At 32.0% G+C, this 72,089-nt stretch overlaps 4 protein-coding genes and 1 long non-coding RNA gene across 5 annotated transcripts in view; 2 read left to right on the top strand and 3 right to left on the bottom strand.

The window, feature by feature from the left end:
* The window catches only part of LOC130824342 (probable E3 ubiquitin-protein ligase RHY1A), a 4,493-nt gene extending 899 nt beyond the window's left edge, over positions 1-3,594 (bottom strand). The window contains exon 1 of the mRNA XM_057689313.1: positions 2,325-3,594. Within this exon, the coding sequence (XP_057545296.1) occupies positions 2,325-2,609 (285 nt within the window). The 5' untranslated portion in view covers positions 2,610-3,594. The remainder of the gene's footprint in view (positions 1-2,324) is intronic.
* A 12,177-nt stretch (positions 3,595-15,771) lies between these two features.
* LOC130824343 (uncharacterized) lies at positions 15,772-20,327 on the top strand. Its single transcript, XM_057689314.1, has 5 exons — positions 15,772-16,097; positions 17,475-17,633; positions 17,718-17,890; positions 17,989-19,750; positions 19,838-20,327. The coding sequence occupies exons 1-5, from the start codon at positions 15,969-15,971 to the stop codon at positions 19,889-19,891; spliced, it is 2,277 nt and encodes a 758-aa protein (XP_057545297.1). The 5' UTR covers positions 15,772-15,968; the 3' UTR covers positions 19,892-20,327.
* Positions 20,328-20,641: 314 nt separating this feature from the next.
* Positions 20,642-26,223, bottom strand: LOC130824344 (uncharacterized). The gene is made up of 3 exons (XR_009046707.1): positions 25,363-26,223; positions 24,562-24,588; positions 20,642-21,720 (listed from the first exon to the last, which is right to left on the bottom strand). It is a non-coding gene; the product is annotated as an uncharacterized LOC130824344 (long non-coding RNA).
* Positions 26,224-41,817: 15,594 nt separating this feature from the next.
* On the bottom strand, positions 41,818-49,618 carry LOC130824345 (tyrosine--tRNA ligase 1, cytoplasmic-like). Its single transcript, XM_057689315.1, has 10 exons — positions 49,443-49,618; positions 49,218-49,365; positions 46,201-46,490; positions 46,002-46,098; positions 45,169-45,274; positions 44,980-45,062; positions 44,501-44,646; positions 44,314-44,419; positions 43,113-43,172; positions 41,818-42,437 (listed from the first exon to the last, which is right to left on the bottom strand). The coding sequence occupies exons 1-10, from the start codon at positions 49,535-49,537 to the stop codon at positions 42,417-42,419; spliced, it is 1,152 nt and encodes a 383-aa protein (XP_057545298.1). The 5' UTR covers positions 49,538-49,618; the 3' UTR covers positions 41,818-42,416.
* A 6,729-nt stretch (positions 49,619-56,347) lies between these two features.
* On the top strand, positions 56,348-64,844 carry LOC130824346 (QWRF motif-containing protein 2-like). The gene is made up of 6 exons (XM_057689316.1): positions 56,348-58,173; positions 61,854-61,973; positions 62,800-62,916; positions 63,004-63,093; positions 63,763-63,870; positions 64,436-64,844. Exons 1-6 carry the CDS (start codon positions 56,722-56,724, stop codon positions 64,487-64,489), a joined length of 1,941 nt encoding a protein of 646 aa, XP_057545299.1. The 5' UTR covers positions 56,348-56,721; the 3' UTR covers positions 64,490-64,844.
* The last annotated feature ends 7,245 nt before the right edge of the window (positions 64,845-72,089 follow it).

Raw genomic sequence — 72,089 nt, forward strand, 5'->3', positions numbered from 1 at the left:
TGAAAGTAATAACGCCATCTGCCCCATCCTTTATCGTACTTTCAATTTAAACAATCACAAGTGATATTCCGCCTCTATTCTAACATTAATATTTGTCGGTTAGAAAAACACATCCATCATCTGACCATTATTTACATCTCCAAAAGATTATTAATGGGTTTCAAGCAAGCATGAAAACTTTAGAGCAAGACATATTGACTCCATTTGGTTTAAGTAATTAACGGAACACATCTTCTGTCAGAAAAAAACACAAAAAGAGATTAGGTTGCTTTTGATTGGTTAGGAGACTTCCCACGTACCAAAAACCATCTCATGAATTTTCCCGCAATTTTGGGAGGAAGATATTATACATAGGGTTGAAAGTTTCCGTTTGTAGTAGTTGTCCACCCTAAAATTCAATATCAACCAAACAATAAAAAATGGGGTAACAGTTTTCTGGAAAATGTGCTCACAACAAACACTAGTCGAGACCCAGACTTGCCCCCAAAAAATGAGCACCCAATGTTGAAGCAACCCGAATCAAGATGACCCAACTTGAACAGAATAAATTCGAACAAAAAAAGAACTGAGCCATATTATACCTTATAAATTTTTGCAATTATTACATGAAGTTATTAAATTTCAATTTAAAATTTTTTCTATGAATAAAAAACTAATAAACAAGCCTAGATTTGATTAGGCCTGAATTCATAGACCCGAAACTGACCCGAGAACAAAAAATAGTCAAACCAAAGTTAAAAAGAGCCAATAGACCCGATAAAAACCCAACCTACTTAGGTCTAGGAAACAACTTAACAAAGTTTGGTCAAATTTAGCTAAGAAAGCAATAGAGTAAATGTAGAAATAAAACTTGACAATTCTAAAAGCAGAGAAAGGCATTGTTGAAACTATATCTGAACTAAACAAATAAAAATCTTAAACCAGATTTTGAGAAGCATTTATTCAATAACGACTTAAGTTTGCAACAACTCCAACTGATATGCAAATTTTAGACTTAATTTATTTTCCCTCTTATTTTTCTCTTCATTACATTTCCTATACACCCTAATTGTCTAAAAGTGAGATATCACGCTTGGAACTTCCTTTTCAAATAATTATTCTGATAAATAAACAAATTACACGCGAGCAATTAATCTCAGATAAATGATTAATGGTGTCATTTACGCATCCTAATAGTTTGTGTATCCAATCACTAGCTCAATTATGGTCATGTAGTCACGCTTGGTATCCATGGAAGGTTCAAAATGAACTTTGGTCCTGTTGTAATTTAGCATCAAATCATGTAGTCACTTAAACTGCAAACAATTTGAAAACTTTCAGACTTCAACGTTACATGGGCCTTGTAAGAGTAAAGTTGAGTTCATACCACATATATACCATTGATCATCTATACCAACACTATTAAAATAGTATGAATAACGCTCATCCACTTTCTATGTTTATCAGTTTCCCAACAGTAAATGGTGCTTGTAAAATACAAAGGCGCAGAAGATCGACCTTGTAGTGAGTTTAAGGAGTGTGATATAAGGGAACATACATACCAAACATTGGTTAACCATATCAATTCTAAACCTTCTAGGAGTGATAAGGTTCAACGGCAATTAACTTTGTCTAAAGAAATTTCATCCTTTCTAAACACTTTCCAAAAACAAACCAAATTGAAACAGAACTTATAGAAGCAAAAGAAGTGAAAGTGTAAAACTATAACTGCAGTTAGAGTTCTTAAAAATTCCTTTTATGAGAACAAATCTTTCAGTACTGCCAAAAATAAAGCTGAAAAGGTACACTCCCAAGGGCGGAGAGATAAGGATTGCTCGCGAGGCTTCTGGCACCCTGATTCCTATTTTTTTGAAATTCCAAGATAAAATGTATTGAATTTTATAGAAATCAGATGAAACTGGTCCCCCTAATTTTAGCAAAATTTGCTTTGGCGTCATTGAGAAAATATTTCTGGCTCCGCCGTAAGGACTGAGGACCCTCTTTATAAATCACCAGAAATTCCTTGTCTCAGAACAGAGAACCAAATTAATGATTAGAACCCAATTAATTGACTTCCACTTCCAAACCCAAGCCCCTAGGTTATTTATACCAATACACATATGGTCAAGAACACCCAACCAAATTAATTGATTAAGACCCAATTAATTGACTTCCACTTCCAAACCCTTGCCCCTAGGTTACTTATACCAATACGGTAATACACATACGGTCAACAAAGTTTCCTAATCTACAATTACAAGACAATCAAATAACAATTAAAAAATTAATAAGAATCCATGAACAAAAAAATGACCGAAATCATAGAAATCTTAACACAAAATTACCGGCAAAGAAAGGCGAGCAGTCGGATGCAGTGCATTTGATAGATGACGAGAATTGTCAGGATCATCGAAATTGATTTGACGGTGACGACGATGTAGATCTCCTTGGCGACGATTATGATGATGACCGTGACGGTGATTATAGCAGATGTTGGAATCCAACGATGTTGATGATGATGATGATGATGATGTAGAGATAGGAGGAGCAAGAGAGCCAAACCCTAGGTCATCGAAGCTTCTAGAAGTTCGAGACCTTCTACCGTAGAATAATACAGCAGCGCTAGTCATTCACACACAGAAAACAGAAAGCTAGATTCGGGGAGAGAGAGATCACAGCCACAGAGGAGTAAGGGATGAATTGATTAGAAGAATTTCTGAAAGATAAAAAGTAAAAGTTTTGGATTAAAATTTAATATAAAAAATTACCTTCAATAATATAACCTTTTTAATTTTTTTTCCTACAATAATATGAGTTTTCTAACAAGATCCTTTTACCGATAACCTATAAAATAGGTTATTTATAATAAAAAAATAAATAAATAATATTCAAATAAAAAAATCAGCCCTTTTTCGCTCAAACCACTCCACCCCAAGTCCTCTAAATTCACCGTGCACTGCCCCAGCCCGTTTCCCCCATCCCAACCCCACCACACTCACCATACCCATCAATCAGTGAATAAGCAGCAACCACCCCCTCAACTTCCATTCGCGAAACCTCTCCCCATGACCGCCAATAACAAAATCTCCTTCCCTTTGTCAATCGAGGGTGTAGGTAGGGGTGGGTTTTTTGGTGGGGGGGTTTCTGGGTTCGTGGGTTTCTAGGTGGTAGGGGTAGGTTGGTGGTGGGTTAATGGGTTTTTGGGTTTCATGGGTTTGTGGGTGGTAGGGGTTGGTTTTTGGATGGTTAGTTTATGGGTCTGTAGGTGGTAGGGACTTGAGATACTGGGTGGTTTTATGGGTTTTGAGTTTTGGGGGTGGGTAAGGGTGGAGGTGGGGAAAAGGGTGAGGGTGTTTCACTGTGAGAGACATTTGCGTAGTCAGCGTAAGGGGTGGGGGAGGACAGTGGGAGGAGGGTAGGTGGAGGTTGTAGTGGTGGACTTGATGGAGGCTATGGTGGTGGACTTGGTGGAGGGTGGTGAAAGATTATATATATATTTTTTTTTATTTTTGAGAATTAACATACAATTAAGGTCACCAACAAGTGAAATGATGCTAGAGGGAAATATGTCTCTAAGGTTGTATTATTTAATATTAATCAATAGTTTGTATTATTGTAGGGGAATTGTTGAAAGTTTATATTATTTAAGGTAATTTTTTCAATTTAATATATGCTATTCTACATGGTAGCAACGAAATTTTGTGAAAGGCTAGTGGTAGCAAATTAAAAAAAAGTTCTACAGAATAGCATTGTACTTTTAGAATTTAGATTGTCGTAGCATTAATACCCAAAAAACTTTAGATTATACGTTAAGTTGTGAAATTTTAAAAGTACAATGCTACTTTGTAGAATTTTTTAAAAAAACTTGTTACCATTGATCTTTCGCAAAAGTTTGTTGCTACTATGTAGAATATTACTTTAATAAAAGATATAATTTGTCACTCACTTTTTATAATATAAACTTTCAATTTCACTCATCTTTTTAAAGCTATATTTGGAAATGTTAATTTTATTTGAAAAAATATAAAAATTTGACTCAAATTTATAGTTTGATAGAACAAAAAAAAATAATTTTGGATTTGAGTTAAATCTAATATTGTATATGCAATAAAAGTAATTAAGATGAGTATTTGAGAATAATTTACTAAACCTTGTCATTCTCAAATTCTGCAATAATGATTTAATAATTAAACTTTGCAATTTGAAATGAAATATTTGTTCTTATAGTCATTTTAACATTTTAAGTAGTAAGTTAAAGAGTGAATTTAAATCTCAAAAAATGAATGTTAAAGCTTGGAGTAATGTTTAATTCTTAGAATGGACATTTTAAGTCTTATGATATGTGTTTTAAGGCTATGAGTGTGTAGGTAAATTTGTTTATTATGGGTTGGACACTAAATTTGCAAAAAAAGTCTATTATGGACTTACTCCACACTAATATTAGTTTGCACCAATATTTACACTTTCCTCCACTCCACTTTTATATTTGTAAACTTCACCCACTCCACTCCACTCCACTCTTAAAAAATTTTTAAAAATTTTCAAAATTAAAATAAAAAAATTTAAAAATTTTAAAAATTTAAAAATTTAAAAATTTAAAAAATTTAAAAAATTAAAATAAAAAAATTAATATTAATATTAACAGTTTTTTTTTAAAAAATTAAATTATTTTTTTCAATTTTTTTTTTCCAATTACTTTAGAGTATGTAATAAAGAGTTAAGAGAGTGAAGAGAATAGAAATAAGACTGTTAAAACTTAGTCCACGCTATTTTAGTGTGCACCAAGTCCACACAAAAGTTCCTTAGTTTATAGAATCTCATTAGAATATTTGTGAAGAGTTGTATCCTATTAATAGTACACTAGTTGAATATTAATGCCAAAAATGGTATATAAAATTGTCTTATGAATGATATATTATGCAATAATATAGTTATTATGTGATTCATGAGTTATAAATATAAACGTAAATTGATTTAATTTGTAAAATAATACCAATTATACATCATCTAATAATATTATTTTGTAACTCATTGATAGATACGTCTATAGCTTGTCTCATATATATTACAGATTCTTTATTTAAAGTCGTCTCACTGAAAGATGGTATCTAATAAGAGTGATTAATGTTTATAGGGCCTACTCCTTTAAAATATTCACACCCGATTGTAATATACTTCTACTAGTATAAAACCCGTGCAATGCACGGATTTCTTAGTGTAAATATCTAAAAAAGGAAAATTTTCTTAACAACGGCGAAAATATATATTGTCATCTTATCTGTGATGAGATTTCTCGAAATATCCAGGCACAAGAGCAGCTATTGATGCAAATCCAGATTGTCATCTTTTTTGGCTGGAGTAGTTTCCCTCTCAAGATTTTATGAGACTAAGGGTTCAAGTGATACATGAAATACAGTTTGTTCTAACATACGTAATAGACCAGTTCAATATACATCGTGAAAATATTAAATCTAAATTGAGGTGAGAATATAAATATATAGATATCATAGATAGAAATGGTAATGGGACGAGTCTAAAGTGGGTCCAGTCAAATTCGGATTTAGATACATTAATTGTTAATGGATCTAGATTCAGATTTGAACTCTAAAGATCCGCGCATCTTAAACCCAGATTTAGATACTCCGAATTTGATGGGTCCAAGGTTCTTAATAGTTTTAAAAAAGCCTTCTAACTCATCAAATTTATGACTTTGTATTGCAAATCTAAAGGATAGTTGGTACAGAAAAAGACCGAAAGAAAGGCCTCAACAAATCAAATTTCTGATTTTTGCAAAACTAAAAAAAAAAAAAAAAAAATCATATTATAATGGAAATTTGGCCTAAAAACTTTTTAAAAATTCATTTTATTACCAAAACATGCGAATTTTCAATGTACCAGGTTGTCACTAATATGTGATCTTTTGTATTGATTTCAATTTATGTTTCTTTTGTTTTGATTTTTGTGTTTCGGTTCAAATTGATGAACAAGCTGCTGAATCACTTGGTAAGGAGGAGAGAAAACAATCTGATGGTTAGGATGTCATGACCTCACACAATTCCCTTACCTATCTAGCGGGAGTTCATGCATTTGAGCCCTTACCACCAGTGCACAGATGCTGCAGCAATGCAGCAGATTATTGAAAGTGCAATTTTGGTTCCTTGACATGATAGTTTTAGTCTCGAAAAATGTTATATACTCTTATCAGTTATGACATTCTTTTGTTTTACCTCAACTGTTAAATTTGCATGCTTGTATGTTTCCTTGAGCATGGATTTCCACAAGGTTGCATTTTTTCCTTGCATTACTTGAAAGTATAGGCGTATAATCATCTACTGCTTATCAGCCTACTAGATCTCCTTACAAGATCAGTTGGATTTTTCCATCCTTCTGTTCTCCTTTTTTGACCTAAACCACACGTTTCGAGATCATATGAGCACATATTAGGGTTGCAACATTGGATGTGTTAATTTTCATCTGAAATTCACTTTGGAATTTATATGCATTATGAACTTATGCGAGTTTATCTAATTGTCATCCTTCGATTGAACCTTGATGATGTGGTTGCTGAAAAACGAATCAATAAAGGATGAAAGCAAGAAAATTGGGTGAAAAGTCTCCGGTGTGGACTTCTGTGGGGAATCACTGAAATCTGGGGAGTATTTTGAAATTTGGAAGAGCCAAGGCCTATAGAAAGTTTGCCCATATTTCCATCTAAATTTGTTCTTTTATTTGCAAGCATCAGTAATCAAGTATCCATAGCACCGCCAAGAACAAAGCACAACAAAAACCACATAACCCTCAGCAGAGCAACCCAACCATAGCATCGCTAAGAACACCACCCACCCCCACACACCAACCCAGGCAGCAACACTAAAACCAGCAACAAATAGCAGTAGGTAGACTTCAGAAAGCCAGTACAGCAGCTGCAGACAACCATCAAGTATCTGTAGACATCCCCCAGCAAACCTGGACACCAACCCTGCCACCTGTACCAGCAGCAAGATAGCAACCATGAACCAGCGTTAGCACCAACCACAGCCCCACAGATAACGACAACCAAACAGTGGCCATAAAAGGCATTGGTTATGTATGGGCTTAAGACTTTGGCTTTGTTTTGTGGACTGCTGCTGATCATAATCTTTGCTTAGTACAGTTTAACTATATAAGTTATTATCGGTTATGTATATATCAAATCATTTTGAAGATTTTTTCCTCAGTAATCTTTGCTTTTTGTTTGTCAATTCATTCAAGCAAGGGTCTTGGACTTATGTGTTTTTGATTGCCTATGTGATAATTCAGTTACGCTTGAAGAATATGCGAATTTGTGGCATCACACAGTTACACTAGGAGGTGATAAGTCGGAAAATTACTGGCATGCTATTGTTTGGAATTACATTCTCAATTGCTGCCTTCTTATTTATACTATGAGTCCGATTCGATCCTTTAGGAAGTGGGATTAATGTTCCGTAAGCAGTGCTTGAGATAGTCAACTGTTTGGACGCTATCGCATGCCTTTATTAAGTGCTTCCGTACATTCCTGATGCTCCAAAGAAACGGAAAATGTAAGGCCTTAAAATTTAGACATGGGTTACCATATTAGTTGTCATTGTCATCATAAACAGCTTGTTATGAATGGTAGTATACTAATGTGATTATAAATGATAGTATACTAATGTGTGACTTGAGTGCACATTAAAGGGTTGAATTCATGTGTGTGACTCTTGAGTTGTGGAATCCAAAAGGGTGTAATAAGGTGAAGAGTATTCATGGGAATTATTGGTGTTAATGAAGATTAAGGTGAAGAGTCTCATGTGTGTGACTCTTGAGATAATGTCTTTTCAAGTTCTTAGAGTTATTTCATAGTATTCATTACCCTAAATTAACTATGTATTTATGTGAGCCATTCATCTTCAAGTACCTAGCACTATAAATAGGGCTCTCATACCCACACTTCAAGTATGCAAAACACATCAAACACAACCCTTAAGCCAAACACATAGCCTATTGTTGTTATCTCTATCTCAATTGTAATTCTTCATATTGAAGTGTCGTTTGTATTCATTTGATATAATATAAACATAAACTACACACCACGGAGGACGTAGCCATCATTGGGTGAACCTCCTTAAATCTTTGTGTCCTTGTTTATTACTTTGTCAAACTTAATTTTGCTCATTGTTGTTTGTTCTTAACATCGTAAGTATTTGGCGATCGTTTTCACAGCTTAATTGGATTACTTATACATTGGTTAGTATGGTTGTTTAAGAAATATTTTCATGATAATCTACAAACAGATATGGCTCCTCCTAATAGTCGTGTTGTTGACATCCCATTTAGCTTTAAATTCAGGCTGGGCACCTTGAAGTTTTGTTGTGTTTATCTTAAATGAGCTATTGCTTAAATTTTGTTAATTTCTTCTATCTTTTGCTTCCCTAGTAACCAATTTTTATAAATGTCCTTATCTCCTCTCACCTTACATTATTTTCTTCGTAATACTTGGATCATTGATATGGGCTTTTAACTTTTGTAAGTTGCCGTCATGATAGGAGGTGCCCGTATCCGGCTTAATGGGTGGCTGCAGGCTGCAGTTGCTATTAGATCAGCTGTTGGTGCATTACTTGACCCACAAAGAGCTGATCTCATAGCAGCATTGGGAGAGACAACTGGGAAGCTTGCTTTTGAAAGAATTCTTGAAAGAATGAAGAAAAGTCCAGAAGGCAGAGTAAGTCGTAGATTCATTTTATTTAACTTTGAAGTATCTATTCCTCAAGCCTATAGGAACAGACTTACGATTCTCGTAAGCGACTCAATATTTTGGGATTAAGGCTTTTGCATTATTGTATTTATCAAGCCTTTTCTTGTTGTCGTTAAATAGGTGAATTGATTACATGTGCTCTTTCTTTATATGTTGGATTTGAGCTGGATTCAATTTTGATGTCACTAATTAACTTTAACTTGCTTAAATGACGAATTTTCGGACAGCCTTGAAAGCGTCAATGATGCCTTCAAGGGGACTTTGAATTCTTCCCATAACTCTTCTTCAATTGTTGTTTGTAACTCGCACATCACTTGAATCCTGTAAGTGTCCATGATGCTTCCAAATTGATTTTCATTAACATCATTAATCATGCCTTCTTGACCGTCATATGACTCTCTTATGAAGTATGTTAAACATTTAGAGTATATAGACCTAGATTAATATACTACAAACTAAGTATAGTAGTGGGACAAATATACAATATATTACATGTCCAAAATAAGCTTAAAAGGAAAAACGTAAAGTGACAAAACAACAAGAAAAGCCAACTCGACTTTAAGGGGAAAGCCGAGTCAACGGTTGATGAAATTTGTCCCATTCTGAGACAGAAGTTAAAGTCGACTTGGCTTTGGGTCAGCATATAGGAAAGTCGACTCGACTTTGTTTGCTGACAGGAACTTTGCGATTTTGTTAGTTTTTTCTGTTGGTGTTGATTGACTTCAATCATCATCACTAATGATTGAATAACCTACATTTAGAGGTTATTTCTATGATTCAATCCTTTGTTTCATTAGTAAGCTTTGGTGGATCTATCTCTTGTTTCATAAAGAGATTTGGATTGGTAGTTCACTCTATAAATAGAGGAAGTATGCCCAGGGACAACCTATCCCATTTCATATCATTTCTGTTTTCTCTTTTTAAGAATTCTCTCATTCTTGTTCTTCCTTATAAGGTATGGATGATACCTTTGATGACTTTTGAACATGTCTTTTTTTATGAACTTCTTTTCAGATTTTAGGACTTAATTCAACCAGTTCTTATAGAACTTGCTTTTAATAACCACAAGAACTAAATAATGAATCTTCTTTTACAAGCTTTTAAAAGCTTTATGTCCTATAGATAATGTCCATTGATATAATCAATCCCCAAAAAACGCATGCAATAAATGTAAGCAAAAGGATCAAAGCATGATCATTGACATAATTAGGGAATAAGACAACACCAATGAAAAGCACAATCAATACAAACCCAAAAAATCAGTAACACAAGCAAAAAATAGCAAAAAAAACAAAGAAGACATGATTGCCAAAAGTTAACTACTATAACACTATCAACTCAACCAAACGAAACCAATCTTTAAGCCGTTTATTCTATTACTGAAAATTGTTGGCTTTGTAGTAGTGCTTTTTGCATGTAAAGGGATGCTCAATAGTCCCTTCTTATTTTAGTACCACCGTTGGTTATCCAAGCCCACCTATATCCAACATAAACATTTTCCATACGCTTCGCTTTTCAAGAATTTGTAACATGTTTTCATGAAATCCGATAGTGTATCATAAAATAAGCAAAACCAAAAGGATAAATTAAAATAACAAAACTCTCACCCTATCAAATCCTGCCACATAAGAGTGATTTGTTAACCTCACAAATAACCGTTATTTACCAAGACTTTATCCTGTTAATTGGCTATAATTACTTCAATTGAGGTGAGTTATTCTCTAATCGTATCAACATTCAAAAACTAAATTTGAAGTTAATGGCGTCCAGAAAACAAAACACTGAAACTAAAAACAAACAACAAGATTTAAATCAATAGCCAAAAATAGATAAGGGCAAGATTCATACATTAAAGAAGAAGCATCAATTGGGTGAGTATCCCCAATACTCCTTCTCTCATCAACAATCTCAGTAGCTTTTGCACTTTCAGCATTGTACCCCGATGGACGAACAAACATAAAACTACAGCTTGCATTATATCCAAGCTTTTCTTTCTTCTTCTGAGAAACTAGCGACTTTTGGCGAAGAAAATCTTACTCTTATGCATACTGAAAACAACACAAATGAGAAATTGAATCGAAGAAAATATAAAAAAAAAACCCTAAAAATCAAAACCAAATGTAACAAAAGAACAATCAAATCCCTCTTAATTCGTTACAAAAATGACTTTAACAACCCTAAATTTGACCTTAATCTCCGAATTGAAAAGAACCCTAAATCTCTAAATTTGACCTTAATCTCCGAATTGAAAAGAACCCTAAATCTTTGAAGAAGTAGTTTCAACCAACATAAGGAAGCAAGAATAAGTGCAACAGAAAGACCTAATTCGTTACAAAAATGACTTTAAAAACCCTAAATCTGACCTTAAACTCCGAAATGAAAAGAGCCTTAAATCTCTGAAGAAGTAGTTTCAACCAGCATGAGGAAGCAAGAATAAGTGCAACAGAAATAAGACCAACATGAGGAAGCAAGAATCTGCACAATAATCAAAGAAAGGGACTTCACCATAAAAATATATATCAGTGTCCTTTTATTAATTCTCCAAAATTACGAAAAAATAACATAATTCGAATTTAACTCAACAGATACCCCTGCATTGCACATAGAGACTAAAATTTATGAAAACTTGTGCTCAAATTTAATCCATGATTATTTAACACTTGTAAATTCAATTTATGAAGTAAAAGTATCCTTTAAAATATTGGATAAATTAGGTTGTAATTTGAAACTTTAAATAATTAAAAGATAATAAATATTTTGAATGATCTTATTAAGAAATAATTTTTTTTAATATAATAGAATAGTTTTCAAATAATTGGGTATAATGTAAATATTATATCAGAAAATTCAAAACAGCAGCAGATTAGATTAAAAACCTTAAAATAAAAGTGAAGCCTAGAATTGAAAAAACAAAATAATTGGTTCGAAAACCTAAATCTGCTTATGAAATGGAGAAACAATATCGAATTTAACCATTTACAACATTACCTATATCAGAATCAGCACAATATGACCATCAACAGATCAGAAATAACATCACAATCAGCAGAAAATTCAAGACAATAGCAGATTCACCAGGAAAATCAGCACAAAGCAGCAGAAAAATAAAATTGAAGACCAATAATATAATTTCCATTTGAAGTGAGGAATTGAAGATGAACCAATTGAGAGGGAAGCAAGAAGATGGGAAAAAGTAGGGAGAAGAGAGAAGTAAGAAGATGGGAACAAAAGGATTCAAAAGAAGTAAAAAATATATATATAAATAAAAATACCCTCCAAAAGTCAATCAAATTTCAATCAATATCTTAAATTTAGAGCATTATAACTATCTTATCAAAATTAAAAATCATATCTAACCATCAAAACAAAAAAGCTAATCATAAGTTATGCATCACATTGAAATTAGGTAAACACATAACCATGAACGATAATAAAGAACGGACATACATTGTTTCCCAATCAGCAAGAGGTATTCATGGCATTCTTCAATTCTCAAAGAATCTCCAGCCAAACTTCATAAAGCAGAAGATACTACCAATGAAAACGATGCCCACAGCTTGTAATAAACAATATCATCAACCACAAAAAATTCAGAATATGCATCACATCGTTTTGTTTTTTACAAAATTCCAAAGCATTTCATAGAAGAAAGAAGAACCAAACACTAAAATAGATGAGACTAAAACCGCCCATATAAAAACCTTGGGAAAGGGACAAAGCCATTGGAACTAAGGCCCACCTATAATAGGCCTCTAAACAACATATGAGTGAACTATGTTAAAAAATCATTCGCAAACCAAAAAACAAAGACATCCAAAACAAGTCCAACACAAAATAGCCCAAGCAATGTAATTGTCTACGTTTAATCGCATTTCATTTATAACTCTAACTAATTTATTACAAAAATTGCTTCCACCTGCAACAGCCTATGTGTACAATGTTTTTGTTGAATTTAGTTTTGATCCAAAATTAAGTTTAAATTTATGCAGCTAAATTTGTGGGTTCAATCATGAAGGGGTTTGAAAATATTCGTCAACAAGAAGGATTTGTGGAGGAAGCAACATAAGGTGTAAATAGTAGTGAAAAGGAGCATAGAAATGTTGATAATGAAGGTAAAGTTGGCTCAATCGAAAGAGGACTTGTCGTGCAACGCAATTTGTTGGTAGATATACCAGAGAATGGCAAACGAAGCAGTGAAGATGAAATAACGAAAGTGTGCTTGATGGAAGTTGTCAGTTCAGTTAATAAGGTTGGAGATTGGAGATTGATGCAAGAAGAGCTTCTCTTCCTTTGGACAGAAAAAGTACTTGTACTGTGAATGTTGATGCTGAAACATGTGCAATTGAATAATTCGATGTAAACTACAGAAGAAAACATATGTTATGAAGCTCTCTGAAATAGTATGTTTTTGAAAGCAACTTCACTTTGCATTAACTCATTATTAAGAAGGTTTTAGGGATTTGTATGTGTGTGTGTGTATATACATATATATATATATATATATATATATATATATATATATATATATATATATATATATATTAAAATAAGTATTTAAAAAAGAGAATAAATAAGGAAATCCTTAAATAAAGTTGGTAAATAAAGGTAATTAATATTCCCTTACCTATGCCTTGTGGCATAGGTTAGACAAACCGTTATTTTATTTAGTATATTATTAAATATATAAAACTGAGATTTTGTTTAGTGATTTGTTTCATCTAGATAAATATAAATTTTTCTTTAAATGCAATTTCATCTCAACCAATAAATAATTGTTACCCAGTAAATATAAATTTCTCAAATTCAAGATTATTTAGTATATCAATTAGAAAAACAATCTCTGCAAATTTGTCTTAGCCAATAAATAACTGTTACCCAATATATGCAATTTTGCCTTAGTGAATAATTATGAACAAATATAGCAATCATCTATTAAAACTGAAAATTAATTATATTACAAAATTAAAATTTTGTTTAAGATAATCAAAACTTTTTGTGTTTTGAAATGCTAATAATATAGACTTCATGCAAATTATATTGTAATTTATTTTATTTATAATTATTTTGAAGATTCTATGCAACTTATTTTTTAATTTAGTATATTATAAAATAATTTTAGTTAATGCAAGTGTTTATCAATTATCAATCAATTTATGCAAATTTGTCTCATCCAGTAAATATCAATCAACAAAATAACCAAGGCAAATATATTTCAATCAGTAAAAAAGGAAATAGAAATGGCAATCAAATTTCAAAAGAGCAAGTTTTTTTATTGCAAAAATCATAATCAATCATCATTTAATCTGTGTGAAACTATATTAGGCAATAAACTACAAACAATGCAAAATCTCTACTAATATGCATTGAGCCAATAAAAAAATTACACATAATAATATCATGTTAAACTACCATTTATTAATTTACATCAAAATTACATGTTAAACTACCATTTATTAATTTACATCAAATTATTAGTTTCTATGATTGTCTGAGAAAAGATTAATACACACCAGCACCGCTGCACACGATCCGGTCTGGTCTGGTTTGACAGAAAAATCAGACCAGACCAGAAATTTCGGTCTGGAAATTTTTCAGACCAGACCAGACCAGTCAAGAGACCAGACCGAACCAGACCAGACCGTTCTAGAATGGTCTGGTCTGGTCTGGTCTACGGTTTTTTTTTTTTTTTTTTAATTGAGTGAGAATCTAAGATAAGTGATAATCTGTAAACAACATACATCATCAAATCCGAAACATCACAAATTTTCAATAGTTAAGTACTCACGTTGGTAGTAATATACATCTTATAGACACAATTTGATTACAAACTTTTCAATCACTTCACGTCTTCACAGGCATGAACAATTGCAACACACAAAAGCCCAGAAAATACGAACTAATCGTAGGTACAATCCTAAACATTGATCATTCCCTCAGCATCCATTGTTTTGCATATTTTCACAAGCAACCCATCAAGATGAAACCCAGAAGAAATTCAAAACCCATAAGCATAATCAAACATTCAAACTAAACCCTAAAAAGTAAAAACAAATCTATCATCATCTGAAAAATTTAATTTCTATCATTCATAATTCTAACAAAGAATTCCATCAAACAAAAACGAAAATGCACAAATAAACATTATCTAAGTTCGAAAGTATCAAATGAGAGAAAGAAAGTATAATAGAAACAAAATCAATACCAAATTAATTAACCGATTAATTGAAGAAAGCTCGAAGAGTTGAAGCCTCGAAGGAGGCGAGGAATTAGAGAGGAGGCGAGGAAGGAATTAGAGAGGAGGCGAGATGAAACAAAAACCCTAAAAATCAAAAACTGATAAAAAAAACCCTAAAAATCAAAAAAATCAACCAATATACTTACATTACGAGATTCTACACTTGATTCCGTGGTGAATGGTGAGATTGGAGAATGAAGATTGGAGGAGGAGCCTCGAAGAACCACAGAAGCAGAGGCGTCTTTGAATAAGGTCGTTTGTCGATTGGCGTCTGGCGTCTGTCGACTGTCGGTGGGTTGAAGCTTGAAGAGTTGAAGGAAGCGAGGGGAGGCGACTGTCGACTTCAGAGACTCAGGCGAGGCGAGGAAGAGAGAAGAATGGGAGAAGGATGCAGCTTTGCCTTTTCGTTATTTACGGCAGCTCGAGGAAACTGGAGTCTGGAAATAAGGAATAAAGGAATACAGCAGGATAGCACTAAATCTAATCCCTAATATTAGAGTTTATTACGGTTTATTGGTCCGGTTTGGTCTACAAAATTAAAAACCGAGACCGGACCGTAAACCGTTTAAAAAAAAAAAAACCGGACCAGACCATTCAGACCATAGACCAGACCAAATACTTAAATTACGGTTTGGTTTACGGTTTAGACCAAACTGTGTTCAGCCCTCACGTATAATAGAACAAAGGCAATAGTAGTCAACGGACACATTTAAGGAAATCGACCGTTGGCTGGCGTAAAAACCGCCTTCATTTGTAACGGATAGTTTCTCTAAACCACTATTTCCCAGTTTCTCCATTCTCACTGACTTTAAACTCTACAAAAATCAAAAAATCCTTTAACAATTATTAATTTCGATTATTCTCATCATCAATTCAGAAGCGCATCACAATTTTGAAATTTAACATCGACTTTTTTCTCTATTTAATTGTACTGCTATTCCCGAGAGAGAAATCTGAGATAAATAATTCAATCGAAATAAGTTTTTTCTTTTCAATTAAATGGATTTAGGGTGTTTGGATTTGGGATGCATTTCTTTGTCTGATGAAAAGAGATCGGAAATTCCAGTTGCAGAGTCTTCCATTGGTGATTCCAGTAATTCTCTTTCAACCACTACCAAGCCTAGCAAGGTAGATCCATTTACTGTCTTTGAATACGATGATAAATCATGCCAATCCTTTTATGATTGCAATTTGTTGAATTCTTGGCTTTGATTTTGGGGTACATTTAGGAAATAATTGATTGTGGGGGTAAATTCCGAGATTAAGCTTTTAGTTGAGTCCCCAGCATATGTTATATACTCTAACACGCCCCCCTCACACAACAGCCCTTTGGGTTAGAAGTGTAGATGCAACACAACCCCCTTATAGCTGGCACTAAATATTTCACTTTTGGCATTAAATATTTCACTTTTAAATGAGGGGTGGTTGAGATTCGAACCCGTGACCTCTTGTCACATTGGCTCTGATACCATGTCAATTAACCAACTCAACCAAAAACTTAAGCTAATGGTTGAGGCCCCAAGATATGTTATATACTCTAACAGTTGCAATAATCAAATTATGGAGATTTACCCTAGTGGTTTGGATTTCTGAAACAACTGCTAGATTTCATCAAGTTTTGGCGAGCAATTTGGGGTATCTTGCTTGATTTTAGTGAATCATGCTAGTTATGCTTTCACTGTTGATGTACATTTAGGGGTGGTTTTGGAAGGTGCCTGATCATATGAAGCCCCTGAATTAGGCATTGAATAGTTTACATTGTTCACAAATTAGTTTACTACTTGCTAATGCCTGTGAGGCCACGACCTATGTATAGTTATTGTATATTTTTGCACCACGACCTATGTAGAGTTATTGTGTATTTTTTCTCGCGATCTATGTACAATTAAAGGCTATGATTGTTATTAAACAAAGGACTGCGCATAAATAATTATGTGGTACAAATTATAATACTGATCCAATTAACATGAAATTGTTGAGATTAAAGCTTTAGTATTGTTGTTTGTGATATTGGCAATCAACACATGTCTCTTCTATTGTGTGCCTTGATGCCATCCATGGAGTAATGATATTTGTAATTTTTTGCGAGGAAAGCGCACTTCATTGTTATTTGCGAATGGAATTACATCTTTGAACATGTGTTTTTCTTGACGAATTTCGATGATCACATTAGAGGAAGTATCAAGTTGTATTAGAAAGTCATGAAGGCATAAGATATTTGGGGATGGAATTGTATAGCCGTGACCCGTGATTCTACTGGCTTGAGATTAATCTTGTATGGTTAATGTAAACTGTCGTTTAACTGTCGATTTTTCCATGGAAAACCAATCTTAGAAGCCTATGTTTATTGGGGTGAACTAGAGGATCCAAAACATTTGCATTTGATTAGGATGATTAAACTAAATTTAGTTTTCATTTTCACGTAGATCTTAACCGACTCCATGTTGTTAGGATTAAGGTGTCAGCATTGTTGTAATTGTTGATTTTACTCGCTCTATTATGCAGAACAAATTGCCCCGTGATAGCCCTCCCTCCGGTGGAAATGCACTCAATCGAGTCACATCGCAAATTAAAAAGCCATTACATCGTAAAACCTCTCCTCTTAATTGGTTTCCTCGTAAAAAAGTCGACTCATACTTGAAGAGAAAAATTAAAGTACTACAGGTAAATTCATATCTTCAGTTGTTGGCTTCTTTAATGCACCATATGTTTCAACACCGATATTGAAGGATATAGTTTGCATATCAGGAAGCTGGGGGCATGAATAATTCTCTTGACGAGACATTGGGTCACGCTAATCCTCACTATTGTAGAGTAGAACGAGAGAAACGTGCTGCCAGAGAGGCAGCATACAAAGTAATGGAAGCAAGGAAAGCTGCTATGGTTGAAGCATCATGGTGCCGTATACTTCAAGCAGCCCGGTAAGCTTTTTGCTAAATGGAATTCGATTTCTAGATGACATTGCCGAGCATCTCCTTATCCTTTTACCTCCGGCTTGTGTCATATCGCTTTATTTCAGGATCTCTAACAAAGAAGCAGATGCTCAGCTTCTAGAAGCAGAAAAAGAAGTTTCTGAAGCGTTTGAAGCTGCAAAATCTAAAGGAGTAATCATGTATGACACACCCGAAGACTTTGAGATGGAAATATCCTGCACTAGCGTGAAAGGATCTACGACCCACGCAATTAGAGCTTCTTTTGAAACAGCTTTTGAAGTTGATAAACAAGTAGCAGCAGCTGTTAAAGCAGCATTCATCAAACTAGCACATTATGAACCTTTTAATAAGGACGAATTTAAGGACTTGTTGCGGAAAATCAACGAAAATCCTGATTCTTTGGAACTTTCAGAGTCAGATACTGGGTTAAAGTTTGAATCAGGATCCTGTAATGATGGCCCTAATTCGAATCGGAAAAACAGGAAGAAACAAAGTCCTCAGAAATTTAAGGGGACTTTTCTTGTCAATATGATGCTTGAAAGGCTTAAATGCTTGAAAGAACAAGAGTTGGCTTCTCTGGCTACCATTGTTGCAACATGTGGGCTGAATGCTGCCTTGGCTGATAATGAAAATCATAGAATGCACAATAAGTTTCGTGCTTCTTCTGGCATGGACTACACTAATGGATCCGTAAGGAAAGATCGTGTCGGGCCCGACTTACCTAGCTTAGATAAGTTCCTGGTTAAGAAATTGACTAAGCTTGAAAAGGAAGTTCAAGAAGCTAAGAATGCTAGGAAAGCAGAGTCTATAAACTCTCAACTCTTCAAAGGTAGTGACAAAGTCGAAAGTGCACCGGACTTGGGTAGTGTACTCATTAATAAGCATTCATCAAGACTCGAGAAAGAGATCCAAGAAGCAAAGAGAAATCAGCAGTTGGCTGACAATGGTGGTGCTGCAATCGGAAGGACTCTGAAACATGGAAAAAGCCGGTTACCTAAACAAGACGATTTAGAAGTTCCAAGCTTGGACAAAGTTTTGTTGAAGCATGTATCCCGGCTTCAAAAGGAAGTCGAAGAAGCTAAGAATGCTAGGAAAGCAGAATCCGAAAGAGGTGGTGATGGGAAGTCTATAAACTCTAATAACAATGTACCAGACCTTGGAAGTGTACTCATTAAGCATTCATCGAAACTCGAGAAAGAGATCCAAGAATCAAAGAGAAATCAAAATCTGGCTGAAAATGATGGTTCTGAAGCCGGAAGGACCCTGAAGCATGGGAAAAGCCGGCTACTTAAACAAGACGATACAGAAATTCCAAGCTTGGACAAAGTTTTGGTGAAGCACGTATCCCGACTTGAAAAGGAGGTTCAAGAAGCAAAGAATAAGAGAGACAATGAATTCCATATCATTTCGGGAGGTGGGAATTCTTGTATACAGTCGTCCGCTCAGGAGCAATTGCAAAAAGAGAATATCAACATGAACACTAACCCTCTTCAAAGGGAGCAAAAACAAAATGTTGAGAAAGAAAGTTTGGATAGTGTTTTAGTTAAGCATGTGTCGAGATTAGAGAAGGAAAAAATGGCGTTTGTCTCCGAAGAATCTGTTGGTGTAAGGAAAAGGGACATAGTACTACAAACCGACACAAGTTTGGGCGGCTTGGATCAAATTCTTGTCAAACCCAAGTCAAGAGTAGAGAGAGAAAAGACTATTGCATCTGAACAACCTGAAGTAAGGAACACTTATTCCAAGTCTCGGCGTGAAGCAAGGGAGCGAGAGTTGCTAGAAACATGGGGAGGCATGGGCTTAGGCAATTCCATGCGACCTCACGTCTCTAGACTAGAACGAGATAAGGCAAGTGTTGGTTTTTTTAACCTTTTTCATTTCTGCTTCCGTTTATCTGTAATGCTGGTAGTAATCTTATCATTTCGGGTGTTTCAGGCTGCTTGGATCAAAGCTGAAGAAGAGGAAAAACAAGCAGAGCTGCACACTTAGTCGTCATTTGCTGAAAATACAAGTGCAGCCACACTCAGGTTTATACATAATGTTAGCTGCTTTATTTTACTCGCTTTAAAGTTAAATTAAGGGAATGGGCAGATGTTATTGATTGTACATAGGTTAGTGTTGTACTTGACACAACACAGGTACCATTATTTATCAAATGAGCAGCAAATCGAGGAATTCCACATATGTAATCTTACTCTTTCGCTTCAATTAACATTGCTTCTCGAGTGCTAGCTTTTCGCTTTCGTGTTGCAATGATATTTGCTATTGATAAAGAGAAGATCATTAAACATTTTGCATATGAATACATCCTGGGAAAACATTTCTTTTGTACATTTGTTTTGTATTGCACATAGTTGTGAATTTGATGGGTGATTCTGATTCTTGACTACATTAATAAATTACAGCTTAACAACTTTTCCCGCCATTCTCTAGCCAAGGTCTCACTGGCCGAGTTGCCCTTATCTGTAATAGCTTAAATGAACGGGGTACACTGAGTATGTTAATGATGGTTTTTTATAACAATACTCTCCCTTTTAAGAAAACATGACCAATGAATCTCGAAGGAATTCAAAAAAAAGTAGCTACAAAATTGTCCACTTTTATCCATATTGCATATCATCTATTGGTGTGTTTAGAGCATGTTAGATATCCCTAAAGTATTGCGAATACAATGGGACATAATAAGTACTAGCTTAAGGTCTAAGTGCTTAATACACATGAAGGAAGAACGAAATGAAGCAAAAGAGTGCCAAACAAGTTGTGCTTGTTCGATCAACAGAGTGCTTGTTCGAGCACTTTAGTGCTTGCTTGAGCACTATGTTTTTCCAAGAGGCGCAAACATCTACAGATTCTATTTAATGTTGTTGGCATTTGCTTGAACGCTCGTTTGAGCACTATAGATGCTTGTTCGAGCACACACCTATACAGTAAGCATGTGTTCACGTTTTAATGATACTTTCATCAGTTATTAAGACATGAAAGTAAGGTGTTGTTTATGAAAGTACAGAAAGCATAAATCAACTCAATTAATAAGAGATATGTATGATGCTTATTGTTATTTCTTGTTATTTCTCTTTACACATGAATAAAAAATAGGAAAATTTTCAGGAATTCTCAAAGATAGAATGATGTAGAATATCTCTTATTCTCTTCATACAACTTCCAATATACATACCATAGCTTGCGTGTTTTCCATCCCACATAACTGATATATCAATCAATATTAATGAATAAATACAAGGCAACGTAACTTACAATAGCAACTATTAGATTCCACGAACATAAACGACTGTACAGGGTTGCTTAGATGAGCACATATGGTGCTCGAATGAGTAAACGCCAAAAAACTTTCCAGTAGCTTTCTGCCTCTGAAAACACATTGTGCACGAACGAGCAAGAAAGTGCTTGAATAAACCGCAATACTTACTTATCAAAGCACTTTGGACATTAAGTTTTAATACTTATTTTTCCTACTATAAACGTAGTATATGAGAAATGTCCAATAAACACACCAAATCTTTATCATCATTGGGGTTTATTCCAACCTGAGTAGATTGTCACCTCATCATTTCAAATCCCAAAAAATTTCCATCACCACTACCTATAAATACCCACGATTCGACACACCTACAAACCAAATTGTCATTATAATCATGAGTGCTTCTATCATTGGTCTATCTCGTCTTTCTCTAATTGTGATTGTTTCTCTTTTCTTTTATGTCTTCCATAATTCGAACTCTCTGGCTAGACAAGAGTGTCGAAAGGGTCTTCCGAAACATTACCCTTGAACTGGTTTATTCATGTTGCTAGACAAAACACTGCATTTTCCGGATATTACATAGCTTGTTAGACGTAATATTGTGACTTTGCATTGCTAGACAAACATAGCATTTTCCGGACATTGCATAAAGTAATTACTTAGTAGATGTTACTACTTTGATCTATGACTTATTTTCAATACTTTATTTTTGTTGAATTATATTTAACTAGTATATGTTCCGTGCAATGCACGAATATATTAGAGTATTAAGTTATGTAAAAAAATTTATTGAATATAATTGTTTATTTTTCAAAACTAACTATTATATTGATCATAATTATATATTACTAACTAAAACGATCAGAAGTAAAATAATTCTATTTCACTGATTAAAATAATATTTACTAATAAAAAATAATTTTTACTAATGATAATTTTTCTTTCCTAAATGGATCGATTAATCTGAGTATATATTAAATTTAAGGTTTACTAAACATAGGCTAAATGATGGTGCAAACATTATATTAAACTTCCTTCAATGCTATGAATATACGGTATACTCATACTCAAACACTTTATTGATGTCATGCTCAAAATATATACTTTTGTAATTTTCTTTATCATAATTATTATTGTAAATTAATCTAAATATGATTTTAGTTATTATTTTGTAAATATTAAAGTTAGCTGAATAATTAAGTTGACAAATTTTTTGACGTTACATAACTTAAGAGCTTTTAATTATAAGGTTATTTATAGTTAACAACTATTTTATATTCTAATTATTTTTGTATCGTAAATAAGGTACAATTAATAGTTTAGTCATTTAATTTACTAAAATTAAAGTAACCCAAAATATTTTTTTTCTTAAAAAAGTGTATTTAAAAAATTAAAGGTTTTTGAATTGACTTTCTTCTTACTATTGTTATTCATTAAGAAATAAAGTTTAATTAAAACTCAAAGTTTTCATATTTAATTACTTAAAATTTTAAAGGGAAAACATGATGTATAAAAATGACATGTCATATTTTTATTGTTTTAGTAGAATGTATGATTATGTTTTCTACTTTATGTTTGGTTTTCTATACATAAAATATGAATTTTCATTACATGTATATATACTTTGGTAAGCTATATATACTTACATTTGGTAAATATTAACGTGACATTAATAAGAGTTTATTTTAAATATTTGAAAGTAAAACTATGATTGGGAAACTAATTTTACTAAACAAATTTTATTTTGCTTAAATAAAATGCGACATATGTTATGCTTAATTTAGTCATCCCAATGTCAAAGCATGCAGGCATGCTTCTATTCGTCGGTAGATAACGAAAATTTTGGGACACGTGAATTGCGTTGTGGAATATATTTTACTACTAATAAATCGCTAAGACAAGATTCAATTCTCTTAGTTCTTGGAATATTAATATATAACCCCAATGCTTGAATTGAAATCTCACACATTTAATAAATAAGGTCATTGCATGTTTTATAAATATAATTACGTTTCATTTAGTAATTTGTATTAATTAAATGGGGGAATATTAATGAAAAGTTAGTATAATTTTGTAGCATTATTTATTGACAATTTAACGATCATACTAATTCTTCATCTAGAATCTCATTTTCTTCACAAAATTATTCATTCTAATACAATATTATTTAAAAATATGATATTAAGTTGTAATGAAAAATTGTGAAAAATAACTTTTTTATAATTAAACTTTCATTATCATTTAAATAACTAATATATATCATTTCCATTACTACCTATTAGTACCGTAACCAAACGGTCGTCAAGATAATAACATATTAAGGATTTGAAAATCATGTGTTAACCTATTGTTTGCGGACTATCATCGTTTTATCTGTAGTAATTCTCTTGTCCATATAAAAAAATATTGAGAATTTACCAATTTTAAATTCAAAACTTTGTAATTGTTATATTTTTTTTATAAATTAACCACATTTCTTCACAACCCATTTTTTCTTTTGAAAAATATATATATATATTAGCCACATTTCTTCACAACACATTGTTATTAAATATTATCCCATCTATTAAATTTATGATTGTGTATTATGAGTTAACATATATAAATAAAACGAAATCTTTAGATTAAGTTGAATATTATTATATTGAGAAAAAAATGTATAAAGCTAGTTTTTTTTTTTGGAATCTGATGATGATATTGAAAATAATTATTTTTAATCAAAAATGAACAAAATATTACATTGAACATACAATAAATTAATGCGTTAAAAAAAAGGGAATCTCATGAGGAAATTAAAAAATGATCATTTTCCAACTACATGAGGTATAAATTGTCAAGGTTTAAATTGTCCAAAATATTACCAAATATAAAAAATGAAGTATTATTTCAATTGAGCAAATATTTTAAAATTACCTATTATTAGAGATAAACAAACATAAAAGAATTAAAAAAATATTTACAAATGACTGATAGTTAATTAAAGTCAATTAATTTTAAACACGCGGTTAAAAATAACTTGTTCAAAAAGAGTGGTATCATAATGTAATTTGACAAACACATCCTTTCTCTTGCATCATTTATCCTACATGCTCATTTATGTGTGTGTCTAAATTGTTACATGCATCATCAATTCATCATGTTTTGGGTTTAGAAAAGAATATTATACTCCACTTTTTTACAATGAGATGAGATTCCCAAATGGGATGAGAGACAAAGCATGCTCTGCATTAGTTGTAAAGTCTTGTAGTTTCTATGTTGTCTTTACTACTTGCTTTGCATCATTAATATGGAGTATATGTAAGGAGAAAGATTCCAATTTTCAAAATTTTTTTAAAAATGCAATTGGTGAGGAGAAATGATATGTACTCTTGTAATTGAAAAGTTATGGTTGGATTCTTACCTAGTCTCCTCTTTTCCTTTGTCAACCCTATAATAAAAAATAATATTTTTTATAGAAAAATCTATAATAAATCAATTTCACTCAAGATACACACAACTATCGATTAATGCAATATAAACCATATTAAGGTTGTATTTCAAAAATAAATTATTAGAAAATGATAGTTGAACCCCTAACATATGTTATATACTCTAACACCCCATTTCACATGAGAGCCATTTGAATCTGATGTATAGATACGACACAGACCTCCTTATACCTAACCCTAAGTATTTGAAAAAATATTTTTACTAATATCCTAATATAAACAAGTGATTATTACATACAATTATGTTATGTAGATCACACTTCACTTTTCTTTTTATTTTAAACACTATTAGGATAGAATATTAGAAAAGATAAATTAAATTTCAAATAGCTAATAATTTTATTGTCTAAATTATTTACACATCTGGAAAAAAAATTACTATAATTTAATTATGGTTAATTACAATGTTTCAAAAACAATCATATTTTAGTCTAAATAGTCAACCTTTCTATTTATACAGCAGAACTAAATTTTTTTAAAAAAATATTAAAAAATGTGCACACTATCCTAATATGAAATAGTTTTAAAAAATTATATTTGATTGAAAATATTTTCTCCTTATATTAAATATTATTACCTAATTAGATAAAATCAAAATCTGATTTAGACACAATCAATACTTTTTTTAACCATAATTAACAAATAACAATGATATATATTTAATCATCACTTAAAACGCAAGTTTGGCAATAAAGTAGGGCAAGCATCATCACCTTATTAAAGCACCAATCCCTTTACTTTATTCTCTGTGCTTCAACCTGTTGATAAAGATCATTGAGATAATTTTAGGGATTATATTCTCACAAAAGAATATAGTCTATTTAGAATAAAGAAGAATATAGTTTATTCAACTATATATAAGAATTTTTTAATTATTATTAAATGACAGAAAAAAAAAAAGCTAAATAAGAATCAAAACTAAAATCTTATTTATAGAAAATGATACTTATCTCATTTAAAGTGTATAAGTTTTAATTAAAAATACAAAGTAAAAAATGGAAATGGAAAGATATTAAAAGAGGCATGCTTGGCTCCTCATACGCCATCCACAGAGGCCATCGATGGTCCGATGGGCTCTGTGTATGGCATACAGGGAGCCAGGCATACGCATTAAATTTATTAAACAAACCACAAATAAATAAATAAATAAAATCATTTATTAAAGGCCGGGCAAAAATACACTAATTTTTCTAAAATTAATTTTAGGGCTTAAGGACATATATTAAACTAATATCAAAACTCTTATAGGGGTTTATGCGGTATGACATTTGACATATACTTAGAACCTCCCTTATAATATATGTAAGGGATAAAAATGGAGTAAGTATAGAAATTGAAAGGGAAAGAAAAGAGAAAAGATGAGGAAGAGAAGGAAAGGGAAAAAAAAAAAAAAGGTGATAGGGTTTGTTTGGTTTGGTAGGGTGATGTTTGTCAATAGAAAAGAAAATTAGAGAAATTGAGAGATGAACATCACATCTTCACCAATATATAGATATATATATCACATAATTTCTTCTCTTTCATTCCTTTAGTACAAGCACAAAACAAGCATTTTATATATGTAATAGATAGATAGATTTTGCCCCCCTTTAAACTAAAGTGCTAAACCATAATGCTCTTTATAAAAGGAAACAATTTAGATTTAAATAAAGGAATAATTAAAGATCTAAAATCATGAATGAATGATACTTGGTTGGTATATCATTAATTACGGTTTGTCTAACCTATGTCAGAAGGATCACAGAATAAGGATCATTAATTTAAAATGATTTTTTTTAATATTTTTTGTAATTAGTAATTTCTCGTCGATAGCAATTAATGTAGGTAAAAAATGTATTTAAAAACTTTCTTAAATAAAGTTGATTGTTAAATGAGGTTATATAAAGGAAGTAACATTTAAGATATTTAACGTAGGCATTAAGGATACAGTAAGTAAATATTAAGGATAATGTACGTAGGCATTAAGAATACGGTAAGTAGACATTAATCTTTAATGTGTTGGGCTTGAGATACGTCTTTCTAAGAGACGTTCTCTCAAGAGAGTAGCTGTTAATCTAAACTATGTCTTAAGGGTATAGGTTATAAGGCATCAATATAATGATGCATCATAACCTAGATTAGATATAAACCCTATAATTAATCATTTTATTTTTAAAAGTTTGTCCATATTATTTTAATATTTTGGAGAAAGAAATTCTAAACATATATTCATAAATACAAAGAATTATATATATATATATATATATATATATATATATATATATATATATATATATATATATATATATATATATATATATATATATATATATATATATATATATATATATATATATATATATATATATCACCAATGGAGATAATGCTAGAATACTTATTAGTCAAAAGTACCTCATATTGAATAAAAAGGAAAGACCTTTTCCAAGGTTAAAAGCTCGCCACATTGGGCAGCTATGTCATCAATTTTGTTTTTACATTTTATTTATAAAGAAATTTAAATCAGTTTCATTACAAATTATTCATGATTGGAACCCGAGGCTAACTTAACACTTATAACGAAAGAAATAAAGTTTTAAAAATTAATATTCGTCTCAAAGAATTAAGATAAAGGATCCTGAATATCGTTTTTATTAGAAATGATTTAATTGCCCTTTTCATTTTATGATTTGAAAATATAAATACAATTACAATTAAGAGTTTTAGAAAACAGTTTATTTACACAATAATAACTAAGATATGAATATTTACACAATATTCAAAAGATTATATTCTATCACACCCCACAGTCGAATCGGGAGGTTTGCGTATGCTGAGACTGGAGCGAAAATCATTAAAGAGAACTTGAGGAAGGCCTTTGGTGAAAATGTCGGCAATCTGATATCGAGATGGAACATGAAGCACCCGAACATCACCACGTTTGACTTTTTCACGAACAAAATGGATGTCCATCTCAATATGTTTAGTACGTTGATGATGAACCGGGTAGTCTGATAAATAAACAGCACTGATATTGTCACAATAAACCAAAATAGCCGTATTGATAGGAAAATGGAGCTCAAGAAGCAAGTTGCGAGCCCAAGAAGTTTCAGAAACAACATTAGCAACACCACGATATTCAGCCTCTGTACTGGATTTAGAAACTGTAGGTTGTCGCTTAGTAGACCAAGAAATCAAATTATCACCCAGAAAAACACAGTAACCAGAAGTAGATCGTCGGGTGTCAGGACAACCACCCCAATCAGTATCAATATAGGAAAGAAGAGATGAAATGGGCGACTTATAGAGTTGTAAACCATAATCCAGAGTGCCTTTGATATACCGAAGAATGCGATGAATAGCAACCATATGTGCAACTCGAGGATTATGCATGAATAGACAAACTTGTTGAACAGCATAGAAATAACCGGACGGGTAAAGGTAAGATACCGTAAAGCCCCAGCCAAGCTACGATCAAAGTAGGATTATTATAGGGTGAGCTAGCATCAGCACACAGTTTCCCGGATGTAGTGACAGGAGTAGGAGCAGGTTTGCATTGAGACATACCGGCTTTGTCTAGAATTTCAACAGCATATTTATGTTGAGATAGAAAAAGATCTGCAAAATTTCGAGAAACCGCAATACCCAAGAAGTAGCTGAGAGGACCTAAATCCTTCATAGCAAATTCTAAATTCAATTTAGACATAATGGACTGACGAAGAGAATCAGATGAAGCAGTAAGAATAATGTCATCCACATATAAAAAAGAGATACCCAATGTCAGACCCGTGGCAATAAACAAAAAGAGAGTTATTAGAAATGCTATTATGAAACCCAATAGTAGTCACAAAATCAGCAAATCGATGATACCATGTCCGAGGTGCTTGCTTAAGTCCATAAAGAGATTTCCAAAGAAGACAAACATAATCGGGATGATCAGGATCACGAAAACCCATAGGTTGATGCATGTACACAATCTCATTTAAATGACCATGAAGAAAAGCATTCTTAACATCCCGTTGGAGTATGGACCATGACTTAGAAAGAGCAATACGCAAAACAATGCGAATGGAAGCAGGTTTGACTACAGCGCTAAAAATCAATACCTTCCCTTTGAGATTTACCATTTCCAACAAGACGCGCTTTATAGCGTTCAAAAGAACCTTCAGACTTGATTTTTAACCGAAAGATCCACAAAGACTGAATAACATTAGCATGAGGAGGTCGAGGCATAAGATCCCAAGTCTTATTCGCAATTAAAGCATCAAATTCGTCTTTCATAGCCTATTTTCAGTTGGGGTCAAGGAGGGCATGTATAGGATTTTGGGAATGGGAGTAAAAAAGACGGAAAGGGCATGAGAGGTATATTTGGGATTAGGCTTTAAAATGCCATTCTTACTACGCGTGGTCATTCCAGGCGGGGAGATAGATGAGGAAGATGATGGGTGAGATATGATAGAAGGTGGCTCTGGGCAGGCGCAGAGGAGGGATGATCTGACTTGGGAAGGGGGAAACTGGGTAGACAGGCCTAGATAGGGAAAAGGGTGATTGGGTTGGTTGGGAAGAGGAGTGTGAATTAGGCCCAGTAGGTGATCCAGGTGGGCTTGGGGAACTGGTTTAAGGTGGATTTAAGAGAAAAGGGTAAGGAGTATCCAAGAATTGATATTCTGAGGGGGAGGACATTTGAAAGTTTGGGAAAAATGAAAATGACCTTCATCAAAAAGGACGTGACTGAAAACAATCATCTTATGAGATGAGAGATCATAGCACTTGTAACCACGATGTGAAGACGGATATCCCAAAAAGACACATGGAGATGATCTAGGTTGTAATTTATGAATGTTAGTGGAAGGATTGAGAGGAAAGCATAAGCACCCAAAAACCCTAAGATATGAATAAAAGGGAGATTTATTGTAAAGTAAGTGAGTGGGAGTAAGATTACCAAGTAACATAGAGGGAAGAATATTGAGAAGATAGGTAGCGGTATTCAAGGCGTGAGGTCAAAAATACGAGGGGGGAGAAGTATCACACAATAATGTACGAACAATATTATTAATGGAGCAAATTTTTCTTTCAGATTTCCATTTTGAGATGTATGAGGATAAGAAAAACGAAGTTGAATACCCTGGTTGTTGCAACATTGGTGAAATATTTTATTTTCGAATTGACCCGCATGATCACATTGAAAAGATTTGATGTTGAGTTTTAATTGACTATTAACAAAAGCATTAAAATGCACAAATATATCATAAACTTGAAAATTGCGAAATAAGGGAAAAGTCCACAAGAAATTAGTATAGTGATCAAGAAAAAGAATATAGTATTTGTAGCCCGAAGGGCTTAAAATAGGAGAAGTCCACACATCACTATGAATAATCTCAAAAGGTCGAGTACTCACAGATTGAGAAGTAACAAATGGTATTCTAATATGTTTGCCCAAAGGATAAGAATGACAAACAAAAGATGGATTTTTATTATTTTTGATAGAGTTTGAGGAACATAAAAAATCTAAAACGACATTTTCCGCGTGACCTAAACGGGAATGCCAAATACTAGAAGACAAAACTGAAAAAGCAGGAGATATAGAAGACAGGATAGGATCTCCATGTGTCGATTGGAATGGGTAAAGATTGCCAGTGCTATTAGATCTTAGGACAATGTTCCTCATGGCCAAATTCTTTACAGAAAATCCAAAAGAATCAAATTCAGTAGAAACCATATTATCTTGAGTAAATTTGCGAACAGAGATGAGTTTTTAATAAGCTTAGGGGCATGTAAAACATTTTTTAGGGTAAGGGATTTGTTTAAAAGGTAGAGAAAGGTGTCCGAGACTATGAACCGGAATCATATGACCATTACCAACAATAATAGCATTATTTAAATGACACTTTAAAGGAGAATAATTAAGTAAAGTACCTTGAGATCGAGTCATACGAGAAGTAGCACCAGTGTCCATATAAAATTGCTCATCCGGAGAAGATAAAGACATAGTTTGCATAGCTTGAACAATATCGGTAGGAGAATAACCCATGGAGGAACCGAAACCGGAGCAATAATTCTATGCAGGCCTAGGACCAAGAAGGCCAGCAGAAAAAGGCTCATTAGATGTTGGAGGAGTATTGCTATTCTGAGAAGCCCAAGGTGTTGAGGGGAATTGACATGGTGACTAGGCCCAAGAGGGAGAGGGCCATTTTGGCCAAAAAAAGAATTCCTAGGAGCGTAATAGCTTGGACCAGAATGTGGAAGCCCATGGTTTGGACGGTTGGAGTGGGGGGCTGACGGGCCTCTTTGATGTGGGCTAGAATAGGCAGATGAAGCCATGGAAATGTAAAAGAGAAAAATAAAAAAGAAGGGGATTGAAGGTGGCGGCTCCGCCTTGGATGATGGCTGCCGGTCAGAGTAATTGGCGGAAGAGAGGAGGGAGGAAAGAACTAGGCTGCTGATACCATATTAGAAATGATTTGGTTGCCCTTTTCATTTCATGATTTGAGAATATAAATACAAATTACAATCAAGAGTTTTAGAAAACAATATATTTACACAATAATAACTAAGATATGAATATTTACACAATATTCAAAAGATTATATTCTATCAATTTTTACATATTTTAGTTGTAAAGAAAGTACTATTTTTTGAATTAATCTTTGATTCAATTCTCGCGTAGCTATAAGGTGACTTGTCTTAGGGGAAAAATAAGTACCACTTTTACAAAATTTACATATAAATGAAGAGGATCGGGTGTAAACACCATAAGTTGGTACAAACGTACATATTTAGCTTAATTCGGTGTGACATTTAAATAAAAAAAACACAAATATCCTATCCCTTTAAACCTTAAGAAGATGTATACCTCTTGTAACGAGATCGTATTAATTACCCCTTAGCCCGTTTGTACCAACTTAGTAGTTTTTAGTAGATCATGTCTCTCTATATATATTAGGGGTGTGATCCAATAAGAGAGTTGTTTAAAATAAAAAAATATAAGAAAGATTAAACATTTTTTATTTCAATAAAATAAAAAACATGTCAATATGAAATAAGAAAAACACAATTATTAAGGTCACTATGTTATAAAAAAGATATTTTGAGAGATATTCCTATTTTATTATTTGAAGTTGTCTTCTTATTTGATGTTACATAAGCATAAGGGTGGGATCATTATAAAGGAGTTTAAAATAAGAAACATGAGAAGCATCACACATCCAGAGTAAGCTTTTTTTTTTTTTATCTAAGATTAATACTGAGTAAGAAAAACTTAAATCGTTAAGGTCATTATGTTATAATTAAAAAGTCTTTTTTTGAAAATATTTCTATTTTTATAACATAGTAATATTTTTTTAAAAAAATATGAAGTATATAGTGACCATAAAATTTTTTTATTATCTTTCAAATTTTAAGTTGTATTTTTTTTTATTTTATGTTATATATATAATATATAGATATATGAAGATTATCCAACGAAAACGCACTAAGTTGGTAAAAACAACCAAACATCAGATTTGAGTGTTTTAGGAGTGATATATGTTGTTTTAAAGGTGATATATATTGTTAAAGTTATGACGCGTGTTCAAGAAAAATGAACTTGAAAAATTCAGGTGTGACATATTCATGTTTAGGTATGACATATTCAAGTTCAAATGTGAATTTTTTAAAGTCAAAACACGTGATATCCCTATAGGCTATAAGAAGATATGTCACCAACGAAATGATATATGTTGCCCCAAAACCCTTTATATCGTCTGTAACATTGCAACTTATTTGTTTTTCCGTAATCCTACACACACATATAGACGGATCTAAGGGGGCTCGTCCGACCGCACTTGAGTGCACTCACCTAATTTTCATATAAAATATAGTTCACAAGGATTAATCCCGCAACCTAACCTTAGACAATTGTTGCGTGCTCTTGGTTCTGATTAGTAACATCCATATTGCAAACGCATGCTAGATAAATAAGACTAGTAAAATTTAATTTATAGTTGATTGATATATATCAAACTTTTATAATAGGTCCATATATATTTTTAAAAGACTATAAATTTATTATAAAAGTATATGCCAACTTTGTAATTAATAATTTTAATAGTTTTTTTTTTGTAAAAAAAAAGTAGATACAAGATGGAGCAACCCAACAATGTTAGTACTACATTTTCTAATGTTACTAACCAGATTGAAAACAAAGTTACGCAATTAAATGTGAGAACAGTTGAATTGGATTTTTTGGTAAGGTTTATTGAAAATGATGTATTTTGTAGTTCCAATAATTTTATAACTCGTTGGTTTCAAAATATGAGAAATTGTTGAAATAAATTATAAAATATTTTAAGGGTTGAATCTAAAAATTTACTTTTCTCTGGTTTTTAATATTTGTTAAACTTTTTTTTTCACGCTATCAAATACATGATTTTAATCTTTAATATCTTTAATTTCATATGATTAAAAAATCTAAAAAGTTAATGTTATGCAAGTATGCATTATGACGAATCAAAAAAGATTCCACTTGACTATGTTCTACATTATACATGGAGAAATATATATCAAATAAAATCAACTGATGAACAGTAGCCGTTACAGGATCTGTATTAACTATTAAAATCCAGAGAAAGTATTACTTTTGGTATCTTTAATTTAGGTATTTTAAAAATATTTTTAACGGATTATTTCTATATTGAATGTGCTCTCGCTGAATTTGAAAAATGGATTCGTCAATGATATATAGAAGTATATATAAACATTATAAAGGAAGGTCGACCAGGAAGAGATAGAGACCTTTCTTGCCTCATCTATCATCATCGAGTTCCATTTTCCTCGCTAAAATCAATTAGATTGATGGTTCATGGAAAACTCATGTTCACGTTTGCTATTTATAGAGGTTACGTAATTTGTAGTCAAGTTTTTTTTTGAATTTTATATAAATAAGGAAAAGTTCCTAATTTCAAAACACATTCCTTTTTTCAAAACATACAAGAATCTGTTTAATCTAATGCATGATTTTCAATGAAATACATTTAAAATCATACTATTTTTTCTACAAAATAATAAAAAAAGTTAAAATAGATGAAGTATATATTTAACATAAAAATAGTAAATGAAGTATTTGTTTGATAATAAAAATTAGGAAAAATTATTTCTAAAAAGCAAACATTTTGGCCATCTGCAGATAAAGGGCCAACGTTTTATTTATTCTTTAAAAATCCTACCTTTTACTCATTTTTGCAAAGAAAAAGTTTTCAGAAAATGCTTACCAACTGTAACCGGTTAACATTGGTAATTCAAAAAAATAAAAGAAATTATTATTTTAGCCTAAACTCTTCACTTTCCCTGAAAATCTTCATTCAATGTCTTTATCTATTTTCTCTCACACTTTTCATTCTCCCTGTTTGTTGAAGCTGCAAATGAGTGGGTGTAGATCTTTTCTTGTGGACGCAGTATAAACTTAGGTAATGTTAAGATGTTATCATAACTTAACGGAGAAATAAAAAACTGTCCGTAGGGAAGCAAACATAGGGAGAAATTCTACTCTTGCCCAAATTGACCAATAAGTTGATAAAGTTCTTTTATATTTTAGTTGTTATTGTATAAAAGTGTTAATTTTGTTTTTATTTTGTTTTCAAGAATGGTGATTGTGTCCTTCTTTGAGTGGAAAAAACAATTCAATTTCCACAAAATTTAGATGTAATGTTTTGGAAAATTGATAGAGTTAGAGGCACAATGTGATCTGTTGGATAAGAAGATAAGGCCCAACCTAAAGAGTGAAACCTAATTTATAAGCAAAATTCGAACAATCATCAGTCAAACAATGAAGTATCAATTGAGAATTTAAAGTTAATAATCTACTCTTGTGATTTTTTTTCGAAATCTCCTTTGTAATACCCAAGAAATAAAAGTTACCTTAAAATTGTGTTTGAACCTCCACTACAGGAATGCTGAAGGTTAGATTATTTTTGGTTAAAGAAGGTACTTGAAGAAGAAGAAGAAGAAGAAGAAGAAGAAGATGGTAAATAAGTCAAACTAACAGCTATGACTTAGTTGATATAGGAATTTTATAAATTTACCAGTGACCAATAAAATAATTTTTTTTTTTGCAAAAATAAGCAAAAGGTTGCATTTTTATAAAATAAATGAAACATTGGCCTTTTATTTGCATGGCCAAAATGTTGGCTTTTTAGAAACAATTTTTCCTAAAAATTAAGCAAACTATCTTTCATACTCCCTCTTATTCGCTTTATTTGTCTCATTTGGTTTTTCAATACTATTCATCAATCACTCTTATTATATGATTTGTTATTAATCTATAAGTTACAATATGTCATGTGGGATCTTGTTTAATTCGTCTTGTTGTAAATTTTATTAATATCAATTTTTTATAATTTTTACTCAAGCACAATTAGAGATATTTAAGATTGAAAAACGTGCATTGACAAATACGTCAAAACTAAATAGAACAAGTAAAGAAAATAGGAGGGAGTAATAAATATTCTCTATGGTTACAATTGACTTTATTGCTCTGTAGATACATTTTAACTTCATTAATATTCATGAAATTAAAATTCACATCTTAAATTTTTGTCTTTCAATATAAGAAATATTCTGAACGTAAATAACAACCACCAAATTAATAATTTTGGGAGGACTAATTGTTAGTATTAAAGGAGACAATGCATAAACAACATCTTAAATCTTAACTCTTAAGAAAGAAATATATAATTTTTTTTAATTTCTTTTAATTCTCATTTATATTTCAATCCTCATTTAATATCATTTATAATCATTATGCAATATAAAATTATTGTAATTTTTTATTATTTTAAGTTGTCAAGGATGGGACCCACAAAAGTGAGTTTTTGACTTGAATTGACCGTATACATTATTCTCTATGAACCAATAAAAGAGGAGAGAGAAAGAATAATATGGTGAAGGCTCAAGTGTATATAGGGAGTAGAGAAAGGAGTTTGCATTGCATGTGGTCCTTTTTATATTAATTAATACTCCATCCTATCAGATTCCCACCTCAGTACCAGTCAAGCATAATTCCGACAAATTTTATTCCTGCAATCTCTTTTTTTAAAAAAATATAAATCAAAAAGTAGTCATCAACAATCCTAACACCCTTGCATTTATATTTAGCATTATTTATATTTGAATCATTTATTAAAGACGATATGTTTCATTTACTGTTTAGACACTATTCACATTTTACTCATAATTTGTATCTAATTCTTAATTTATAAGTTCAAATATAATCAAGCGGAATCTTATTTGATTTGTTTTAATGTAAAAGTTATTAATATTAACTTTTTATAATGTTTAATTATATACAATTAGAGATATTATGGATTAAATTAGTGCAAAGCAAATGTGCTAAAACAAATGGGACATTAACTCTAAATTGAAGAGTATATTATACTCCATCCATTACTTAAAGAAGTTTCCATTTCGTACATTCAAATGTTTTATTTTGTTGTTCCCGTATAATGTTTATCTATTTTACATTACAGATTTTGGACAAAAATAACCTTGTTCATTCTCATTTTAATGTTTTAGTAATGCTTATGCTCCTTATATATCTTCCACTAACTTCATTTTAACATTTTTATAGAAATATTTCTTATGGTTCTTATATTTTGTCCACTAATTTTCTTTTAGTATTTTTTAAATGTTTATGATTTTCAGTTTCAACTTTTCATCCATCAAATTTTTTATTCAATAAAAAAATATAACCACTATCTAAAAGATTCAATTTTGTATTTTAGTTTCCGTGAACATCATTGTGGAAACTGCATTTTGGAATGGAGGGAGTATATATTTGGGAAACACATGAGATAATCCTAAATTTTTAGCTTTTCCACGTGGTAAATAAACATTTTATAATTCACATGATGACCTTGAACTTTAAACTTTTCTACTTGGTAGACAAAAGAATATTTGTTTTGGTTAACTTTATGTTATTTTTACCCAACGTAATGACATTTTTTTTCAAAAAAATAAACATCGTGATCATCCTAATAGACCACATATTTTGAAATATAGTCGAAACAAGTACTTAATTTAACCCAAAACTTAACGTTTTATCTACTAAATGAAAAGGTTGGAATCTTAAGGTCACTAGCGGATTTAAAAAAACATTTGTTTATATTGTGAAAAAGTCAAAATCCAGGGTCACTAAATGAAATTTTCCTATATATTTTTGACGATGATCCATCATGTTATTTTAATTTGCTTTTATATTTTAACTCTTTTTTAATTTCATCTGCACAATTTACTCTTTCTCTTTATTTATTATTAAATATCTATTTTTCTTAATAAAACAATATGTTTTCCTTTAATTCTAACTTATTGGGACGAAATAATACTATGAAAAATAAAGAAAAAGTGTGAATCATGACCTAAAATAAAATTAGAGCTAAATCTTAATCTCATAAAATAAACTAAAATAAAAATCTAACAAACCCAATGGATCAAGGGAATATAAAAATTAATATAATAATAATTAAAATAACAAGCCTACTCTCTCTAGCTTGCTTTCAACAGCCTTTCATCAAAACCCATGCTTGCTTGTTGCAGCACTTCTTACTGATCATAACACAGAAAGAGAGATAAAGCTTCTAGGAGTAGTTCATAATTTTTTTTTTCAAATAAAAAATGTTCTCTCCTCTTATTCTTTAATTTTTTTTATAAATCTTTTGCAAATAAGAAAAAAAAAGTGAAATATATATATATATATATATATATATATATATATATATATATATATATATATATATATATATATATATATATATATATATATATATATATATATATATATATATATACACCTCGTGAAGAAGTGAAAGAGATAAAGTTCTTTTGCAAATTACTAGTGTTTTTTTTTTCAAAGTACAACCACCAAAGTATCAATGAATGTCTACGATGTTCAGACTAAGTCATAAGATTATGATTGTTTTAGTTGTCGAGATTTTAGATTAAGTGGTCGAAATTCTATAATTTCGCTTGAACGCTATAGATGTTTATATTGATACTTTGATGATTGTAACTCGTAACATAGATTAAGTTTGTAATTTGCAAACGGCCAAAACTTTAAAGCTGTAATTTGAAAATTAAATTTTTTTTCTTTTATTCTATAATTAAATTTATTGTATTTTATTTCAAAAAAAAATTATTACTCCAGATTTTGAATATGTTTTAATTTTTTTTCAAAACATACTCAGCCCTAAACTTTACCCAGATGTCCTAGATTGCAGGAGTAGTATTCTTTTTTGGGCAGATTAACAGAAAAAGAGTACTAAGATCATTGAAGTTGTCTTCTTGTTTACTTAAAATTGTTAAAAGACAATTAGTGATGAAGTAGTCCCCTACTTTGTTTTGTTCCCACTTACTTTTTGACACATACTTCGCGGTCTTCACAATTTGGTATTGGTTGTTGGCTGTTGGCAGTTAATAAAAAAGCTAATTAGAGTAGATTTTTATTTTGACATAAAACTATTTACCAAATACTTTTTTTATTGCTTAACCAACTAAAAAGCCAAAAAGTCAAAAGACGACCAAAAAGCCAATATAAAAGCCAACATCCAAATACTCCTAAAATAGCCTAAAATTGCACAGTAAGTGTTCAAAAAATATTGATTATGAAATTGTGTAACTAAGATTTATAACATTAAAAAAAATTTGAAAAAATATATATGAATAAGAGAACACTGAAGACTTTACTTAAAATAAAAATATTGTAATGTAAAAAAGACCGATTAAAGTTAACATGTTGTTAAACTGAACTAGAGAGGGAGCATTAACGCAATCGTGAGTTTTAAAGTGTAAAAAGTTGATGTCTGGAAAATATATAGGTCAGAGATAAATTTATCAAGATCTCACATAAATATATTTTTCATATAATCTGAAAACAATATATAGTCACAAAGTACAACTCAAATCGAAATATTTCAAACGAAAAGAATATAAAAGAACGTGTTAAGCAGCTATGCTTGCTAGTCGTAAATGATCCAGGTTGACACTCTTTCTAATATTTTAAGTGTGAGGCTTTTTTTTTTATATATTCTTAAATCTTAATATAATAGAGGGTGTATAACATATTTGAGATTTCATGTTTAGACTTTTGCTTAAGATGTATTAGAAGGTAATACAATAAAAAGTTACGAGTTTTAATTTCATCCATACTGATCATTTCAAGTGTGAACAAATATGAGAAGTGCTAATCACCTTACTCCCTATATCTCACGGAAATCCTCACAATTGATTCGAAAAGTCAAATCCAACGTAAAGAAGTCAAACTCTCACGTTAAAAGTTAAATTCTCACGTAAAATGTCAAATGTAGCAATTTTTGTAGGACAGATGGTAAAACCATTCAATAATGAACTGTCTTCCACCTTTCCAAGTTAGAAAAGTGGTATAGTAGAAAAAAAGTGGTTGTTGTGGGGTATGCGTGGTGGAAACCATGGTGGTTGAAACTTGAAAGTGAGAATATAGAAGAAATGAGCTAGAAACAGATACAAAGTGGGGTTAGGGTTTGTCTTGCTTTTCTTTTTTAGAGAGCTGGACTTATGTCTCCTCTTTTCAATTTTAAGAGATTGTCATACTTTTCATCTTAGTCTGTTCTTTTTACTTTAGTTTCCTTTAATAGATATTTCCTCATCGTTGTTTTTTATTCTCATCTACTTATTTAAACTATTTTTTATTACTTCTTTCGTTCCATACTATACTTGTTACACTTTTTTTTATCTGTTTTATGTACAATACTTGCTACATTCCTATATACTTTTTCTTTCTGAAATACTTGCTATATTGCAGTTATTGACACTTTTTATCATTCAAGCTTACTTTACATATTACGGCTAATGTATAAGAAAAAAATATAATCAATTGGGATCAATAGCATACTTGCATAACATTAGCTTTTTATAATTTTTAGATGTGTATAGTTCAATATATAAATAATCAAAATTACACATTGAATTTCGTAAAAAGTTAAATATAGCAAGTATAATAGAACGAAGGAATTATGTCATAAAATAATTTACAAATTATCCTATTCAATATTCATCTTTACTTTATTCTTACTAAAGGACAATAATGACATTTTCTATCAATCAATCAATTAATACGTGTGTCCCGTTGAAATAGTGTGAGTATTATAAAACGGAGGTAGTACTTAAATACAATTCAAATGGTCCCACTATTTCATAATATTTATGCAATATACAACTGTAGTAATTTCTCTGGTTGAAGGATTATAGTTGGGGTATGAGCTAGCTAGGTTTTTGTTTGATATTGTAAAATGTATACAAGAGATTTCACAAATTTGGTTCATGAATTAGGCTACTGTTATATTGTCATTCATTTTGTTCTTTCATCTATATTCAGTTCTTACTTTTGGCAGAAAGGAATAAGATTTCCGAGAAAACGTAGTGAATTAAAATTTAAAAAGTTATAAAAATGAAAGAATTATTTAAAGCTCAAAAGTCACAAATCATACAAGTATTTATTTATTATTATTTTCATTTTTAAATAATAATTTATATTATCACTTCTTTTCTAACTTTATCCATTTTTTTTAATTCTCTTTTATTTTAATTTACATAATTCATTATCTCTTCATTTATTATTAATTATCCATAATTTTTTTAAAAAAGTACTAGTACTAGTACAGTTGTATTAAAAGAAACAACATATTCCCTTTGTTCGATTGTCACATTTTTCTTTTCAATAATACATTTATCTCTGTTATTTTGTTATAATTTTCCTTTATGAAAATGTCTCATAATGTCTAATTTATTCTCATTCATTTATTTTAACACTCATTTAATATTATCAATACAATTCAAATCTATCTATAACTATTACTAGAACAAAAAACTGCTGACATCATTACTATTTAAATTGCTTACGTGTCACTACTTCAATAAAAATTTTCCCTCCAACACTCATGATGATGTCATTGTTTTTATGACTACTTTTTTCATCTTTGACTTTATTACTCACATTATTTAATGTATTAAAAAATCATATATATTATTTTTTTGTTCAATTCTTTATAAAATATTTTTATTTTATTTATTAAATGAGTATTATTTAGTGTATTGGATATTTTGAGATGGTTAAAACATAATATACTTTTATTAGGATTTTTTTTTAAATTGGTTACTTAAATGTAACGCTTAATTCTAGTATGATTCAGGTTGTGACTATTTTTATGTAAGTCAATTATATTTTTCATAACAAAAACTATTTTTTTTGCTTAAATTTTTATAAAATAATAATACATATGTTTGTGTTAAATTTGATTTTGAAATTTTTTATTAATAGATGTAATACTTTATATAAATTAATTTAATTTAAGTGAAAAAATTTAATAAAACCGTGTATCGCACAAGTAATATATAGTAATGTAATACATAACATGTCATGTGCCGTACAATGAAAAAGTTGATGGCATTTGGAAGTATAAAGATGTCATGTTATAGATACACTTGATATACATGGCTTTATTACCACTAGTCCAATCGGATCCAGGGCAATTTTGGGGGCACACAGAGTAAGTTAAATGGGCCTTAAATATTAAATATTGCTCTATAATAACAATTTGTTTATATATGTTAATTGGTAAAAAATTTTCAAATTTGTCCTCTTTACCTTCCATGAGTTCACTATTAAGATCTTATCAACTTTTTACTCCGTCTATGGATCGGATGACATGATATTTACGAACAAGGCCTTGAAAATTTGATCAATTTTTGCTCCGTCTCTTGATAGGATGAGATGATATTTACGAATATCTAAATGTGCAGTAGAAGATATGTTGGATTGAATCGCCATAGATTTACTCTTTGTTTAGATTCAATGAATTTGGACGAAAAAAGAAGAGATTAGTCACCTGAATTTTGTTAATGACCAAATCTTACAAAAGGGAAGATCTCTTTCTTTTCCCTTTACATTGGATTATTTTTCCAAAGTACAATCTGGAATCTTGTGTGGGCATTGAAATGGAAAAATGATGATGGAAATTGGAACACAAGAAAGCAAAAGATTTAACATTATGCTTCAATTTTCTCAAAATATTTGCAACTAAACTATGAAAGTAAGCGCAAAACCAAATTCTGTAACATATCAGGTTTCCCAAAGAATTATGGGACATGGACACGCAATAAATGACCCGGTCCAAGAACAACAACCCGATATCATTCTATTCAAACCCGATGACCCGGTCCAAGAAGAACAACCCGATATCATTCTAGTCAAAAGTTTAATGTTTACACTCATAGATAAGCAAGTTAGATTGAGCTTCATATGTAATATATTATATACCAGGTTATAGATTCGAAGCTCAAACCACAATGTAACCATGAGCTCGTTACCCCATTCGTGACCTTTGCCCTCCAAAGTCAATCGATTTCATGATATACGCTTCACCCATGTAGCTCAAGGACAACCATTACAAATTGGATTCCCCTTTGGCAAAAAATCAAAAAATACCACAAAACACTATAGCATGGGCAGCCCCGTTCAAAAACAAAAGAAATCCAAGCTCAAAAACCCGTACTTTACTAATTGATAAAATTAAATCCAACAAAACTTGTTTACATATTAATGTCGAAAATCAAAAATAAACAAAACTTGAATCAAAATCAATGATTTGCTCCATTATCACATTCCAAAAGTGTAAAGCTTTGGAAGATGGTCAGCCATCTAAATTCAATGCTGTTACGAAGGGAGTGAGTGGACATAACCAAGATCGATATATAAGCAGTGAAGGGAAGTGATGCATTTTGGTTCGCTTCACCTGGTTACCCTGTAGGACTGATAATATAATACATAAAACAAGTCAAGAACCCATAGAATAAATTTCTTCACACACCACGCACAAGTAGGGATGGTCATGGGTCTAGGATCCTGTTGGACCCGCCCCAGACCCGTTCCTTTTTAAAGGGTCTGGGTCTTATTTTTTGAAACCCATCGGATCCGGGTCAGATCTGGATCCAAAAAATATTTGACGGATCCGGGTCCGGATCTTAAGGTGCAGACCCGACCTCCAGACCCAGAACCTAGACCCGACCTCCAGACCCAGAACCTAGACCCGCCCCTCAGACCCGGACTCGGACCCTATACAATTAAATATTTTTTTTTTACTTTTTAGTAATTATTTTGTATTTGAATTTCATGTACTCGAACAAATGTTTGTAATACGATAATAAGTTGCTTACAAAAATACAAAAAGACTCGCAAAAGGTTCAATTTTGACAATCAAAGAGACTTTGTTTAAAGACCCATTAAGGACTCATCAAGGACCCTAGACCCGTCAGATCCGGAGGGTTTGGATCTGGGTATGAAATTTTGGACCATTAGGGTCCGAATCCAGGTCTGGATCTATAAAAAATAAAGGGGTCCGGGTCTGGGTCTGGCCAGACTCGCCCCATGACCATCCCTACGCACAAGAAACATATCAGGCCAACAAAATAAGCATGTTGTACAAACCTTAACTCGCTTTAATAGGTCTCTGGCATCGGCATTGTTGGCAAAATGATCTCGGACAGGCTGCCAGATAATTGGTGGAAAAACATGTCAGCAATAAACATGAATACAATCTCTCATAAACTCTATCTCTACAATATAAATAAAGGAGAATCACTTACTATCCATTTTCTATGGCAATGGCCTTAAATGTATAAAATTTGTTGTATTATGAAGCGAAATCAGGATTATTAAGATTCGTTTCCTTTGGTCTGTTAGGGAGGGGGTCAGAAACTTGGCACTTTGGTTTTTCTTCATTTAAGGAGAACGTGGGTTGTGGTACTAATAGGAACATAGTGCAAAAACACGGTACCGACCGTATTGTAAAGGTTTTTGGAGTTTAAATCAACCAAAATATAGGTCACATTGACCGCGAGATCCATTTTATGAACATTACTACGACTATGACCATGAACGAAAGCATATTTTTGCGTTATAGGTGGGATTGTACTTCTTTTGTTCTGATTTGAAGGTGATGTACTTGTTTTCAGCATATTTTGGATGTCCTTTGACGGTGCTTTCTATTGTGTTTTCAAACATCATCCATCATTTAATTATCAGTAGCTAACTTAACTTCGGATGGAGGATGGTAAATGGAAGAAGGTGAATGTAGATGAAGAGAGTTTTTTTTTTTTTGTATTACATCGTAGGCTGATGTAAGGGAGGGCTATGTGAGAATTGAAACCATGAGCTTTACTTTGAAAAAGTCAAAATCTTTGACCAGCTTCTTAGTTGTTGGACTCTATAACTGAATTTCTCCTTTTTTTTTCCTTTAGAATATATTATCTGGAATTTTAGATTGATTTGTGCCATCTCCCACTAAATTGGCTTTGTGGAGCCAAGTTCCAAATCTCTTAGTGTGGGAGATGATTATGATCACCTCATTACTCACTCCAAAATGATGTTGGGTGTGCAATGAGGCATGAAGCTTGAGGTTTGGATCATTACTTGAAGCAAGAAGAGAGCTTCTTGCCTTGTTCAAGGTAAGAAGGTGCACAAGATGTGCCTTGAACAAGGCTAATAATTGAGCAAGGGGTGCCTTAAACGAGGCAAGGCAACCAAAAGCCCACTAGAGAGTGTGTTCTCTAGCATTCTTGGCTGACTATGGTATCGTGGAAGACACATTTCAAGAGGAAGCAATTTACTTTACTCATCAAAAAGTTACCTGCAGAATCTTGTTTAGAGCCTTTGACAATGCAGGTTTCACGTCCCCAGGATGCAGATCTTCTGCTTCATAATCAGTTGCTATATCATTAAACTCGTGGTAGGTCCTGAAACCAAGCCAGTAAAACATGAAAAGAAATCCAAAATAACATACTCCAAAAAGTGATCCTTTAACAGCCAGGGCTTACTTAGGTCCTCCATGTTCGGCTTTGCGTTCAACAGTAAATTCATTGAACCACGGCAAAATTATGCATTTCACATATTCCAGACATGGATTGCCCTCAACAATCTTAGGTGGGCAGTAAGCTTTCTTAATCTTCAAATTAACTTCAGCCTACAAAAATAAGACCATAAAAGAACAAAGCTCATCAATTTTTTGATGGTTCAGGCTATGGGGAAGCAATTCGATAGCTAATGCTAAATTATATAAGATGCGGATGCCCCGCTCTTTATTTTCTCCCACCTCATGCTAATTTCTATCCCTCAAAAAATTTTCGTTTCATCACTTGGCAATCACTCAAATGATTAGATAGCTATAAATCAATTTGGCTAGTAACACTCTTTGATTGTGAAATTTGTAATTGGACACGCAAACATAATTTAGCAAATACAAAAATATAATTTAGTGACATGATTGGCAAAATGAAAGATATCTATCAAATAATACCTCCTCATCTTCCATGAAAATAGCAGATGAAGTGTCAGACTTTGACATCTTTTCCTGCCCTTGGAGCAAGCCTGGAAGCATATCTGTGAATCAACATAAACAAGAAGGAATATGTGAGTCGATATAAAAACAATAGATTATGACTATGCGCTGAATAAAATTACAAGTATACAAATCACAAATGCTTACGATGCGATAAAATGATAGGCTTATGCTTTCTTTTAATATCATCACAATACTCCCGAGCAAGCATATTGACCTTGCGTTGGTCCATTCCAAGTTGGCAAATGTCCGCCTATAAAAATAAGGTACTTCATTCATTGTCAGTACGAAACTATCTAGACCAATTAGAAAAGCATTAGCGTTAACAGCATGCATGAAGGACAATGCTTAGCAGCGTAAAAAACGCAACTTGAGATTCAGGTAAAACATTGATTATGAAAGTCAACATGGATTGAACTACAAACAGAAGACAAGCAAAAAGCTTGACTATTACAGAATTTAATATCATCATGGAAGATGCATATAAACATTTCAAAAGTCAAATAAAACACTCCAAGCCTAAACAAATACATAACTTCCATTCAATTAGCAGAAAGAAAATTTTTAGAAGTACAAGTCAACTGAAGCACAAACATGTTTTCTAAATGAATTATGTGACATCGACATAAAAATGCAATATATTAAGTCCACCAGATTTGAGAATGGCCATCACATGAGCTGCGCATATGACAAGAATGATATCACAAACAGAATCACAAAGCTGAACCCTTGGCTATAAATTTTGAAGAAATGCATCACTGCATTCAACATATACAAGAATGATCAGAAGGCACGGATAATCAAGCATTCAAAATCATTTTTTTCTCACAATTAGCAAACTATCAATATCCAGCATGCTATTTTTCCTTCCCTTCAGTGTGTGTCTGTGCAGGCAAGTGAATACATAAAAGCATACTTTAAAGAAGCACATCGACTTGACAATTTTAATGTAAACATGATATAAAATCGTAACACATCACCTTGAGGAAAAAAATATCAGCACATTGCATACAGGGATACAAGATTTGGGCACCCGATAAATCTTCAGGATCTTCACGACCCATAATTTGACAACACCTGGAAAGCAAAAAAAGAAAAAGCACAGACCATTCACTTAGCTTGATCTTGATCACCAAAAAAGGAGGCCAAAACAAGAAGCTTATGGTGAGCCACACTCACTGTTGAAGTCTTGGCAGCTTGTTCTTTCGAGCTATATCCATCACAAGAGGCCAGTACTCAGCTGAATGTGCGTTGATTTCTTTGGATGACCATAGAAACTCAACTTTTCCAGAATCAATATTCATTCCAACCGCCTTCCAGATTTCAATGAAGTACTTACCAACAACTTCAATTTTCTTTAAATCACCGCCCATTTTGTTATTTAGGAAAGCAAACCAATCCCCAATCCACATCTTTATCCGACAACCAGCAGATATCAGCTTGTTTACATTGACTGCCTTCATAGCCCCCTGGAGAGTTACTCTACATTAAGTATAATTTAAAGATCTTATAGCTCATTAAGCAGAATAAATTCTATTACATAAAAGATTACACTTCATTTGTTTTTATTTATTTACACTAGCTTGACTTTTGCACTCTCAAATGCCCAAAATTGACAATTATTAACTTTAACTATATATAGAAAAATTATAAAAGGCTACACAAAACCAACAATTCATAAAAATTAGACAATTGCAACAAGAAAAAATAGACAACCAACAACTCATAAAATTATTTTTTTTCACTTTTATTGTAAAAAATAAGATCAATCTAGCATATTAATAGAATGAAGTCAATTTGTTACAACCAATTAGAAACGGAGGAAGCATCAAGTAAATTTTGATATTACCTAGCGTAAAACATTAGTAGCATGCACAAGGTACCAAGCAAGCTAATATAATATATCATTAGATCTCGGAAACATCATCGCATGGTTTTGTTAAAAGAGCAGTTCTAGGGTTTGACACAAAAATCATTGTGGATTTGAAGCTCTTCTTCAGTTGGTCAATCTATTTGGTTTTGCGAAAATAGAAAACGATTTTCATGAAACCTTTTCCCGATGGAAATGCACATGATAGTTAATTTTCTTTTGTTTGATATGATGGAAGATTAGGAAAATAGAAGTGTTGATAATGAAAGGGTGGAGGAATATTGGTTTCCTTCCATTTATGGACAAAAAAATTCATCATGTTAGAAAACTCTTTTCCACCTAAATTCTCCATTCAATTCCCTTGTCAAACCAAATACTGATGTTTGAAAAATGACTTTAAAATTGTTATTAATATGTTTCTCTATTGAGGAGTAGGAGTATCAACACTATTTAGTGGGGCGTTACAACCCTATTATTTGATAAGAGGGTTACATATCCTTCTTAATAGAGAGTTAGTATCTGAACGGAGACTAAAACTTGAGTCCTTATATATACGTGAACTCTCTTAGTTTTTTGATGATCAATACGTGAACAAAATTTTCCTTTCTCATTCAGACTCTTAATGTTATATTAAGTTATACATAATTTATATTCACAACTTCAGCATTAAATATTGTTCATTGTTTACTTTATTATTTAAAAGAAAAATTTGCACTATTACAATTTTCTTGTTCTATACAAAAATTTTTGTAATGCAAAACTAAGTTTCAATTAATGATAGTTAGCTCAACCAGTACATAAGTGTTACTCTAGATGGTGATGTTATTTTGAGTAAGTATTTAAAATAAACTTGTATAGTATAACTCAACATGAAGTTTGAGTTCTTTGCTCTTGAGACGGTAGAGTAAGAAGTGAAATGTTTGACTAGTTTGTTGAGTATATCATTGTGGGGGAAACGAGATGTTATTTCTTTTAAGTGATTTCTTACTATCTAAAGTCAAAGAATTGAACCTCTTGTAAAGGGGTTGTCAAGGAAATTTATCCTTAAATCAGAGAGGGGGTAGGGTCATAGCCCATGAGTTGAGGTAATTTGATGGACACAATTTCTCAGTCAAACGAACCCATATAATTCTTTACATGCGCATTTCTTATCGCCACAACATGTACTGGTGCTTGTAAATCTATAGGTTTTATGGTGTGTTGTTGAGACGCACTAAATGGATTTATGATGATTAGGTTGAGCTATAGCTCTTGATATTCCCATAGACTATATGGTTTTATCTGTGAGAAACACTTGATAGACTATGTAAGTGTGATAGTTTGATCTCCTTGTATGGAAAGTAAGTTGTTTCGCTAAAGTCCTTATGAGAACCGAGGTAAGAAAAAGCACATGGCCTTAAACACACAAGTTCGAACTCACAAAGTTTTTGCACAAAAATAAGATAGTATGTGTTGTGGTAGTCTCACCCAAAATCTAATGAGTTTAAGAGTAATTTCACTAACTAGTAAGTAGGTTGTTGCATCTATGCAAATAAACTGATGCCAGGTATTTATCCTTGTTTTATCTAAAATTGTTGTGTCAATTCTATTTTTGTAACCTTAGAAGAGTATTGTTGAAATAATGGTTAAAAACCGTTATTAACATGTGATATGGTTACGACTCCTTACATATATTTGAACTCTACTAGTCTTGTGATGATCATTCCATATTCACTTCTCTTCTTTTTTTCCTAAACTTTCTTGGTACTCAGTGGCGAAGCAAAAATTGAGAAATTTTTAAAGGTCATGTGCAATTTAAAAAAATATAATATTTTTAACAATTTTATATCTTTAAACACTTGACTTATACTACCTAATTTAATATTGAGCCCCCAATTTTTCAGAGTCCGCAGTCAAACACGTTGAACTTGCTTAGAACTTCCTTGTGGGTATTGTTTGCACTATATCAAGTACAGGTTATTAGTGGTAACATTCACTACTGCCGTCTTAAATCTCCGGAGCAAACCGACCATTGACAATTACCACCGTTTTCGGGTTGTAATTTGCTTTCAATTCAGCACAAGTCATTTATCTTCACAAGTTCACAGCACTCACTAAAATCTTATTTCCAACAAATCAAATAGTAGTAAACATTCTAATATGTTTTCTCAAACTAACGCCCCCAACTTCAATCGACAAAACTACGCAATTGCGAAATTCCAAGAAATTAAAATTCAGTTTGCAATAATATACACAATTTCACAATTCGCATTCATCCAGAAAAATATTCAATCAAAATTGAGAAATGAAAGCAAGTCTAACCCTAATTAAAAGAGTAAATGATAACCTGGGCAATATGCATTCGACCAGAAGGTTCAAAGCCATCGTAACAAATAGGCTCAGGTTTCTTTTTAAGGAGTTCCATCAACTCATTATTTTGAATGCATTCCTCCCCAATACTCCTTATAATCTCAAATCTTTTCTCCAAAGACAATCTGACAAAATTCCATTGAACTCTTAGCATTAAAATGCAAAAACAAAAACGTAAGAGAAGAAGAGAAACTTCAATTACCCGTCGGAGGATTGAGTAGAGCTCAAGTTTTGATGATCCTCCATGGATAGAGATTGGAAGTTCTTTTCTGGAATTTGTTCGTCCGTCGTTGACATTATCAAGAGGTAAGGAAATGGGAACTGGGGTTTAGGGGAACAGGGATCAACGTGCTTCCTCTTGTAAGTCTCTGTAGGCGCTCACTATGTGCACTCCCACTAATATTCTTTCCATTTGAAATATAATTTTTTATTAATATTTTTGACATATATTTAGAAGATAAAATATATTTATGTGTGATCTTGTTAGATTCATTTTAATGTATATTTTTTTATTATATATTATTTATAATTGCTTTGAAAATTGTGCAAAAAGTAAATGAGAAAAACAAAAAAGAAAGGGGGAATATTTGACAAAATTAAGGGCCCTGATTTTCCAGATTTACTGGTTGTTTAAGTCAATTATTTAACTCTTACAAAATCAACAATAAAAACAAGTTAATGACAATGCTAAACGGCTTAATCCCAAAAGTTTAAGTTCGGCTACGCAATTAACACTTTATAGGAAAAATTAATATTAATTATCTAATTTTTTACTCGTCCTCTATGAATAATCTAACTTTTAGATTATTTATAATAGTTCAACATTTGTCTTTAGTTTGTTGTGAATTATTCCACTTCTATCTTAGTTTGCTGGTGGCATATCCTATTACTCTCTTCAATCTACACCTGATGTCATGTGTTGGTTTGCCACTAATATTAAGAAAAGATATGGACCACTTTAAACAATAGGGTGACATGTGATTTTAAGAGTAAATTGTTAAAAGAAAAATGAGTAATTTATTAAATATGGAATTTTGAAGGTAAATGCATATTATATATAGAAATGGAACATTTAAGATGAACTTACCTAAAAAAACATTTTTTTTAAATTGGAGGGAATATTACCTATTATTAGTAACTCATATGTTATGGACAAATGTATGAAAAAAGTTAAATTGTTAAATAATAATCTAAAAAATGAAATTACTCACAACGAATTATAAAAGGTTGACTTATAATATCAATTTTCATACTTCATATTATTTTCAATAGTCAATCATATGAATTTTTATTCTCCATCCCTAATTTTCACTACACCCAATTCCCAAACGACTTATCGTTGAGACCAACCGAATAGTGATCTTTTTGATCACCAAAATGAATTATAATTTTGGACGAGAATAGGTAAAATTAAGCATCCAATGGTGATCATGGTTTTTTGATGATCAAATATAAGTGGACTTTACATAATTAATAAAATCAATAAACTTGGTTTAATATTAGATTTTTTTTTAAGCTTTTTTTAATTATTTGAAAAAATAAGTGTCACTTCAAACTATTTATAAAAATAAAAAAACGCTGCTCTTAATAGTGTTTTTATACCCTAATGGACTAGAAACTGGATTGTGGATCAAAGGGAAAAACATTATCAAAAATTGATTCAATAGTTTGATTGTACAAGGATTAGAACCTTGGTTCCATTGAAATTTAAAGCATGCACCACCTACTAAGCGATCTTAACTTCTTTGAAAATATTCAATTATTAGTATTATTTAATATGGAAATAAGTTTCCAAATTGAAATTTTTCAAAAGACTATTAATATCAAATTTTGACTTTTATTGTAAAATTAAGAATAATAGTAGTATCATTTAAGAATATTTTATTTTTCTTTACTTATATCTTAATTTTTAGTTGTTGTATTCTTAATTTTTTTTATTTTTTAATATTCTTTACTTGTAGTAATTAGTAGATAAATTATTACGACTATTCTTATAGCCATAATTGTTTAATATCGACCAGCCCATTAAAGTAACAAAACACTATTAAGAGCAACATTTTCCCTAAAAGCTTATTCAACTCTCCAAATACTTAAAAAGAAGCTTAAAAAAAAGTTCTCTATATTAACTAGCTAATAATACTCTAAAAACTATACTAAAATTCATAATTTTTTCACTCTACAGATAAACATGATTTCCATTTGGTCTTTAATTACAATAGTTTTACTCTTGACAGTTCAATGTCACTTATATTTTTTCATGCAGGTATCTTACTTTAATTGCTGGTATTTAAACATCATAATAATAAATTGATATTTAGAAAATATATTTAAAGACAGATCTATCAAGATTTTACATAAACACATTTTTTCATATAGATTCTCAAGAATTCATAGTAAGTTTAGCACTAAAATTCAATAATTTTATTTGAAAAAGTAAAAAAGAAAAAAGGAGTAAAAACATTAGAAAACTATATATAATTATGATTCTAAAAAGAATTGTTCCATATTTAAAATTTTGATCATAAATAACATTATATAGTTGGTCATAAATATGAATTATTGTTTGCAAAATAGCAAGTAAAATTTAACTTAGGCCACCCCTTTGATATTACCTCAATTCAGAGGTGTTTGTTCATAACATTATTTAGTTAGTCATAAATATGGATTATTGTTTGAAAAACATAGCGAATTTAGAGGTGTTTGTTTAACTCATCAAGTTGGTTTAAAATCGAATTCTATATCTATGTTATTTTTATAAATAATTATAAAAGACCATTTTTAAAGTTGGGTTAAATTTATATTTATTACCAGATCAAATAAATATCAAATCATTATATCTGCCCATTCATCACCAATTTAATCTTGACTCCTCCAGGCTCCTAAGTCTCAACGACCTTGAATCGAAAAGTACAATTATAAATACATGTTGAGGCATTAGTTTCAATTACTCCTATTATTTTTGGTTATTCTTAAATCTTAACAAGATTACAAAGATTGATTGATCACCGTAGCTACTATTTCCATTCACATATGTAATGAGTTAGTAGGATTAGATAAATAATAACAACATCACAACTACTACTATTTTAAACAATTTAATCAAATTAATAAGGGATTAGTCAACTATTTTAAACAATTCATGGACAAATTATACAAGAACTAACCTTGTTCTAGCCTTAGGGATAAATTTAAAAACTTTAGGAGAAGTTTGTTAAAAATAAATCAGTTTTTGCTCCTTCTGGTGACAATAAACTCAACTATATTTTATTTTTAAATAAATCTTTCTACCGATATAAACTCAAATATAACATATTTCTATTTGTTTAACCTACAACGAAACTTTGAAGATACTTACAAATTATAAGTGCCTTTATTTTTAGTAAACATACCTACGAGGTGATTTTATTTGAAAACAAACAATATTAAAATTTATTTTAAATGGATCTACATCAAAATTGGTTTATTATTAAGAATTTTCCAAAAATTAACAATTTTATACTTAATGGGTTTGTTATAGAAAAGTCCATGACTTTTTATAAAGTCATTTCTTGATGTCACCCAATAATATCATAATTTAATCAATCTAATGCGTCTGTTGGATAGATTGTCTTTTACAATAATTTATGTAATTTAAATGACCATTGTACACGACTTCCAATCCATAAATTAAAATTGTCACTCTTTTAAAACGATTTTATAACGGAATATGTGAGATATTCACCTTACTAATAAGTTATATTAGTTGTTACTTATAATTGTCAATTTGACATATTAATCATTCTATAATATAATTAGCTTGTTTCTTGAATTTAATTTTCTAACATAAATTATGCAAATTAAAAGTGCTTATGAAAGAATTTGGACGAGTAGCTTAAGGAGCTTGCCTCAAAAAACTCACCCACATGCCTAAAATTTTAAAATAACTTGCTTATTTTATTTGTTATCATCTGCTTTTTTTAGCGGGAAGACGATTTTTTTTATATTTAAGTATATACCTATATTTTTAATTACAACTTACAACGAAAAGACTAATATTGTTGACTTTAAAATGTGATTTGCTCACATTTTTTCCCTAATATTTATAGGATAATAATATAAATAAACGGCTTTTATGAGCATTTGTACGATATCATAAACTTCTAGGACTAAAAATAAAAATTTACTAATATATGTTAAAAGACCAAACAAAAAATCTACACTTTATAAATAGAAGTATAATTTAAGAGCAAAAAGTTCAGTCAGGGGTGTTTTTGGTAATTGGTTGTTGGTTGTTGGTTGTTGGCTGTTGGTTTTTTTAACTGGCTTATTTAACCAGCTGAAAATGTTGGCTGTTTTTATTGGCTTTTAAGTTAGCTGAAAAAACTAGCTGTTTTTGGAGATGTTTGATAAATTTGAGTATTGATTGTTTATTGTTTATTAGAGCAGCTTTTTCATTTTGGCTTAAAAGTTAGCTTTTTAGTTGCTTTCAAAACCATTTACCACATACTTTTTTTGACTGTTTGACCAACCAACAAGCCAAAAGCCAACCAAAAAGCTAAGAACCAAACACCCCAATAATCTATTGCAAAATAAATGGGAGAATAAGCTTTTCGGTGGATATTTTCTTATATAGTTCGCCTGCCCACTCAGCTTTAACGTCATTTTAGTTAGTCCAAACTTAAAACTTTTTTCAGAAAATTTTCATGTTTTATTATACGAGCCTGACTAGTAATCCACCCATAAAAAATTTTAATACAAACAAAAATGTCATAACAGCAATACATTTTATTCTATTTAGGCTAAGATGATGAAAGAAGAGGGCTAAAAAAAACAAGACTTAGTTTTCATAATTAATTCAAAGACCTAATGTTTAATTGCTTCATACATACGTAACGTCTCCAACCATTAAAAACACCCAAAGTGCTTACGGTTAAGATCCAATAATAAGTGATCAACAGGAAAAACGTGGCAATGATTCTCCATTAAAAAAGGTTAGCAAACTAATAAAATAATTAAATAAACAATTAAGCTTATAGACCGTCACATCATGAGATGAACCTATAAAATTAATCCATTTCTATAATTTATCACTTTAAGATTGACTATAAAAAATCATTACTTTAAAACTATAAGTAATTATTCAAGACAGTAAATATATATTAGTCCAATATAAATAATGTCACCGTAAAACCGTTTAATTTGAGAATGTAGAATAAACAAATGTTAGAATAATGGAGATAAAATAAGTGATGTGACATAGAATCTTGATGGTTTAATTAAAATAATTAGTTAAAGTTAATTAATAATAAGAATAATAATAAGGTGGTGTAGCCTTTTTAATTACAATTGCAAGCCAAGCTTTAACCAATTTGATTTGATAAGTTAGTTGTTAAGGATGGACTGTCATTGTCATAATATTTCTTTTTTCTTTTCTTTTCTTTTCCAACCTTTTTTTAATTTATTAGTTTCCTTCTTACCAAAGTATTTTTTTTTTATAATCATTGCTTCTACTTTATACATGTGATCATTCTGTTATTATTGTTATATTAGTCATTAGTCTAGTTTTAAAGTTCGCCTTATTTTGATAAAAAATCTCTCATAAAAATAATTAAAGGGGGCGTCCGCTTTAAAATATTTGCTAAGACTATTTAAGCTTACATATATTATTACAGGTATAGGCTACAACTAATACTACGAGCAGTTAAACAAGATCTTATTTGAATTATTTAATCATCTTTATCATTTAAAATATAAATTATTAAAATAAAACATAAAATTATATAAAAAATCAAATATAATCAGTACTATGATAAAAAGAGTTACCAATATATTTTTATATAACTTTAAATTAAAAAAATATATGTATACTAGTACTATTTTATTACTACAAACATATACCTTAAAGTTATTTAGAAATTGACAATTAAGCTGAATATTTTGGGCTTATGCATCTAGGTTTAGAGCACATAATAAGAGCATTAAATCTGTTATTCTATTACAATTAGAGCTGTTAGTCGGTTTAATGTTGGATCAAAATGAGTTAAATTTTTAAATAGTTCCAGTGGGTCCGAGTCAATTTTAGATTTGATCCGTTATGACCCATTTTGGAAACGTTTATCTAGTGATCATTTAGTCCGATTTTTTAGTTCGCTAGGTGCACTCGACTTTTAGTCCAAACAAAGAGATGAAGAATTAGAGTTCCAAATTTTAATAAGTATAATAGCCGAAAAAGCTCTTATGTGAACCTGATTTACACTATTTTAGTATAGACCAATTGGATGCTACTATAACTAGTATATGTAATAGGAGTAATAGAAATGTATCCACAATGATGCACGTCCTTTTCAATAAACTCAAGAAACAAATACAAGCTTTATTATACTTCACGTCATAATACTCCAAAAATATCTGATTATAACCCTTTTCTTTTTAATTGATGTACTATTAATTTTCATGTACCCAATATTTATTTAGTTGACATGATTAGCCAGTTAAATTAATCACTCAAATTAGCTATAATTATCAACTATTTTCTAAAGCTCAAAGTTTTTCATTACACGAATTCGAAAAATTGCAAAATAAAATTAATTGACAATAACATTGTTTAATACTTCATCTATTTTGAAATACTCGTCACATTACGGTCATTGATATTATGATCATTCAATTATTTTATATATTGCGGCTAATGTGTAAGGGAAAATATAGTCAATTAGGATTCTAGTTAAATCGTTTAATCGCAATGATCAAAATATAAACGATCAAAATAACGCAATGAGTTGCGCAAAAAGTCAAATATAGTAAGTACTTTCTTCATTTCAAATACTTGTAACATTTGACTTTTCAGATACTTTAATGCACCAATCTAAATATCTCTAATTATGTATAATAAAAAATTATAAAAAATTAATATTAATAATCTTTTCATTGAATTGAATCAAATAAGATCCAATTTAATTTTTTTAACTAAAAAATTAAAAATTAATCACATTGATAAATAAATAATGGATCATTTTATAATGTTGCAAGTGTAAAGTGTACCTATTAAAACTAATGGGAGGATAAAGTAACATTAATTTTGATAAAAAAAAATTGATTAACGTAACGTCTCTCCAAAGATAGACAAAACCCAAACAAAAAACTTGACTGAATTCTGTATTCCCTTTTTATGTCTTCTTTCTCTTTCTTCTTCACCGACCTCACTCTTTCTTCACTGCACTCTTCTCACTTTTTTAATCCATTTTTCTCCCCTGCAATTAACCAACAACTGTCGAATCTTCTCTTGTAGTAGTATTAGTGAAATACCCATTTTCTTGTTACTTTCATTCCCACAAATTACTGTTTTCTGTAATTGAAAAGCTGTTTTATGGCCTTGGAATGCTAAATCTGCTTCAATCTTCATCTGGGTATCTTAAATTTTTCTGGGTTTTGGAGATTTGATGGTTTAAGCATTCCAATTTTGCAATGTGAGATGGGATTTATGTGTTTTTGATGGTTAATACATGGCTGTTTTACAAGACCCATCAAGTACAAGACCACCATTGTTGCGTTCAGAGAGAGGAAATGGAGGTTATGTTAATTCGCAAAGGAGAATTAGAGGAAGGGAAGTTCCTTCAAGGTATATGTCAATGTCTTCTTCTTCTAATTCTAATTCTAATTCTAGTTTGAATAATAGCACAACAACTAGTACAATTACAAATGATAGTACTAATTCAACTTCTAGTTCATCAATTTCTAGAAGATTTCCCTCTCCCGTAGTAAGTAGGAATAATGGGAGAAGTTTAGATACTTCTAAAAGGTCTCAATCTGTTGATAGAAGAAGATCTGGGACACCTAAACCTACCACAGTTGTGGGAAATGGTGGTGAAATTTCAGCTGCCACTAAACTACTTGTTACCTCAACTAGGCGTTTATCTGTCTCTTTCCAAGGTGAATCATTTTCTCTTCCTATTAGTAAAACAAAGGCTGTGAATCAGGGTGGTTGTAATAATAGTAGTAATGTTAGAAAAGGAGGTACTCCTGAGAGGAGGAAAAGTACCCCTTTAAGGGGGAAGGTTGATGGGGGAGGTGGTGATCAGATTGAGTATTCGAATGTGAACTCGAGTTTGAATTCGAAGCCCAGAGATCAGCATCGATGGCCTGCTAGAACCCGGCAATTAAATATGTTGTCTAGGAGTTTAGATTGTTCTAACGACGAGGGTAAGCAGTTTCTTGGATCTAGTGTTGTGGGTAGGGGTTTAAAGGAGTCATTGCTTGATGATAGTAGAAGGGTTTCCTTTGATGGGATGTTGAATCTTGAATCTGATAATGGTGATGTTTTGAATGGGATTAGAGGTGGGTTGGATGCAAATTCGATGAATGATTCATCGGTTCCTTCTGATCTTACAGCTTCGGATACTGATAGTGTTTCTTCTGGTAGCACCTCTGGAGCACATGAAATTCATGGTGGGGCTCATGGGCGTAGTTTACCCCATGGCATTGTGGTCTCTGCTAGGTTTTGGCAAGAGACGAATATGCGGTTAAGGCGACTACAGGATCCTGGACTCGGGTTGTCATCGAGTCCTACATCGAAGTTTGTTACTCCTCCCAAGTTGAGCCAGTCAAGAAAGTTCAGTGATGGGCCTATGTCATCTCCAAGGGCTATGTCATCACCTATTCGGGGAGCTATTAGGGCCGCCTCACCTAGTAAGGTTTTCAACACCTCAGCATCATCTCCGATGCGAGGACTTAGCCCATCCAGGGTAAGAAGTTCGATTGGTAGTGCCTATGGTAGTAGTCCTTGGGATACACCATCTGTTCTAAGCTTTGCTGTTGATGTTCGAAGAGGTAAAGTTGGGGAAAATGAAATTGTTGATGCCCACCAGTTGAGACTTCTTTATAACAGACACTTGCAATGGAGGTTTGTAAATGCTAGAGCAGATGCTTCTTTGTCGGTGCAAAGGCGAAATGCTGAGGTATATTACTGTTATCTGTGAATTCTTTGTTTCACATTTGCACTTATCTTTGTTGTTTATCTGATGTGACCAAGGTTTTATTTGTATTTAAGAACTTATATCTGATTAGCTTATCAAGTTGATAAAGTTTCTGGATATGTCACTTTTCACATGTTGAGTAGATGTGTAGTGCATTGCATATCTGTGACCACTCTGCCTTCACTGCATGGGAAGAACTGTACCAGTGTACCCATACCATCTTTATAGAGTTCGTTGATGCGAAAGGGAAAGGGGAAGTATTTTGGTTTTGATCAAATCCGCCACTGCTAATTTAATCATTCGGTATCTGTCGCACATATTTTGAGGTGAAAACATGCTATAATGCAGATTTTGATTGTTCTACAATTTTTTCCGCATTGTCATGTTTCCATCTCTGAACAGTTATTCAATTGATTTTTTTTTCTGTGATGGTTTATGATCATTTGGACGTCATTGGCTATTGAGCTTTCTAGAAAGTGTGATGATACTTCTGAAGCCAATTTAAGAGCAATGATAGAAATGACGTATGATTTGGCTGATTTTTATTGAAGACGACTTTTTTCCTATAAGTCAATGATGTGATAGTCATTGTGGATTGTGGAACTCGATAGGAGGAACATAGAAATTGAAGTTCATATGTTTCCATTGTCAAATATTTAGGAGTCTATAAAATTGAATTTTTTAATGAGGGTAATAGTTGGGTTTGCTAGTGTTGTCATCCCATTAGCGGCACATCTCCCACTTGGAAGTTGATGCCTACTCAATTGAAATATTGGAACACCTCTACATTGACACCTATGAGGCTAGTTTGCGTGCTCTTTTATCTTGTCACCCAAGCGGCCAAGCCTAAAACTAGTGGTGTTTTAAAGAAAGAGTAATCTCTTGTATACAAATTTGACATTTGACGCGTAGAAATAGTTTAGGGGTATAGACAAGAGTGATAGGTATGCTTTTGTTAGGTGGTTTTGACGGGCTGAAAAGTTGGCTTGAGTTTGGTGACAATTAATAGCACCATATTTCAATTAAAATTTTTATTAGGTGATTATTTAAATAAAGAAAAATGTAAACAAGGTGTTCTATGTGAAATTGAACTCATTAGGTAATTATGGGCACTTTTTCCTATAGTTTCTTTTCGGTCCATCCAGTTCAATGATTTCATTATATATATCCACTACTAAGTACTTGGAACTTGGAAATAAGTTAAGGGTGTTGCATGCATATGGAAAGCTAATAACTATAGCTAGGTTGGACTCGAAATGTTATTGTATTGAGTTGATAGTTGATACTGGTGTGTAAATTAAGAATAATAAAGCGTGAAATGTTGAAAGTATTACTAAATACTCACCATAATGTTAGAACAAGGTCGCATCGCATCGCCTTCATTTTAAAGGTTTTAAAAAAACCTAATTGGCATTTCACGTGTTGTAAAGGTGTAAAAAATATGTGATTCGGGCCGTTTTGAGGATATGTCATGCTTTCGGCTGATATTTGGAGTTATGGTAACTGCACCACTCTTGTTACCATATCACCGATCTGTTATCGCGATAGCAGCCATTACCGCATTTTTGCACTATGTTACTAACAATGTGAAGCTTTTTCATAACTAGCAATTCATTTGCACAACTTTTTATTGTAAATTTAAGAGAATTAGATAAAGTGAACATAGGTATAGACAAGTTTACTTGCAAATAAACAAGTTCTAATTATCAGATGTTTAGGGTTGGATCTAAATAAGTTATGCATTTCTCTCTCTCGTTAAAACAAGAGAAGGAAGATATCTTTCCTTGCTAATTTCTATACCCAGTTAAAATTAGGTGTACTAGTCTCATAGTGAGCTAGATGATCGGGCACGGCACCCTATTCATATTTGTAGCTTCTTAAAGATGCTAGTAGAATAAACCCCTTCGTTCTATAACATGTGTTTACATAACTATGATACGGCCAATTGTCTTATAAGTTGGGATTGTCTTCAAATGCCAAATGACAATGAATGCCAATTGTCTTACATTGTAAAATGTGTTATAACCTGGATTATTCTAGTTGGGCTTAGGTCTTGTAAGTTCGATGAGAATTCTCACACATCCCAACTCAAGCTTGATGAAAATACAGAAGCTTTCTTATAAATAACATGCTTCTTTTTTCTTGGTTTTTGGTGGAGAGGATTTCCTTGGTTGTGCATTTTAGAAGGGTCATACATATGTAATGTTAAGAAATGCAGTATGTTCGCATGCATCAAACAATTGCCGTCCTTTGGAGAGGATTTCTTCACAAGGAATCAAAATATTGTAGTATTAGTTGCATAATATATGTTTGCAAGCAGAGTTTTCAAATTGACTTGAACTATGCTAGTTTCTGTAGGCTGCCTTGACTTCTACTTTCTTTCATGATAAAATCTTGTCATTTGGTTCTTCTCTTAGTCTGGGCTCAATGAGATACGTAAGGTCCACGGCTTCACGCTTTATATGCTTTTTTAGCCTATGGCACTTTTGGTTTTCTTTATCAATAAACCTTTTTACTAATATCTCATAGAACAATTAGACAAAAACATGATTGTCTTAGTGGGAGAAAGAAAAAAAAAGGGAAAGTTTTCTCGTTTTTGAAGAGAGAGAAATAAACAAAGGAAAATAAAGAATTGCTTGGAGTCCTTAATGTAAGCGGGTTTCTCTCTGAGTGCAATGATAACAAATCTGCTTCAAAATTGTTTTTTTTTTTTTTACCTTTTTACTAATATCTCATTGAACAATGATAACAAATGTTGTAGATCTTTTATGCAACCATAATATTAATCTCATATTGTTTGGAGTATCAAATATGCTTTAAAATTGTTTTTTAAGCTTTTGAGCAAAAACATATGCCTCATCTGCTGGAAGCTCGTTGCACTTAGGCTCCAACACCCTTTTGTGGCTTGGTGCACCTTGCACCTTTTAGAACCAAGCCTTATCCATATATTTTTTGGCAAGGCTTAGTTAAGTGCCTTTTTTGTCGAAATGTTTTCTGGTGCATCATCCAAAAGTTAGAGTCGCTTCAAAATTTGACACTGTTCACAAGTTCAGAAATTTATGATAAAGGTTTGTGGCATTTCAAGTATACCTAGTTTTTTCTTGGAATGCATCATAAAACACTTCCATGTTTTTTTTTTCCAATTATCTTATTAAACTTGTGACAATATGATAATAGATAGAAATGAATGGAGGAGAATATATGTGAATGATATATTTTTTAGTAGTAGATAGTACTATCCTCCGTTTTTAATTATTATACTCTCAAAAACGTCTCACATGAAGGGAAAAAGTGTAACAATTAAAAAATGGAGGATTGTATTAAATCGGGCCGCCTAAAATGTGAATGTTGATATCAACGATCTCTCACGTTGATTTTGTTGTTGTATATGTGGAACCTCCCTTTTCGATCTTAAAAGATTAAACTTTAATCCTGAACACCGACGTGTGGAAAATGGTTTATTTGAACTGTGATGAAAATCTTCCATATGGATTTTACTGATTACATATAGCAGTTTTTTTGTTTGCTTGGATTTATTTTTATCATTTCTTGGATACTGCTTTGCAAGATTATTGATTACCATAAAATGATTTCTGTTTAATTATGTTGAAAGTTTCATACTTCCATTCCATTACATTAATAGATATATTTGGATCTTGCAGAAGAATATGTGGAATGCGTGGATAACAATAACTGCTCTACGTGATTCTGTTAGATATAAAAGAACACAATTACAGCTACTGAGGCAAAAGCTTAAGCTAAGCTCCATCCTCCGAGGACAAGTAAGTTTAATATCCTTGACCGATTGATTCTTGCATTGTGAAAGTTTTTGAAGTTCATCTATTTTTTCTCTCCCGGGTTTTGCACATAGGATTTATTTTCTTTGTCATCTTGTTATTGCTATACATAAAATAAAGGAATCCCTTGCGTATGAGGAATTGACTAATTAGCTCTTTACCGATCTGGTGGAAATCATGGAAAAACATTTAAATTTTCATGTTAATTTTTTTTAACATTTGAAAATAAGTTATAATAGTGGGTAAAAAAGCTTTCTTCTTAGTATTGAAATATTGACCCAAATTTTACCGGGTAACTCTAAAATAGCAATGTGAACTCTTATGGTTACCAAATTTCAGAAAGATAGATCAAGTAGATAGTGTCATGGTCAGATTTTTGGGTTGGATCAAATTGAGAGGTCTACCAGTAATGTTAAATTTACTATTTATCCTATTGGATTTTGTGAACATGGGATTTTGTGAATATGTATGTAAGATGTTAGTTTTCGACATTTTTGATATTTCGATGGAAGTCAAATATTTATACACAATTATTTTTGGATTGTAATGCACTGTAGTAAAATGGCTTGTTAATGTTTACTATCGAGGGTCAATCGTGAACAACCTCTTTGTTTGTACAAAGGTAGGGTTGTATTAATCTGTCTTCAAACTTATGCTTTGGTGTAAGCCGAGGTGGGAGCCACTTAATGACAGTGAGTTAATGAAATATGTGTTTAAGAAGCAACATCTACATGGTATTATTGTGGTTAATTTTTTCTGATGTTGATTTTGAGATTGGACAACTGATTGATTTACATTATTTCGTTTGTAGATTGCATATTTGGAAGAGTGGTCCCGTCTTGATAAAGATCACTCCAGTTCCATGCAAGGAGCTATTGAAGCATTGAAAGCTAGCACTCTCCGTCTTCCAGTAGTTGGGGGAGCAACTGTATGTAATCGATTGATATAATACTTCTAAGTCCAGGATTGGATGATATAGTTTTGTATTGATCCATTTGCTTATGGTGCTTAACAGGCGGATATTCAGAGAGTGAAGGAAGCTGTTGCATCAGCTGTTGATGTGATGCACTCCATGGCGACTTCGACATACTCTCTTTCGGCAAAGGTAATGGCTCCACTCTAAATCTGTTCATAGGTTCATGTGTTGGGAAATAGTGGTAAAGAAAATTCAATTTTGTCGTGAGATTGCAAGAGGGTCAAGTGCGGTGGCAAAAGATTAAGCTAATGCTCGAAGCCCCATAATATGTTCTACGCCCTCTGTCATTTTGAGTTTGCATCATATGGCTCAAATGTACGGCAGCTTTTTGAGTCATATTGTGCAAATTCAAAGAGACATAGGGAGTATAGTCTATATTATACTCCTCGTGTCCTTTTGAGTTTGCATCAAATGACTCAAATATGCGAGAGTTTTTTGAGTCATATAGTGCAAACTCAAAGAGACAGAAGGAGTATAGTCTATCACGAATCACGCCCCTCACACTAGAGCCTTTGGCCAGAAATGTGGATGCAAGACAACCCTATTCATACCTGACACTAAATTTTTCACTTGAAATGGAATGTATTAGATTCGAACCTATAACTTTTTTGTCGTTTTGGCTTTTGATATCATATCAAGTGACCATCTACACAAAACGCTTGAGCTAACAGTTGAAACACCATGATATGCTATATACTCTATACAAGAGAAATTCTATTGCACTGAACATCATTTTCTATAACAATTCTTTCTCCCGGTATTCGTCTAAAAGATAGAAAATCTTGTGTGTATTTGTAGGTAGAGGAGGTAAATTCCTTGGTGGCCGAGCTATCAAAAGTTGCTTCTAAGGAAAGGATCATGCTAGAAAAGTGCAAAGAAGTTTTGTCCTCGTTAGACGCCTTGCAGGTTCAATCTTGAAACTTGACTTTATAGTATTTATGATAGGCTCTATCGAACCTCTTCATTTCACCTCGTGTACCCGTGTCCTATCTCTAACAATCTAGCACGGGTACGACACTTCATTTTTTTCATCAAAATCATTAGAAATAGTTGAGTCAGACACTTTGACATATACTTAAACGCAACTCGAGTACTCTAGCGGCCGGTTTGGTTAGTGGTACTAAATGGTAATCATGAAAATGATTTATAGTGTAAAATTTGATCAAAAGTTCCATATCATTCTCATGGTAATGAAACTTTGATCAAAAAAATTTTTTTTTGGTTACAAATTTCCATTACCACCTAATACCACCTCTCCCAATGGTAATTGCCTTGGAATGAATTTTATATAGAAAATGAGATGATTGAAGTTGAACAAGCATGACCATCAAGGTAACCAAGAGATTTTTCAACCAAAATTACACTAGTTTTTCATTCACATTACCACCATTTACACCACCTACGAAACGGGCCGTAAATTCTAAAGTAGTTTCTGATGTTTCTTGTAAAATATATATACTTCTCGAAACAGGTGAAAGATTGTAGCTTGAGGACGCATAAAATGCAGCTTAACCGCCACAATTAGGCTGACAACACGTCTGTAGATCTAATATTGGGTTAACAATTGAATTTATATAAACAACTGCTAACACACACAGACGGCTTTGTTGATGGTAGAGGGAAGCACAGACCGGAGATAACGAGAGCTGGATGGATGACTTTAGATTGGCTCACATTATAGGCATTTGTTTTCTTTTTCTGATCTGCTAAGCTGTGTTTCATGTCTTTAAAGCATTGTATTCTCTTAATCCATGTAATCAGTTGTATCCACGGTTGCTTCTGTTCTATGTTACATTTCTTTGATCGTGAATGATGTATGTAAATAGTAATATCCGAGTCACTCGAGTAGTTTTAGTTTTGCATTTATGCTATTGCCTAAAGTCTTGTTTTTTTCGCTTAAAATTTTACGGGATGTTAGTGTAAGTTCCAAATCACCTATGCATGAAGGTGAGTTTGATCGCTTTGTTGCTCACATCATAGCATGCATGCGCTATGGAGGATCATGGGGGTTGTGTAATAGGGCTTGAGTTTTTGATATTTAGAACCTTGGTTGAAGGTTTGGATGAAGCAAGAGAGATTTTTGAAGTTTCTGGAATAAGATAAAAAGTGCCTTGGATAAAATAAGGAGGTACACAAAGTGTGCCTTGAACAAGGCGAGGAGTTAAGCAAGGGGTGTCTTGAACGAGGCAAGACAACAGGTCGTAAAAGGCTACTGAAGTGAGTGCTTGTTTGAGTGCCCTGGTGTAGGCCTAATTTTGCGATTTTTGATTTGGCTTAAACTTGTTGGCATGTTTGGGCTTTGGGCTAGGGTTTATTCTAATGTTTTAGATACTATATAAGGTCCGTGAATCAAATTTAAACATATGTAGAGTGGACTAATCCAAGGGAAAGAGAGGTTGAGAGCCTAGAGTTTCTCTTAAAGTACATAGTGATTTCCATTAAAGTTGAAAACTTTGAGCTTGGAGTTTGTTCTTAGACATGGTGAGGTTTTTTTAATATATTGTTTAATTAGTTAATAAAATAAAAGAAACTAGAACAATCTCAAGTATTATTTGTAATAAACATTGATTTTTTGTTGAGTGTGCTTTTATTCTTTCATTGTTGAAAGAATTATTTGTTCAAAACACCCTTAAAGGCTTTTAGAAATTATATTTGAGTTTTTTTTTTAAAATTTTTTTTTAATGAATTATAACCATTATAAATCAACGATTAGGTATGTAGATGATGATTATACATTGTAAAAGCCATCAATGGAATGAGTATTAAGAAAATAGTAGAGTTTAGAGATCATTAAATTGTGTGAATAAAACTAAAAGTGATAAAAAAATAAAAAAAAATATGGATAAACATAAAAAAACCCGTAGTGAATACTTTTTTAAATGAAAATTTTTTTAAGCTAAAACGGACAAAAATAAAAATTGTCCCCAAAATTCAAAGGAACCTAAGAAATATAAGGGTGCTTTTGTTATTGTTTGTGTTTGCAAGCTAGTTGATTAAGATATTAATTAGCATTTTAAAATATTCTGCAAGAATTTTAAATCGTTTAATTAAACCTTGCAGTGAAGTATACTGTATATATTAGGTACTTCTTGTTCACACTCAACTGTATACTCTTGAAGTCACCCAATCATAATGCCACCTTAATAAATTTAGCACCAGACATATAACATGTACATAGTTGTTTACTAACAATTGCACAATTAGAATTCCTACCTACTTTTAATAGTTTTTTTTGTTTATTTTATTTTTGACTTTTTAAATTTATTCTAGTCTAGATAATCCTCATATAAGGAGAGAGATGAAATTAAGTTAGTGAGTAATGAAAAACGAACTCTTGTTATAACAGTTAAAAGAAAAACTCTAGGATAACTTGTGATTTTGAGATAATGAACAATATATTACTTCTTATTAGTAGAGGTGTTTAATGGGCCAAATTGAAATGGGTTGGATTAAAATTTAAATGGGTCGAAGCAAGTCATGTCAAATTTAAATGGGGCGGGGTGGGGCGGGTCAAAGCCCGTTCAAACCCTACCCATTTTGATCCGTTTTATAAAAGTTCATATAATAGTTTTTGATTATACTTTATGGTCTGTTAGGTCGACCTATCTATATATATAATAATATCATATAAAAATATATTAAAAAAGTGGTAAAAATTTTTTCACAATTAATTTCTATAATTATCCGATCCACTAATGACCCTTTAAATGTGACCCGATCTCGACACATTATGTCGACTCGCCCTGCCTAACACCTCTATTGTCAAATAAAGTTGTCACCCACTCGACCTGGTGGCTGTTATTTTGTTACTTTTGTTAGCAACACTTTATAAGTGACATCATTTTGCTTCGCTATTCCACACTTTAATGTAACACCATTTTTTTCTTATTAATTTGTTGAAACTCCAACTATTATAAATTACTTGACATATTACTATTTTTGACAAAAAATAACCTTAATTCCTGTACAAAATCTTTATACAACAAGTAAAACAAAACGAAAAAAGCACAATACAAATTAAAAAACGACAAAATGTCAATTTGGTTGCTAATTTTGCTCACCTAGCATTTTTTTTATTAAGTGAATTATTCATCATCATCATCTTACCCAGTGTATACCGCTTATAGAAAAACTATGAACAGGGTCTGGGGAGGGAAGGACGGCGGCAAACTCATACCCATAAAGGACAACACGACCAAAGGAGTCCCCCGGCTCGAGAAAGGTAAAGAGACGTAACTACACGGGAAAGATAAATTAAATCCCTATAAATAAAATAAATAAGTAGAACCAACTACAAAATAAAGAAAACAAAAAACTAATAATAAAAGAAACGGGAGAAGTAATAGGGCAAGAACACCAAAAGGTAATCTAAGAGTACATCAGTAGTCTAAAACATGAATATGGCGCCTCCAACTACCCCTATCCCTAGTCAGGCCCTCAGAGAGGTTTAACTCATGCAAGTCAACTTTTATTTGCTTATCCCAAGTGCTCCTAGGTCGTCCTCGACTCCTCTTACCCTCTACTATAATGCTTTCTACCCTCCTCATAGGGGTGTCGAAAATCTTTCTCTGCACATGTCCAAACCACCTCAATTTATTTTCGCGTATTTTTCCAGAAATAGGGGCTACCCCTAGTTTGTCCCTAATCTCTTGGTTCCTAATTCGATCCATCAATGAGTACCCACAAATCCACCTCAGCATACGCATTTCTGTAATTTCCATCTTATATTCAAAAATCTTCTTTACAGGCCAACATTCCGTCCCATATAGCAGAGTAGGTTTGATTGCCGCCCAGTAGAATTTTCCTTTCAACTTGTGTAACACCCCTGAATTTCCGACCCCTTGTATGAAACCAAAATCATAAAGGACGGGAGGAAATTCGTGTGTTACATAAAAGAAAAGGAAAAGAATTTAGATAAATGTTAAATATTAACTTTAAAAAGGTGAGTGGAAATTTCGGCAGCATCTCTTCTAAAAAATCGAACATGTGGTAGAACAATTAGCACAATAAAAACATTAAACTAGTCTAAGGCATCATTGCCTTTAAAATCTCACACCACGGGGGAATGATTCGTCGCCGGCTTCTCAAATCAACATGCCAAGCATGGATCGTGGTTCCAGTGTCGACGCTTGTGTTTTAAAATGACTTTACTCCTTAAAACCATACAGAGTTATAAACTACGTAGCGGAAATACAAATATACAAGGGAGGACATAAGGCCTCATAACAAAACATATACAACCAAAGTTTACAAAAGATAACAAGAGCTACAAAATCGAAAGATAACGGTATGACACAGGTTATACTTCGCCCTCATCACTCTCCCCCAATGCAATGCAATGCAAAAGAGACTCCAATACCTGCTACGCCTGTCTATGATCCTTCTGCTGCTCGACATTAGATCAAAGGCCAATGTGTCAAAGCAGGACAATCATAGAAAGTCATCAACAATCAAACATAAACACAAACACGTACACGTCAGTAACTAGGATCAAATATAATAAGGCCAACTACTAGATAACATTTATGTTATACAACAATATAAGATGATTTCATAAAACATAAGCACAGATAGTAACCGTTTATCGTCCATTTATACTTCTTAATCTCATTACTTCCTTTTCAACCCGAACCATGTGTTCTTGGGTAGAATGCAGGTCTTCACACTCCTCTTCTCAAACATAAACTCTTGCATAACACGAATAGTATCAACTCAACCAAGGCATTAACAGAATACCTAACACATGACCTTATAGAGCTTGTCTATCTTACGGTAAGTGTGATCATAGTGTGTAATACCCTTGAGGTAACTTAACTTAGGCACACTTCTCACTAGTATAAACTATTCTATCAATGAGAAAATTTTAATTAATGAGTAAACGTTCTATCAATGTGTAAGCTTTCTATCAAAGAATGAACCTTCTATCATTAAATAACTTTCGATCAATGAATAAACTTTCTATCATTGAATAACTTTCTATCAGTGGATCTTTTCTCTACTTCCTGGCATAGTGACACGGCCAAGGGCGTTGTCGGCCATTCGGCGCCCATGGCAAAGTATGAGCTCATACCCCCTCCAACTGACCCTCTCGGGTCCTACCTTCGGGAAAAACTAACACACTAGGGTACTTATCCAGTGAAGAGGCCACCATATTGGGGTTTGCAAGGCCCGCATGGTAACACCTCGGTCAAGGGGCGGTATCGACCATCTAGCGCCCAATGACAAAAGTATGCTCATACCCCCTATACGGTGATCCCGTCGGATCTCACCTAGGGGACTATTAAATCAATTGGACATAATCCAGTTGAGTCACGCCAACTAATCATAATCTAATACTTTATCAAATAGGAATAACTCCCGCTTTAATAAGCGCCCTGGGATAGCAGCACGCCAAAACCCACTGAGCCACTCAACAAAATATGAAATTCACCTATAAATAATTCCAAGTAAGGCATAATCTAATTCTTAAATAAATAAAGGGGGGGTGGTTCCTATCTCCTACTAACACTCTCATTCTCTATAACTATTCTAAGTGCAAGGATTTCATAATCGATAGCTTTTCGTATAAAGTGTATTCACTAGTACCTCATAGTTTCGATACAATGCATATTATCACAATAAACAATAATGTCTTAAAGAAAATTGTATATAAGGGTTCGTTACTGTGTGTACGTACCTGTAAGTGTTATTGTGTGTACGTACCTGTAAGTGTCACTGCACGACCAAAAGTTACAAAATTCACCCAACTAAGGTTCTATTTTCCTCTTATGAACTGAAAACCTATACAAGTTAGGAATAAAAACTAATAAGTCCCCTTAACTACTTTGTCATAGCAACTAAATACCAAAGTAACCATTATCACCTATTTAACATGAGTTATTTTGATTAGTCTAGCACGTACACAACTTATTCAATACAAGTCAAAATCATTAACTCAACACAACATAAGTCTTTTCACCAATTTAAAAGCAAAAGCATATATGAATCATTCCTTTTCATCAACTAATTTTGAGTATATCGGTTCGCGTTACCCAAAAATAACTAATCACAACTAAGCCTTATAAATTTTAATATAACACTTATACAACAATAAGGAAAATTTTAGAGTTATCGAATCGCGATATCATTTGATACATTCTAAAAAGCTAGAAAGAATTATAATCAAAACACGACAAGTAACTTTAGCAACCATCGATGATAAGTTGACATTATGCCCTTGGCTTATTAACATTTATGACTTCAATAACAAACTAATAAGAGTACTTGTAATTCGCAACAATCAAACCTCAACAATTAGTAACTATTATTCCCAATTTAACAACCAAAAATCACTTCTATAGTCAACTAAAATCATCATCATTACTAAATATCACAACAATAACCAATCGACTAAGTTTTAAAACAACTTTTAAGGTTATTTAATCAATTATCGCCAAAATATAGCATAAAACACACATCATTAGTAATTTCATTTCTAAATCCAAACCCTAGTCATTTCATGTTCAAAGATAATACTTTTAACCATTATCCATAGCAAGATTCAATAAACTAATACACCACTATAATGTACATGAAAGCCCACACTATTACTAATTTCAACTCTAAATCAAACCCTAATTATTCTATATTCAAAGATAACACCTTTAACTATTTCTCATACTCAAATTCAATGAAACTAATAAATAATCAACACACAACCAACACACAACTCATAAACATGGTAGATTCTAATTAGAAACAATAAATTAATCAATTAGGAAAGTGAGGGATAACTTACAATGGGTGAAACTAGAGAAAAAAGGGGTGAAGAGACAAGTGATTTTTGGGATGGTGGTGACACACGATGATGGGGAGGAACGAGTCCACGGTGTAGGTGGCACGTGGCAGCCACTGCTGCTAGTTGTTGGGCAGGAAACGCAACTGGTTGCTGCTGCTGGTTGTGGGGAGGAGCACTGCAGCTTGTTGCTGCCGGCTGTAGGGAGGAGGACCGCAGCTGGGCTTGTGTGTTGCCGGCTGTTTGTGAGGGTGAGGGAACGTGAGGAAGAGAGGGAGAAGAAGGATGGCAGCCGGGTTTTGCAAGGTGAGGGAAGGGTTATCTCACTTAAAACCCTAGCCCATCCTTTTTATTTTGTTTATTTACTTATTTATATACATCTTCTTGTGAAACCCAACTAAGAAACTCACCTTTGTGTGCTCACACATTTTAATAAATTAATAATTTTGATTCGAACCTCTTTATTTTAGAGATCGTAATTGTATTTTTAATATAGATATATGTTAATATTTAAGATCGTATATGAAAGGAATTTATTAAAACTACTTCTATTATAATTATAAAATCCCCAAAAGTTATTAAAATATTAATTAATAACGTCAGAAAATCTCGGAGTGTTACAGACTACCTTAAAAGGAGTTTCGTCCCCGAAACTGGCGTAACATTGGCGTAACAAGAGTACAATTCATGAAAATTTGTATTTTTAATAACTCAAGAAGGTGTTTTAACTATTTTAAGCTCAAGAATTGACTCAAGGATCGTGACTTTATTGACACTATTAACAAAAGGATACTCAATCTATCAGAATATTCATACATATCTCATTTCGAGTATTTATAATCACTTAAATTGGCTCAAACAACTAATCAAAAGCATGTAAATATCACACCAATTGAATCAACAAATCAATCAAAAGCATGTAGATATCACACAAATTGGTTCTAACAATCAATCAAAAGCATGTAAGTTTGTAATAGGTTGTTATCATAGACGCGAAAATGCGTGAAAGTGCAGGAAAAAATACGTGCAAACGCGTGAAATTCTATCGCATTCTACTCCCCTTAAAACTTAGATACGACCCCGTAACTCACTAACCTTGAAACATAGGCAGGGATAGTGTGGTTAGACCATGGAACTCTAGTTTTTAATATCTCTGATCTTAAAACTACACACCTTAGTATCTAAGTCTCAATATGTTCTCTTAGTAAGACAACTCTCCTCAATGTTTACAAAAGTAAAGGATCTAGCACATGTGGCTTATAAAAAGTGTATCACTTGAGCTCGTAACAACACAAAATGTCCTGTTGTCTAATGTAATTCTTCAAACAACTTTTCCACTTCTACGTGACCA

Source organism: Amaranthus tricolor, chromosome 9, assembly GCF_026212465.1.
Source record: "Amaranthus tricolor cultivar Red isolate AtriRed21 chromosome 9, ASM2621246v1, whole genome shotgun sequence".
Classification (NCBI taxonomy): Eukaryota; Viridiplantae; Streptophyta; class Magnoliopsida; order Caryophyllales; family Amaranthaceae; genus Amaranthus; species Amaranthus tricolor.

Coding starts and splice junctions, on each gene's coding strand:
- LOC130824343 (XM_057689314.1), top strand. CDS start 15,969: ATGGATTTAGGGTGTTTGGATTTGGGATGCATTTCTTTGTCTGATGAA. Junction 17,891..17,988: donor CGTATACTTCAAGCAGCCCG/GTAAGCTTTTTG, acceptor GCTTTATTTCAG/GATCTCTAACAAAGAAGCAG. Junction 19,751..19,837: donor CTAGACTAGAACGAGATAAG/GCAAGTGTTGGT, acceptor CGGGTGTTTCAG/GCTGCTTGGATCAAAGCTGA.
- LOC130824345 (XM_057689315.1), bottom strand. CDS start 49,537: ATGTCAACGACGGACGAACAAATTCCAGAAAAGAACTTCCAATCTCTA. Junction 45,063..45,168: donor GCCTATCATTTTATCGCATC/GTAAGCATTTGT, acceptor GTTGATTCACAG/ATATGCTTCCAGGCTTGCTC. Junction 42,438..43,112: donor ACCTATTAAAGCGAGTTAAG/GTTTGTACAACA, acceptor TTATATTATCAG/TCCTACAGGGTAACCAGGTG.
- LOC130824346 (XM_057689316.1), top strand. CDS start 56,722: ATGGCTGTTTTACAAGACCCATCAAGTACAAGACCACCATTGTTGCGT. Junction 61,974..62,799: donor GCTCCATCCTCCGAGGACAA/GTAAGTTTAATA, acceptor TTTCGTTTGTAG/ATTGCATATTTGGAAGAGTG. Junction 63,871..64,435: donor CCTCGTTAGACGCCTTGCAG/GTTCAATCTTGA, acceptor TTCTCGAAACAG/GTGAAAGATTGTAGCTTGAG.